The sequence below is a fragment of the Callorhinus ursinus genome, unplaced genomic scaffold, assembly GCF_003265705.2.
Source record: "Callorhinus ursinus isolate GAN/ISIS: 27379988/994484 unplaced genomic scaffold, GSC_fseal_2.0 scaffold7, whole genome shotgun sequence".
In the NCBI taxonomy this organism is placed as follows: Eukaryota; Metazoa; Chordata; class Mammalia; order Carnivora; family Otariidae; genus Callorhinus; species Callorhinus ursinus.
In genome coordinates, this window is record NW_027397069.1 from 66,331,366 (window position 1) to 66,385,509 (window position 54,144).

The window sequence follows — 54,144 nt, forward strand, 5'->3', positions numbered from 1 at the left end:
TATATATATAAGAGAAATGTAAGACAAAGGCTTTTGTCTCATGGAATTTACAATACAGTCGAGGAGACTGGGGTAAACACAAATGAAATATTTAGAGAAGAAATAAAGGTAAACCACTATAGTGTAAAGTGGGAATGCCTTAGGTGTTTGAAGAAGGAGGAAACCATTCATATTTAAAGGCTCTCTTCATGAACGTCAGCCTGAAATGCTTCCCTTTTGCTGTGGTTCACGTATGTGTGGGGGATGGGAGTCACATGGAAGTTGGGGATCAAGCAAGAGGATGTGAATATATCAGCATCTGACCATGACAACCTCTGAGAAAGTGGCCCCAAAGCATGCTGGCCACCCGCTGCTGGTCGGAGGAGACTTCTAGATGTTCAGCCTCATGATTAAGCATCTATTAGGACTGACAATGGAAGTGGAATTCAGGCCAACATGGAGCTGAGATATCTCGGTGTCTCTTCACATTCATTAGCTCCCAGCTGTTATTTCCCCCAGAAGTAACCAGATAAAAGAGTTTTTGCATTTGAAATGTCGAGGCATTGGAAAAATCAATTTCCACACCATTTTCTCCCTCAGTCTGATATAGTAACCCAAAATACTTCTCAGTTTTGCATACCCAAACATTACAGTGGGAAGTTCATGCATTTCTGCATAATGTAACCAAATCCTCATATTATACTGAACCAAGCTTTGGTGCTCACAGGAACTCTTTGTGTAAGGGGCAAATGAGCCTCAAAGGACAATCAGGCACTTGCCTGTTTTAGCCTAATTTCTGGAGTACAGCCTGGGCAGTAAAGCAGTGGCCTGTTGGGCATGGGTAAGTAGAATATGGTGCAAGTTATTATAAAATTTATATGCCTTTTTCTGTACAAATTTCAAACAATTCTTAAGGTAAATGTGTAGTAGAGAAGGGATCAGAGAAACCATATATTCTCTTTTTGTGCTAATTCCTGAAATACTGTTTCATTACAACTCAAGATAGCTCAGAAGGAAGATGGAAGGACAAATCATTTCAAGAAAATATCTACCTCCTCTATCTCCCCTCCTCTTCTTTCTCGAGTCAGTTTGCCTTATCAACAGTAAGATATTTCAATTATCTGTTCTGTCAACATCCCACCAAAGCCAAAGGAAACATGATCATTTGCTCTGGTCCAAATAAATATGGGAGTAGATTATTTTTTTCAAACAGCAAAGGACCATAGAGTCAGAAATTGCCTATGAAGTCTGGAAGGCTTATACGGCCATTATCAGGAAAATTCCTTAAAGTCGCTTTTCTTTAACAAAGAAACATTTAAAAAAAAAGACTCATATTTTTATTTTTCACAGTGTGGAGCCATCCTGTTCTCTTTGAGCCCAGTTTTAAATTGGAAAATTCAGAAAAATGAATTATAAATACCCAAGATCAATTGATTTCTTATGAATGTGATTTTTCTTATCTGACATGTTTTCCATAAATTAGGATAATGTTGCTGTGTTTTTAGATTAAAAGACCCCGTTCAATACGTCTGTCTGAAGAAGAGGAAATGAAACATCTGCTTCAAGCTTCCATTAGGAAGATGACTTATGACAGGCAAACTGTCAGGCAAGGCGTCTGGATTCTGATGGTGCTGGTTTAGATCGTGGTGCTGAAAGTCTTCAAGAATCCAGTGAGAGTCATAGAACCTTACCACAGCCCTTCCCCACCCTCCACCCCCAGGAACAACATGAATGATAGGGATGTACACATGTACAGTCCTGAGGATAATTTTAGGGTTTTTGAGCTTCCTCACCCTCAAGCTCCAGACTTGTATCCCACATCCATTGGCTTCAAGCCGTCTGATCTGGGTCAAATGACTTGTTCTCTTTTAGGTTCGCTTTCCCCCTTTGTAAAGTGGGCATGTAATAATGACATCTACTTCATCGATTTGTTCTGAAGGTTAAATGAGTAGATATATCTGAAGCCCTTGGCACAATGCCTTGCCCATGATGACAGGTAGCTATTGTTAGCTGTTATTTTCATGCCTGGGCCATGAGGTTAAGATTCCCTGGTTAAAAAGAATAATATAGGTACTTCATAGTTTATTGATACCATTTTTCAAAAAAAACCCATACTACGGGTTTTATGGGTTAAGAGTTAAAAATATGGGTTTACTTTACAATGTTCATAATTTAATTTAAAATAGTTTGACATTGAGCATGAGAGCATGATTTTGTATTAGGGGAAACCTCAACTCTAGGGGCATTTAGTTGCCCTTAGAAATCCAAGAGCGGGACCCTTGGGTGGCTCAGTTGGTTAAGCGTCTGCCTTTGGCTCAGGTTATGATCCCAGGGTCCTGGGATCGAGTCCCGCCTTGCGCTCCTTGCTCAGTGGGGAGCCTGCTTCTCCCTCTGCCTGCTGCTTACGCTGCTTGTGTGCTCTCTCTCTGGCAAATAAATAAATAAAATCTTTAAAAATAAATTTAAAAAAAACAACCAAAAAACAAGGGCAATAGAGAAATTCAACCTCCGAGGGTGGTCAGCTGGCATTATATCAGAAAAGCATCAGCTCTCCCGATCTCAATTGCCACCTGAGGCTTTGAAAATTAAGATAGTGAGTATCAGAAGTGAGCTTCTATTGGTGAAATGAGAGGCTTGCTTGTCCACATTGTGAATATCAGAAATAGGCTCTCGATATTAAAATTGAAAGTATTCAAGTTTTGAGGACTGGGTAGATATTGGGAAGGTGCTCCCCAGCCCATGCGTGCACGGGCTGTAGGAATCCAGCGAGGCCTGAGGCCATGTCCATAAGGATGGCATTGAGTGTTGTAGCTTCTGACCCAAGGAAAGCTTTTAGACAAGAGGTGGAATCCTCAAGCTCACAGTAGTATGAACTGTCCTGGGCCTGCTTTCTAAAGGAATGTTTGTTTAATAAAAGATCTGCATCTGTGGCCAAATTTGGTCTGAGAATTGCTTTCTTAATAACAAGATAATGAGGTTGAGGACATAGCTAATTCTCACCCACCTTAAATGTCCCAGTGCCATCATATACCCCAAATTACCCATGAGTTGTGGTTGGACCTTCTGGATAAAGTCAGTTCACAATGACTTTAAGAAAAGATGTACTTGAATTTGGATCTGGGATATGCTCCTTCCTAGCTCTTTGACCTTGGCCAAATGTCCTCACCTGGGGGTTATTAGAGGCTTAAATAAGATAAGCCCTACAAAGCACAGTGAAAGGGTAATAAAAGCATTGTCATGGTTATTATTAAGTGTTTAGGGATTCTCATTTCTCCTAATTATACGTGGCTTTTCAATATCCCTTGATTTTCATTTTCCTTGGTGATTTACACAAAGCTATAAGTCAAAACTGTCCACCCTTATGCTTTTGTAATCTATGTTGCTCTGGTGATTCCTCTACCTCTCTGACTGCTTACTGTCCAATTAGAATAAATGTTCCGCAAGGGCAATCTTGTCCCTCTTTGTCACTGTTGATGCCCAGCACTTAGCCCTAGGCCTGGGATATGGTAGACGCACTCTAGGAACTCAATTACATAGTGATTCTCTTCTCACCCAGGCTCAAAACCAGTTCTCTTTTATTCTCCTTTCCTTCCCCTGTTCCCATGCAGCCAATCATGCTCCCTCTTTGTTATTTATTCATAATGTTACATCTTCCACTCTCTTCTCCATCTGCTCTGCCGCCATCTTAGTCTGGGCTCCATCTTGCATTTAAACCATTGAAATTGTCACCTACCAATTATCTCCAGCTTGTTCCTCCTCCCCCATCTAGTTATTTCCTTTCATCAACTATCTTCAACAAAGCTGCCAGATTATTCTATTAAAATCTTGCTTCACACAAGTCATCATTCTCTCAAAAACAAAAACAAACACTTTCAACAACTCTCTACTGAAAGCATCCAGATCCCGTAGACTGGCTGGCAACTGAAGTGTCCACAACCTAACCCATGGCCCTTCCTTTTAGGCAATCTTTCTTTCACTCCAGTCAAAATGGTCTACTCATTATCTCCTATTGATCCCTATGTTCACAGTCCAGCATTTCTCAAATCTTCTCACCAGTCTCCCTAAATTACAGAGGAGGTTGACTCAAGTACGTAGTGAGATGTTACTTTCTTGTGTTTTATATTTACAGCCATATCAATTTTGCATATGAATTTTCTATACATCTCTTAGTGGTAAGAGCTTTTCTGATGCTATGCTTTAAAATATTCTCAACAGGGGCGCCTGGGTGGTTCAGTCAGTTAAGCAGCTGCCTTCGGCTCATGATCTCAGGGTCCTGGGATCAAGCCCCGCATCAGGCTCCCTGCTGAGTGGGGAGCCTGCTTCTCCCTCTCCTTCATATTGCTCCCCCTGCTCGTGCTCTCTCGCTCTTTCCGTCAAATAAATTAATAAAATCTTAAAAAAATAAAATAAAAATGCTTCCAATAATAAATTAATAAAAGTAATAAGTAATGGCTACTTTTTAATGTAATTTTTAGCATTTTATCAAGGTCAGAAACTTAACTTGTTTCATGGTAACACACTAGTTGAGAATCCCTCACTGAACCAATGTGGAACATCCCAGAAAAGTACCCAAGCAATTCTTGACTTCCTGCAGACCCACTTCCTTTCTCTGTCTGGCCTCTCCCATTTAATTCCTCAATAACTGCCTCAGCACAGGGGAAGAATGAAGGCAGGGAACTCAAGAAAGGAAGGGCTTTGAAACAATGGGTTACAATGAGATGAGGTTCAGGCATTAACTATGTTTCCCATGGTCCTCATTAACCCAGGTGATTGAAAGAGAGAGAGAAAGGATTTGTCAGCTGAATCTCAAAATGTTATCGTGGGTTTTGTCCCCTCAGTAGGTACGAACTATGCGCATGCGTGCACACCCACAGACTTTCCCCAGCAACCCCCTCTTCCATCAGGCATTTTGTTGAGGGAAGTTACAAGAACCATCCAGCCTCGTGGTGTCAATCGCATCAGCCAGCACTCTTTTCATACCAGCTGATGCCCTGATAAGTTTAAATATAATTGGGAGGAGCGGGAGAGCCTGTGCGCCCAGTGGGCGTGGCTCTTGGGCTCTAGGTGAGAATAGACATTTCCGGACAATGGCTGTGACCTCGTTCTGGTTGCCACAGAACTGATGTCAAGGATGCAAATGTATATGCAGGGAAGGAAGTCATCTTGCACCACTTGTTCAGCCTCTCGCCATCTTGTTTATTGGCTGAACAGTTATTTATTAGTTTGAATTCTGAGGCTTTTATTTCGGTATGTTTATGCAGTGGCTTCCAGTCTATTAATAGCAAGTCCATTTTTGCAACAGTCTTCAACTATTAAGGCCAACTTCTGTTAAAAATTGTTTCTAAAAATTATCACAAGAGAGCCAGAGTGGTTGCCTTCCAGTAGATAAACCTTCTAATATTCTTGAAGCCTGTGCCGACTTCTTTTAGGCAAGTAGGAGTTGTGCCTGCTCGCAGGGCCGCAGGAAATTCTAATGCATATGCCCCATACAGACATTCTGCGCTACCTATCAGCATGGCATCCAAATGCTTAGGCAAGGAAAACAAGAAGGAAGGAGGATAAACTTCTCCTGGGACTCTGGTCTATTGGTGTGCCAAACCAAATTTTTAATTTGGAGAGCAATTCTGCAGAAAATGAATGGAAACTGCTATCTAAACATTTTAATAAGAATAAGACCCCAAGCCAATATGCAGTCGAGTACACTGCTTTCTAGTAATTTCGTTTATACAACGGCTCCACAAGCTGTCTCTCTCCATATTCAGATAACCCTCGCCTCTAGGGTGACCGTAAAAATGATACTTTAATAATGTGCCACAGCTGTGATCAGAAATACTTAATGAAACACTCTTGTGATCCTATGGCAACAAGCTTCAAAGAACTGTTTCCAGATTTAGACAGGACCAGTTTGCTTTTTGTGGTAGCTTTCATCGGCACATTTTTCCAAGGTTGTCTGCAAGAAATCATACCTAAAGATAAGTGCTCAGGGTGAGGTCCAGCATTTATTTCAGCTGTGAGGCCTTTCTGGCTCCCACAGAACTTCTAGATCAATAGAAATATAATACAACCTATATATGTAACTTAAAATTTCTCGTAGTCAGACCAAGAAAAGTACAAAGAAACAGGCAAAATTAATTCCAATAATACATTTTATTTAACACCTATATCCATGAGAGTACCATTTCAATGTGTAATCAATATAAAAACAGTATAAATGAGATATTTTACTTTTTTTGTATTAAATCTTCGAATCTGGTGTGCATTTTACATTTACAGCACATCTCAATTTAGAGTAGCCACCTTTTGAGGACTGGTAGCCACCATATTGGGTGATGCAGCTATAAACCAAAAGCTACTGAAGGAGTGGTCTTCAACCATCTGCATCAGGTAAATCCAGAGAATCTTAATCAGAATGTGAATTCCTAGGCCCTATCCCTAACCTACCACATCAGATCTCTGGGAGTGGCACTCACGGGTTCCATAGCTGGAGTTTTGCTTACTCAAGTGTAAGATCATTGATGGGGCTCCCTGTCCCAAATTTGCTCATAGCCCATGAGCCAGCACCGCTATGACCTACCACACAGTCACATAAGCCAGTAGACACAAGCACATGACCCACTCTATTCTTCCATTGAATCATTCAGTTATGTGTAGAGCGCTGATTATCTGCCCAGCACTGTTCTAGCCCCTGGGGCTAGAATGATGAGAAACACAGGCCAAATCCCTGTCCTTTGGAAGCTTCTAGTCCTAGGGCAGGAGACAGTAAACAAGTAGAGGACTAAATAAGCGATCTAATTTCAGGTGTTGGAGAAGACAAAGTAAAGTAAGGCTAGAAGATGGTGGGTGGGACAGAGGAAGGATTGCACTTCTACACAGACGTGGTATGCTGACCTTGGAGGGCTCTGTGAGGAGGTGACCACTGGCAGACTCTGACTACGAGGAGGGAGGGAGCCACAGAGCACCTGGGGGAAGAGCCCTGCATTACAGCCAGCAGCAGGAAGGCCAGCAGGGCTAGAGCTGAGCGAGCCAAGGGGGACAACGCCAAGAGGAACACAGCCGCCAACTGCGCAGGCCCTGGAAGGCCACATCAAGGCATTTAGGGTTTATCCTCAGAGCAATGAAAATGCCCTGGCAGGTTTCGAGCAAGGACATGTGATATAACCCCCTATGGAGCTGGCTATGGAAACTGTCCAGGAGAGACATGTCAGCTCAGACAACAGGGACAGCGATGGGGATGTGTGTTGAGTAGAGCTGGTGGAATCTGGTAATGGCTTGGCTGGGGGGCGAGGGGGGAGACAGGGAGGAGTGGAGGGACAGCAAGTTCTTTTGGGGCCTGAGCAACTGAGTGATGGGTGGGACATTTACTGAGAGGGATCAACATCGGTGGAGGGTGAATAGAACAAACCATTTGCAGATCATCTCTTTCCGATCAGGGAGATTCTCATTATGAAAATAGCCTATTTTGGTCAAAATGGAAAGGGAGGGGTAAGTTCATTTACTGCTTGTCTCAGCTTCAACTGCCCTTTCACTGTCCTGTTTCCCATAGGGGATATAAAAGGTTCTGAAGCTTCCCTGCTCCCTAGGAGTTGGAGGAGACCCCAGCCTCCTTCCACATAGAATTCTCACCCAAGTGTTCACACGTGCACATTCTCTCTCTCTCTCTCGCACACACACACACATGCACGCACGCACACACACACACACACACACACACACACACACATTCCACCCTGCTTCTGCCCAGAACACCCACAATCTCATCATCCATCCAGCTTCCCTTGGCTCCTCTGAGACTGGAAGACAAGCCAGGCAGTCAGAATCCTAAAATGCTATATAATACAGGCATTAATATATAAATCTCTATATAATCCCCTCCCCTTGAGTGTGAGTAGGGCCTGGATTGTAATTTCACTTAATTACACTATAAGGTAAAAGTGAAGGAATTTTGCAATGTCACTATGGTCCCAAAGCAGTTGACTTTAAGTTCATCAAAAGGGAGCTTGACCTGGGTGGGCCTGACCTAATCAGGAGAACCCCCATAAAAGTGGGTCTAGAGGTCAGAGGTGATAAAGACACCAATGTTGCTCTCCTGCTGGCCTTAAAGAGGTAAACTGCCATGTTGTGGAGAAGCCCAAGTGTCAGGAAGGGGCTTCCAGGAGCTGAGGGCCTTTGTCCTAGAACTATAAAGAATCGAATTCTGCAAACAACCAGTGAGCCTGGAAGAGAACCCTGAGCCTCAGCTGAGATTGCATCACAGGCCTACATGTTAATTATGGCCCAATGAGACCTCAAGCAGAGGACCAAGCTCAAGCATGGGGACCTCTGACCCAATGAAATTGTGCGGTGGCAAGTGTATGGGGTTTTGAGCCACTAAGTTCGTGGGAATTTCTTACACAGCCATAGAAAATTAATTGAAAAAGGTAATAATAATAAATATAGCAATAGGAGATAATAATATTCAACATTTATTATATGCTAAACAATTTCAACTGCTTTATCTTATTATTCTTTACAACAACCCCATCAATTTGGTGCTATTATTATCCCAGTTTAATAAATGTGAAACTTGAGGCTTGGGGAGCAGTCACAGAACTGAGGAGGTGATGGAGCGGGGATTGAGCCCAGGCCGAGAACTCTGAAGACAGAAAGTTTGACCACTTTGCAGTGCTGCCTCCAACCAGATGAGGAGCCCCTCGAGCTGGAGTTCTGCACCTGAGACCCTCTTCTTCAGAAGAATGGAGCCTGCTCTACCTGCATCTCAACTCCTTAATGCCCTCGGTCGCACCCTCTCCCTCCCAGGCCAGAGTCAGCAGAGCCTCTGCTGGGCCATCACGTCATTTCCTGTCTTTGCACTCTGGGCCTCCCACAGTCAGTTTGAACAGTGTGGCCTCTGGGAGCTAGAGGGTCCCCAGTCTCCCCTGAGCATTTTCTGGCCTAGCTCTCCCTTACAGCCACCAGCTCAGCCTTGTTTGCCCAGGACTGTCCCAGTTTTAAAACTGGGAGCCCCTCCTCCCAGGAAATCCTTCGGGCAAACTTGCTCCAAAGCAAGCCCAGGCTGAGGTAGGCCTTGGGGCCACTTCCACACTGCTGTTTGCTGTGAACTTTTCTTTCCAGTGCCTGCTAGGACATTTGAGTCTGCTCTCTACAGAGAGCTAAGAGCAACTCTACTAAAACAGTTGGCACCAAGAAGCTTCTGCTGGGAGGGGTTTGGCATAAAAGCCCAGATGGGGCTTTAGTCTGGACCACCAGATAGGCCTAGGAAACCATGTCCACATGGGGGTTTTTCCTTGAACTGAGCAATCTGCTTGCCTTAAGCATCACACATGAAGCACATCAATCCAGACATCACACAGCCCAGATTCCATGTTTCTCTTCGCTCCACTCCCCAAGCAGGCAACACAGAGAAAGCTGGCGACGTTTGGCCCCCAGATTTGCCTCATCCTTCCTAAGATCGTGAGCATCATGAGACTCAGATGGGAGTAAACAGGACTCATCTATTATCACTGGTCACCTCAACTGAAAGCTAAGGCCTCGTGAATTGACTCCCCTTGTAGGAGCTGGCTTCTTTTTGTCATTTGTCCTGGACTCTTGATAATACATACCCAGCTATCTTCTAAATTGTACTCAGTGCCAAGGGACACCATGTGCGACAGTGGTTGGACCACCATGAATCTATCCCCAATATGGGAAATGGCTCAACACACATACCTTACTCAATACTGCCAGCCAGTGACTTATTAACTCATTCATTCATTTATTCGTTTGTTTAATAATTGGGGCCCCCCACAATGGGCCTGGCGTTATCTTAGCCTCTGACACTGAGTTACAGCACATTTGAAACTAAAATGATATGATGGGTTCCAGGCACGATGCTGGCACATAGAGATACCAACCTAATCCTCATGGGGTATGTGGAGGATTCTTAAGGAAGTCGACAAAAGCTTCTTAAGGAAGTCTGTTTGTCTATAGGAGGGAAAGCGTGGGGTGTTTTGTTTTTTCGTTTTTTGGGTTTTTTGTTTTGTTTTGTTTTGTTTTTTTGCATTCTTCCACAATTTATCACATTAAAACATTGAAAGAAAACACATCTTAAACTCATAAAACTCATCCCCACTGTCCTCTACAATACAGCACTTTTACAGGACGTCTGTTTGAGTTCTAAAATAGCTTGAGGCAGGACGCCTGCTATGTGACAGTCTCCGAGCTTGGCACAGGAAAAGCAAAAGAAATAGGATTTCAGGGATATTCAAGGGCTAATGATTTAGTGGGGAAGGGTGACACACGCTAATAAACATCTTTACATTGTAATATGGGTTTGCTGCAGTTGAGATGTTCAGAGGGTGCTGTGGAAGGTCAAGAGGCAACCCCAGGCCAGCCTGGGGGTAGGAAAGGCTTCCCAGAAAAGGCCAGGCTTCAGTTGTGTTTCTTCTGGTTCCTTTTTGAGTGATGTTTAGTTGCTCATTAAGAAACTTCAAGTAATACATGAAAATATAAACTGCAGAGTAAAACTTACCCCAAATCGCTTCACCTCGAGATAATCAGAGTGGACGTTTTGGTGAATGTCTTTTCAGGCACAGGTGTGTATAAGGACAGTGTCCTTCCTATTATCATTATATGAAGGTCGAGGAAAACAGATTAGTTGTTCAAATGTAGCAATAAACCCACAAAAGACTCACCCAGCAGCCTAAACCATGTCTCTGCATTTTATTTTAGGAACACATGAATGTGGTCACAAAACATCTTCAGAAAGCGGGATAAGTCAAGAAACATACAGAATGGTGGGTCTGAAAAGAGATCCGGGGCCACCCCCAATCTCAAGGAGTGGGGCGGACACCAAGTTATTTTCTTCCAGGGAAAGCACGGTTAACTCGAGCCGTGAAGCCCAGATGGTCATTAGATTTACAGCTGTCTGAAGAGGAGCTACATCTTTGCAAGGGTTGAATTATGACGACTTTCAGTATTGATCACAGAGCGCCGACCCTGCATTCAGCGGAGAGTCAAGGGATGAGAAGCAGAGGGGAGATGGTGGTGGTTACTGCCTTTATGTAGTTTTCGAAGTCACTTCCGAAAAAGAGGATGAGGTAATAGTTGAATATACCAGCAAGGGACATGAGGAACAGGAACAGTATGATTCGTTTCCCAAATATGTAGCCTGGCGTGCTGGAAGAGAAAGAAAACTGTAGAAGCAGCAAAGTGATACGAACTTAATGGAAAATGGTATCAACTTTGAGATACATGGGGTTTAAATTAGGGTTCCTTTTACTCCAGAATGCTGTACAAACTTCATGTGAAGAATGGGAGCATCTCCGCTGTTACTGGTCACCGAGTATATTTTAAACCAAGCTAAAAGAGCCTAGACCACCAACCCCATCATCGTTAGGGCTCTGCTGGGCAGCTTCTCAGGGCTCTCCTGATTTCCCCGACGGCGTGAAGGCGGTGGGTTCTCTTGGTTGGTCATCGGGCGTTCTGACCGGGGATCTGGAACCCCATTGACTTGTCAGGCCCCCTCCTGAGGCCGTTCTGCTCCGGGAGTGCCTAGAAAGCCGTGCTAGCAGCTGGGTCTAACGCAGGACCTAAGTACTCTATGAGACGGGTGCTGGTTTCAATGAGCCAATAAGGCTGGTGGAATCTAAAAGGTGCTTCAGTATCTGAGAGTTCAGTCTCACTCCTGAGGCTACTGGGGAATACCTCCTATTCCCGCTAACAAGAGCTGGGCCCCTCACAACGGAAGACAGGCTCTTACATTGTAAGTGAATGGAGGGGGAAGAGATGTTTTAGTGCGTTCATATTCTTCTCTCGAAGGCTCTAAATCCTAAGCTGCTTAGGCAAATCAGCAGCTGGGGTCAGGAGGCATTTCCCCAGTGATATGTGACCACCTAATTGTACACAGCAGCTGCCCCGGCTTCCCTCCCCACCATCCTCTGTGACCGCTGGGGCTGGATCCATCTGTGCAAGCACTAGCATGTTCGGGAAGTCCAGCCAAATGGCTCGTTAAGGCTGTTAGTAACGACCCCGGTGAGGGGACCCTTTGGCAATCAAGACTGCTCAAGAAGAACAGCCGGCTCAGCTGAACAGGTGAGTCAGTGCTGCTGAGCCCGGTTTTTGACATAATCAAGAGAGAGCAGAATTTGGCAGCCACGGGTTCAACATGAGAAATCGTATCTTTCGGAAATGGACCCCAAAGATTCATACTGTAACTCGTAACTTTCCTATGCCAAGAGTCTGAAAACCATTCTGCAGTTGACTATTTCCTTGCTCCTCAAAGTGTGCTCCACAGACCAGCAGCATCCACTGGGAGCTTGTTAGACATGCAGAATCTCAGGGCCCTCCCCGGATTTACCGGATCAGAATCTGCATTTTGACAAGTCCCTCCATGACTCACAGGCCGTTAAAGCTTGAGCAGCCCTGCTAGCTAGCTGCCCCCACCCCGCTCTTTGACCAGCTGTGGTCTCTCCTGGGTTTCCTGTTTACAGTCATGCTCATGAAGGGAAACGTTCTATCTCTTTATTGGGGAAAAATATTTGGCTCCTCAAGGGAGCCTTATAGGCTGAATTGTGTCCCCACCCCCCCCATTCATATGTTGAAGTCCTAACCTCAACACCTCAGGACATGACTGTACTTAGAGACAGAGTCTTTAAAAAGGTAATTGAGGTAAACTGTGATCACCAAGGGGGACCCTGACTCAATATGACTGGTGTCCTTACAAGAAGAGAAGGTGGACACAGACACACACAGACGGAAGACCAGGTGGGGACACAGGGCACAGACAGCCATCTATGAGCCGAGAAGAGGGGCGTCAGGAGAAAACAAGGCAGCCAACATCCTGATCTCAGATTTCTCACCTCCAGAACAGGGAGACAATCAATTTCTGTTGTCTGAGCTGGTACTCAATTATGGTGTCCCTGGCAGACAAATACAGACAGTTACCTGCTAATGCCGATAAGGAAGTCACAGAGTCTAAGTAAGGGATATTTTTTAGCCAGAGAACAGAGGGTTCAGAGAAATTAAATTGTGAAAAGTCAAATATCGTGGTGGCTCAGATTTATCACATGAATGAGGCCACCATATGCTCATTACAGAAACAAGAAAAAGTGATTTGCAAAGCTGTTTCAGAACGTGCTCGAGATAAATCTGTGGTGAAGGATGAAATGGCAGTGCCTGCTGCTGAAATTGGGGTGTTCTTGACTTTGGGCAGCATTTTTCAAAGGCCTCGAGGTGGATCGCCCCCCAGGAGACGGCTGTGTGGTGCCTTAACTCTTCCCAGACCATGTGAAGGGTGTGGGAGGCAGGAGCTCAACGCATGCCCATCACCTGCAGGGCTAAGGGTGAATGCAGGTCCCCAGCTCGGGCACTTCATTAGCTTCCTCTTTCAGTCCGTCAGGCTTGGAGATGGGCTGTGGCCCTGGGAGGTGGGCATGGTGCGCCCAGAGGAAGGACCTGCCCCAGGTTCTGGGGAAGCCAAGGAGAGTGTAGAAGGAAAAGCCGGCCACAAGCTACATAATTGGACCCTGAAACTCAAGGCGTGTCTTTTATTGTTTCTAAAAGTTGATACATAGTTCTCTCTAAATGGGGTGGGGAAAGTCAGAATTAAATTCAGCATCTGAGAGACCTGGTGTTTTATACATGCGACTTCACGGAATCCTCAAACCTACTCTGTGCAATATTGTTAACCTATTTTCCAGGTGGGAAAACTGAGAACAGACAGGTTGAACGATGTGCCTAAGGTCCCACAGGCAAGAAGAGGCAGAGTGGGCTGCTCCTTCTCCCTTCCTGAGGGCTCCTGGGTTTTGGAGACTAGGATTTTGTGGTTAGTTTTGAAACAAATGTATCCCCCCTTCCTACACACACACACACACACACACACACACACACCATGAAACCTACATGAAAACATATAAGAGGCCTTATGACAAACAATTCCCTCTCAAATGTGCCTAAAACTTCGAGGAGGAGGAGCTGTGATGTGAGACAGGCAAGCCCCAGCATCAAGGCCCCTGAGCCCCAGCCCCAGCTCTCCGCCATGTGGCCTTGGGCAAGTTGCTGACCCTCCCGGCCTCACACAGAAAATATATACAAAATGTGGGTAAGAGAAGAAAACTTTATGGTCCCTCTGGCTTTATAATTCTGTTCTTTTCAATAAAGAAATACCACTTTAAACCTGGTAACTTCTAAACGGAATAAAAACTGTAAGGCCCATGAGAGCAAGATACTGCTCCTTTGTTCACCCACATATCTCCAATAAATCAGGTCCTCCATACATTTTTGTCAAATGAATCATCTTAGAAAAGAGGCATGAACAGCCTTCAGTGATCCCCAGACTGTGTGTACAAGTTGTTAAAATGCGTATTCCCCCGGTTCCCACCCCAGAGATTCAGAGTCCGTAAAGTTCAGGGTGGGGCCCAGGAATCTATATTTTTAACAGGCACCCCAGGCAATTCTGGTGTCGTTGGTTGGGGGGTTTCACTTTAGAAACACCAACCTTGATACCCTTAGACTCACCCCTGGAGTCTAACTCTGGTGACGTAACCCCATGGTCCACATTGGGAACAAAGATTCTAAAATATTGACCCTAAAGCGGAAAATGACTGCGAGGGACCAGGACTTCTGAAAACTGTGCCCATAATTATTTCTACAGGTTTCGTGTTTTGGGTACTGCCCCTGACTCCTGCAGCCCCCAGGGCCTCCTTGAGCGCGAGGGCTCTGTCATGTTTATTATCATCTCAACAACTGACTCAGTACCTCGCTGGGGGCAGGTGGTCAGTAAGTATTTACTACGTGGGTGGGGAGTGAATGAGGAGTGAGCGAGTGAGCGAGCAAGCCGGGCAAGGTGGAGTGGGTTGGCCTGAGTTCACTGCCAGTCTCTGCCCCGTCCACCACTGGGTTGAGAACTCACATTGCAGAGAGGAACTTAGTAGGAGCTCCGACAGGGAACAGGGCTCTGAGGGACAGGAAGAGAGGGCAGCCTAGTGCCAGCCAGGGAAGGTAGCTAATAAAAGGCAAGTAGTCTATAATGCCAAACAGCCACTGGTTTGGGCCAGATAGTAGCTTAGAATGAACGGGGAAGAAACTAAAATTCATTCTTAACTGCCTGTAGAGATGCTACCAACTACCTAATCAAGACAGGGAATAGGATGTAGGACTAAGAATAAGAGCCATAAACTTCTAGGGGGGACAAAGAAGGGGGGTACAAAATCCCAAAAGGAAGAAGTTTTGGTGGGGGAGATACATCAAGGAATGTCATGCCTACCCACTGGACCAAAAAGCGCACTAGCACTTCTGATGCGGTTAGGGCCAAAGCCCTACGGAGGAGCAAAAAATGATTGAGAGCCCAAGGGAGAAATTCCTGGAAGGGTCTCACTGAGCAGTATCTTCCTCTGTTGGTGAGCCCAAGAAATAAGCAGATCCCGAAGACACTGAGCCATGAAATCATTGGCAGAGTCCAAGTGTGGCACAGCCCAGGAACGGAGGTGGGCGTCCACAGTGGAATCCACCATGGAAGGGCATTAGCACATAGTTTCCAGAAGGCAGAATTGAAAATCCTCTTGGACCTAGCCACAGAGGCCCTCGGGCTTATATCCACCTCAAGCTATATTTTGGTCTAGATTAGGATTAGACATTTCATCTAGTACCCATCATTCTGTTGATATATAGCTCAGAACCCTATATTCGGAAGTCCTCTGCGGCCACGTTTGGTCTCAGCAGGAAAGAGCACTCTGATGGGTCAGTCAGGCAGGCTGTGGATGCAGGAGAGGTGAGAAACCTCTAACACAGCACACATGGGGGGGGTACAGGGGCTGGGGCCATCTCACCGGCCTCTCCTGGGGGGCACCAGGCCAGGATTTAAGAGTTTAGACCAATTACATGTCTATGAGGCCCAGGGAAATCCGATAGTTTTAAGATTTTAAGTCTCTATCTTATTATTTTTGCCACCTTGGTTCACTCCCTAGCAGTGATTACCTTGAAAATGAAAAGAGCCCGTGGGTAAATGACACATTTTGTCATGCTCCACAGACTGTCTTAGAATTAAAGCAACTTTAAGATCTCAGGCAAGTGGTGACAGATGAGGAGAAGAGTGCCTGGGCCAAACCCCTGAGGCTTTGGTGAGGAAGACAGGGAGGCCCAGGGACGCAGCCTAAGAGAGCAGACACCCCCCTCCCCAATTTCACTGATAGACACCCCTCCTCCCTCCACCTCCTGACAACAGGTGATCTCCCGGGGAAAGGCAGAACGGAGGTTTCCCAGGGTGGGAGAGAAAAACAGAACCTCATTTATGACAGTGTTGATTAGGATAAGAGACATGATGGAATTGTGGTTTTTGAGGACACATACGGACACCACTAGAGAGGCTTAAAGAAAAGAAGAGCAACAAAAAGAATGGCAGGAAGGAGAGTCGTCCTCCAGGCTGCAGCTCACCATCAAGCCCCCTACCCCATCCGCCGCCCCCCAGTCATTTAGCTTCACAGGCTCCCAAGGTCCCCAGATGTTAGTGCTTTCACCTGCCGACCTCGAGGGATGTCAGAGCCTTTGTCACCACTGAAGGATGCTGTCTGAGCGGAGAGCCCATTAACCACGAGAGAAGGGTGCTATTGTGAGAGACAGAGGGGGATGTGAAATGAGACAAAGGAGAGAAACGGAGGGGAAGGCGGGACCCGCGTAGGGGCGGCAGCATCCCGGAACTGGAGAGAACCAGCCTGGCTCTTGGAGCCCTCCTGGTACGTTAGGAATTCTAAGGAACCGACGGCAGACTAGACCGCGAATATTTCTTCTGTAAGTGTCCTCATTTATTTTATGAAAATCCCGACTTCCCAAGCCGGGTGTCGTCAAAGTATGTAACTGCTACTCTGGAGCTTTCCGTCTGTCAGCATCTATAAGCAATGCAACGGGGACACTATTCACAGACTCCATCCTTTGCGTGTGAGTGCAGCCTATTTTTGCCACGTTCTTCCTGCTGGTCCCCGGAAGATTTGTTACTCAAGAGAACTTATCACAAGGTGCAAGCTTTCGCTCTCGTTTTCTTTAGGCAAACAATAAAACATTTCACTCACCGGAGGCCTTGGGAAGCCAGACACAGAAAGTCATTCAAGGCCCAGACTCTGAAGGGTGGGTGTAGAGGGTGTGGGGTTGCAAGAATGTGTAGCAAGTGCATGGCGTTAAATCATCCTTTGTGAGCCCAGCGCCATGTGGAGGAGTTGGTTATGGGGCACACGAGTCAAGTCCCCCAGCTGCATTTGCAGAGCCCGCAAAGTTCAGGGGGTAAAGGATGAGGGATACTAGTGAGCCTTCCCCCTCCGGCCCCAGGTGATCCCTCAGAGCCTTAAAGCTTAGGCAGAATATGGTTGTGAGTGATGGCTCTTTTCGCTCTAAAAGCATGACTCACACCCTGGCTCTTAAACAGTCCCGGTGGCCTACCTCTGAGTTCTCTCCCCCAGGTAGCCGACGAAGTACTTTTGCCTCACAAACAGGTACATCAGTCCAGCAAAGGCCGCGGGAACTAAGGGGAGAAAGGGAGACCCCGTGTGAGTTTCACAGATGCCAGAACATGCTAAAGTAACATAATATCGACACAGTCATTGTGCAACTAATGATGGTGGCAAAATCTAGCAGAGGCCTCAGTTTCTCGCAGTCGCAGTCCCGGCTGATGGGAACTTCAGCAAAAAGCCTAGGGCTGGTAGAAACCTAGAAGTTTTATGATAGTACTGTTACTTTCTATTGGCATCACCCGGAACCCCAAGTCCCGCTCTAGGCTGGCTCTCTTAAAAGCATACCCTTCAACCTCTGGGCCTCCAAGCAGTGCAATGCTCGACCTTTTCTGAACAATTGTGGCCAATTCAGAAAAGATCTCTAGGGGGGGGGCTTCGTGGGGGGGGGGGGGGCAGTCAGTTGAGCATCCGACTCTCCCTCTTTTTTTTTTTTAGATTTTATTTATTTATTTGACAGAGAGAGAGAGAGAGAGAGAGAGAGACAGCGAGAGAGGGAACACAAGCAGGGGGAGTGGGAAAGGAAGAAGCAGGCCTCCCGCGGAGCAGGGAGCCCGACGCTGGGCTCGATCCCAGAACCCTGGGATCATGACCTGAGCCGAAGGCAGACAGTTAACCGACTGAGCCACCCAGGCGCCCCGAGCATCTGACCCTTGATTTCAGCTCAGGTTGTGACCTCGGGATTGTGAGATCGAGCCCCGTGCCAGTCTCCAAGTTCAGCAGGAGTTTATTTGAGATTCTCTCTCCCTCTGCCCCTCCCCCCGCTTGTGTGTGCTCATGCTCTCTCTCTCTCTCTCTCTCAAATAAATAAATCAATCTTTGGGGAGGAAAAAAGATGTCTAGGGAGGAAGACTCCCTTTGCCTTCTAGCCCTGTGAGTAAAAACCATGAGCAGCAGGAGTCCTGAACCTTAGAGCTGAGAGTTAGAAAACCCAACCCCACGAGGACTATTATGATCAGGAGCTAATACTTAACTCCTCCTACATCTGGACAGAGGGCTGACTGCGGCTTTCCTACCTATCAGGAAGGATCCTGAGGGTGAGATAGGCGCCTGGGTATAGAAGCCCTCTGAAGACCTTCCAACATTGTTCAAATGCCAAATTAATTGTGTTGACAGAGCACGTTTTATGTCAGGCACTGCCCCAGCCACTTTGGGTCCTTGGGTCTCCAATCCTCCTGGCCACCTGGTGAAGAGTGCATTACCGTCCCCTTTGGCAGATGAGGAAATTGGGGCTCAAAGAAGTCAGTTTGCCTAGAGTCCCTTACCAGACCAAAAGACCCATGAGAACAGCCATCTTTTGCTAGACATAATCTCTGGGCTCGGCATAGTACCTGGCACATACTGGCTTTCAAAAATTATTTGTTAAATGAACTCATAAAAGTCAGGCGAACCAAGGAAAAGGTTGTTAAAAAGAAAACCACAGGCCCAAAATGGCATCACTTAGGCCAAGTCCCCAGACCAGGGCTTCATCCCTAACCTAACTGCCATTTCACAGAAATGCGGTCTTAACCTGTAGTTGGGAATGTTCTGATAGGAGCCAATGAAGTAATCGGCCACGTGGGCCCTCTCCTTCCTTCAAAGGAAGATGAGCTAATCTGCAGGATAAGACCCCCACCCCTCCTTCCCCCAAGGGAAAGAAACCTTGCCTGGAACAATCCTTTTTTTTTTTTTTGCTAACAACTTTCTTGCCCCACCCCCTTCCTATAAAAACCTTCCATTTTTGTACACCCGCTGGGAGCTCCCCTCTGCTTACCAGACGGGATCCTGCTGGATTCATGAATCCTTTGATAAAGCCAATTCGATCTTCAAATTCACTTGGTTGAATTTTATTTTATTTTTTTTTAAAGATTTTATTTATTTGACTGAGAGAGAGAGAGCGAGAGAGCGAGAGAAGGAGCACAAGCAAGGAGAGAGGGAGAGGGAGAAGCAGACTCCCCGCCGAGCAGGGAGCCCGATGCAGGGCATCTTGATCCCAGGACCCTGGGATCATGATTGAGCTGAAGGCGTGAGCCACCCAGGCGCCCCGAATTTTATTTTTTAACAAGGTAGAATTTGAAACCAGGTTTGTATCATTTCAAAGCTGTATTACCACCACCAGCACTATGAATAACCTCTACTGGGCATCTATTGTTAGGCTGGACTATATGAAATTGCCATTTTTGTGTGTCCTAAACAGTCAGACATTGGCAGGTGTATATGGTTTGATCTGATCTATTCCATGCAGCATGTCAGGGGCTTTATGCACACTCTCTCACTTAATCATCCTGGGAACTCGATTATTGCTGCTTTACAAATGGGGAAACTGAGGCTGAGGAAAGCTGAGTAACAGCCCAGGGTCCCAGCACCAGCAACGAGTGTCCTCAGAACGGTCTCCAGTCTGTCCGCCCCCAGACCTGTGTTCTTGCCACAACTCCACCTTGCCTCCCAAAATACTAGTGTCGTGTGCTTTGATAAGAAAACCAGGGGCACCTGGGTGGCTCAGTAGGTTAAGCGCCTGCCTTCGGCTCAGGTCATGATCTCAGGGTCCTGGGATCGAGCCCTGCATCGGGCTCCCTGCTCAGCTGGGGGCCTGCTTCTCCCTTTCCTGCTTCCCCTGCTTGTGTTCCCTCTCTCTGTGTGTGTGTGTGTGTCAAATAAATAAAATCTTAAAAAAAAAAAAAAAAGAAAGAAAGAAAGAAAAGAAAACCAAAGCACAAAAGAAACTGCTTATGAGGTTCATGCTCTTTATTATCTGAAGGTCACAGAACTGTCAGAATTCACAATCTGCCCTGGACGAAGTCTTTTCTTGGTTTGTCCTATCTGGATGGCTCCGCTCTAACTTACCAGACTGTCTCCCTTTCGATGGGCAGCTAAACTGAACAAGAGCTGACAGGAGTCAGGGGTGGAAAATGGCTGTGCTCACTGCCCTCCTGCAGAGGACGGTGCATGCCTCGTGGACCCAGGCTGCTTGGAACAGTAGAAGGGGCACAGCGGGTTCGAATCTGGACTCGAAAATTCTGAGGTTTGAGCAAACCACTTGTCCTTCTGGGACTTGGACTCCTGCTCCTAAAAAGTGATGGCTCTGGGCTAGAATGATCGCTGTGGTTCCTTTTGACTAAAAAATCCAGTAATTTACTACAGTCATAAGGAATGACGATGATCGAAGAGGGTTTACTGACACTTTCGTCCCCTAGCGGTGCCAACATTTGTTTTGGCTGAAATGCGTGGTTCCAGGACTCCAAAACACCTTCCCACTCCCTGTGTATTTATCCAGCTAGAACAACTGGAGATTCATCTCTATCAAGTATCATCTAAGACATAAAAGGAATCATAACTCCTCGTATAAGCATAGTTTGACTTGATTTTTCAAGTTATGCCAGACATGTTTCTTATTTCACTCAGGATAGATAGTGGTAAATAAATAGTGAGTAATGACAGCCTTATGGAGCACAGAAGGAGGCCACATGGCGTCCCTGAAGGAGTTTCTGCTGCCATCCCTCACCTCTGTTCCCTGTTACTGCACCTGATCCTTTTCCTTCCTGGCACTTCTCACTCTTGGCAAGAATTTATCCATTTGCGTCTTCCCTGTGGTTCAGCTCACCAAGTGCTGCGTGCCCCACCACCATCTCTTTATTTATCACTCTGTATCCAAGCACAGGGCTTGCCACGAAGTAGGTGTTCAATGTATATGCAGTAGATACATAAATAATGCGGAAAGATACTTATGAAAAATCCAGGATTTAGCCCCAAAGACCTGGGCTCTCATCCTGCCTCTGCGTCCACCCGCTGAGTGAGCTTGAACAAGTTACCTTATCTCCCTGAACCAGTGTCCTCGCAGATCCTAGAGGGAGATAATATCCCCGCTACCTCCTCCATAAAGTGGGAGAGGATTACTTAGCCCCTCAGAGGCCACCAGTGGCCTTTCCTTAGGCACGTGCCCTGCGGGGCCACGGTGTGGAAGCTGGCCAGGTCACGCCAAGCCTCCACCAGGCACAATGCCAAGCTCCAAAGGGGACCAAAACACAGGACTCTGGTTTCCATTTCATTTTAAATCAACTCTGGGAGTCAACCTGCTAGAGTCGAGGCTGTGGGCTGCCGATAACCCGGGAGAGGGTTGGAGACCGGGGCTCTGCAGACACACGCCCGCCCCGCTGGAAGCTTATTAGCGGACGCACCGAGTGACAGGGTCCCAGAATAGATCCCTCAGGCGCTCTTATTTATAATGCCCTTGCATCAGGGCGAAGACTGCTTAAGGATTCTGAGTCACATTTAGCCTGAAACCACCCTTGTCCGCGAAGCAGCTCTCAACCAACCACCAGGGAACAAGCATTAGCAATGCATTACCGCACCCGCCCCACCCGGGCACAGAGCAGGCCTGCGAGACGACCTCCCCGGGGGTTCTCACCTCTCCGGGGCCTTCGCGGAGCAGAGCTGGAGGTCAAGGAAAGTCTTTTCAATAAAAAGCCTGCACTCGAACCCCCTCAAGATGCACATTTCAGGAAGAGAACACACACAGAGAAGCCCGAGTTACCTTGGCTACAGAGGAGCCCCGCACTCCAGAGCACAACAAGGAAAGTGGGGTACGCATCTACACAGTTTTGGCTGTAGAATAAAAAAAAAAAATAACAATAAGAAGAAAAATCAGAAAACATGTTACTGCAGCGTAGTCTGAAAATCACCTGAAACCCAAATTGATAATCACCATCACACGTGAGGCGCAAAACCCGTTCATAACTGCACTTACATCTACCAATAAGACACGGGTGCCCCATCAGAAATAGGCAGTGGTATGAAGCAAACACACGTTCGAGATCCGTTCACTCCCTTCCTCGGCGAAGCCAATAGGAGACTTGGTTTCTTGATGGATTCGTTTTGGCAGGGATCCTGCTCCTGGCTGTGCCAAAGTGCTTCTTGGAATTGAAAAGTGAGCAACACAGACAGCAGGGCTGTGGCAGCTGTCAGGATTAGGGGGAGGTGCAGGGGAGAGGAGCCCAACTCAGGAAACCTTTGTCAGCCGCACAAGTCAGCTCAGACTCACAGGCTGGGCTGGGGAACAAAGGGTGAGCTTCAAGCACCAGAGAAACCAGGGTCGACTCAGAAAAGCAGGTGCTCAGAAAGGTCCCTTGCTGGTAGTGGGATCGCAGCGGGCAGGGCTCAGTCCTGGCTCCTGTGGAGGGGCTCTCACCTCACTCCAGCCACCATGCTGGTGTCTTACACCCTTCGTCTCTTGTAAACTCACCAAGGTCCTGAGGGGGCGCAGGGGTGGCTGCATGCATTTTCTATGGCTGCTGGAAAAGGTAGCCACAAACTCGGTGGCCTCAAACAAGACAAATCACATGAAGATCAGAAGTCCAAAATGGGTCTCACTGGGCTACAATCAAGTCTGTCAGCATCGCTGCAGTCCTGCTGGAGATCCAGCCAAGAATCCATTTCCTCGCCTTTCTCAGCTTCTAGAGATCACCTGCATTCCTTGGCTTGTGGCCCCCTGCCAACCTCGAAGGCAGCGATGGCCATTCAAGTCTTCCTGACACCGACTTCTTTGCCTCCTTCTTCCATATTTAAAGAACCCTTGTGATGACATTGGAGTCTACCCAGATAATCCAGAATACTCCCTTGATTTCAAGGTCAACTGGTTAGCAGCCTTAATTCCTTCTTGCCATGTAACAGAACCTATTCATGGGCTCCTGGGATCAGGATATGAATGTGTTTGGGGGCCTTTTATTCAGCCTACTGTAGCTACTCTCATTTTCACATGAGAAACTGAGGTTTGGAGAAGCTGAGTAACCTGCTCAGCATCACCAAGCGACAGTCAGTCCAACTCTAAAACCAGGTCTGTTACCTCTTCGACTAGGCGAAATAAATAGCGAGTGTCCTCTTGAGAAGTTTAGAGTCTAGATCAGGACAACCAATATACATGTCCATGGGAAAACAACCTTACAAGACGTGGAAGCCTGAAAGGATGGGAGGGCAAAGCAATAGAGTGGAAGCGGCACGTGACTAGGATTTGGTCCCTGCCCTGACGTTCACCAGCTGTTTGTTAATGGCAAAACAATCCCTTTGGACTTAGTTTCCCTACCTGAAAAACCTAAGACTGATAGCAACTCTGAGAGCCATGTAAACTCTAAGAGTTGATGCTCTAAATGAGGTGGTGCTCAAGGCGTGGTCCCTGGATCAGCAGCATCAGAAGCACCTGGGAAACTTGCTAGAACTGCAAATGTCAATGCCCATCTCAGACCCACAGAATTAAAACCTCCCAGGGTGGGGGAAACAGCAATCTGTGTTTTAACAAGCCCCTCCAGGTGACTCTGAAGCATGCTCAAGTTAAAAGACCGCTGGTCTAATGTAATTCAAACTGCACGGGTAAAAGCAGAGATGCAATTTGCATAACGTGTTCAGCCTTTTATCCAAATTCCTTCCTTGGAGTCCTTCCTAGGGATACTTCTTGATCTGGTTCTCATGCTTTCCCTCCTAAATCAGCTATAAACTCTTGTTCAAACCAATAGCGTCTCATGCCTCACTGGTACCACTGAGAACTCTGGAATGAGCAGCCCTTGGTCCATCCCCTGCAGAGAACCCAGAGACGATGGACTGTGTCCTTGGCCACAGGAAACTTCATGTCCCTCTGATGATCAAAAGATCCTCTACTGGAGAAGCCAATGAAATTAAAGGTAAGAAAGCAGTGTATCCTATCCTGGGCTATAGGCACAGGGGACAGAAGAGAGCCCTGCTCACCTTGCCAGGTGCCCAGGGGGTTCACTGTGTCTAGTGGACACAGTAGGAACTCTGAAGGGCAGGAGGTAGAACAAATTTATTATTCGGGGTGAAGTACTTAGCGAACAAACAGGTCCTATATGCAGCTACAGAGCATGAGCATCATATCTATTCTTACATATCAGAGGCACCAAACCACAGCCTTGGGACTCAGAATGTGATCTATTTCCCAGTTCGAGAAAAGCGGGAGCACATCCCTTATTTAATTGAATAATGTTCTACATCTGATGGGACCTAATACCTGATGCTCCAACAGTTTGAAAATTTATTAATACCAAGATCTCCCCTGCCTCCTCCTCATTCTCATGCTTCTGTTTTTGTTTGTTTTTAAGTACTGGATTCATCTGGGTGGTGCAAAATTTTAAAAAATTCTTAATTAACTAAGGAATTTGCTCATTAGAGAGAATGGTATAGTAATGTGACACTGAATTAGTCATTCAGTCATTCTTCCTATTGTCTCAAGTCACCTTGGTCCCCAATAAAAATGGTCTGTCTGGAGTTAAATGAAACTCTCCCAACTTTAAGAGAATGGGCTCCTCCTCTGGATTTCCAGAATATACCTAGAGTCCCGTCCCTCGCTCTGGCTCAAGCCAGTCCTTCTCCGCTCCAGGATCTCTGATATGTCTTCTACCCACAGCTCCACGCAAGATGCCCCTCCTTGACAGAGGGCCACTGCTGGGCTGAATTCAAGTAGCTTTGGTCAGTGATGTGGCTATCTCTTGAGATGGAGCCTAGCAGATGCTCACATGGTCTCTAAAGTCACAAAGCCTCGGTCCAACGTCTAGTCAGCCGCTGTGTGAATGTGGGTGCATTTCCTAGCCTCGCTGAGCCTCTCGGTCTTCCTCATCTATAGGAGGTGAGTGGAGACATTAGTAATTACCACCCTGGCTTGTGAAAATAAAATGCGATAAAGCAGTGTCTGACTCATAACAAGCTTTCAATAAATAGTGACTATTACTGTTCCAACGTCTTCCTTCTTACAATCCCCAGTGGAAATGTCTTTCCTGCTGACAAATTATCATTCTTCCAAATTTTCTTTTGTGGAGAGTTGTGCGCCATTTTTTCTGCAAGACAAAACTGGCAAAACCATCTTGGCTCTCATTTCTTGAGGTCCAATTCCGAGGTGCTTGCCAGATTTGTCGACAATTCATTGTGCTGCATTCGATTTGATGCACTACACTATCAATGTTTTCACGGAGAAAAGGACTCGTATTTTCCCTTCTGTTTTTCTCCACCTTTGGGAATCAGATAGAGAAGTACTTACATAGTGCTTTGTTAGTGAGTTTGGATTAACTTAAGTAAATATCACTAATAATAGTAATAGTATCACTACTAATCAATAGAATCAATGCAGATCTATTACCTTCAAATTATTTACAAGTCCACCCCACTCAGAAGTGAGTCTGAGGTGGATTTTGAGAGGTGCAAGAGAGAAAGGACTTTAGGGTGGCATTTCGCAAAATGTATTTTGCAAAACACTAAACCCTTGATACACTTTGCAAAAAAAAAAAATGGGGGGTGTATCTGTAGTTAAAAAATGACTTCCCTTTCTTGGAGAACCAAGAATCACAATGTTCCTCAGCTCATCAAAAGTTCTCAAAAAGTCTTGCTGTCCAGAACTTTTTCTCCTCTGTAACACGTGTTACCAGCTCATGAACTTGTAATCTATGGAACACATGTCAGAAATTTACACTTGTCCAGAGACCCCCTCTCCTCTCAGCAACCTGTGCTTACCTGCACTCCTGGGGAAGAATCTTAGGTCAGTTAATTGAGCTTTTCCTCCAGAAATCAAACTTTGTTCTAGCTGTGCTCATCGGGGAACAGAGCTTTGAATTATGTTTTATACACATGAACAGAGAGTCAAGGTCAAGATTCTTTTTGTCTCTCAAACCCTGACTCAGTTCTGACCTGGTGGGTGATGGGTGATGGGACAGACCATTAACCGAGGCCAAGCTGGAGCTGATGGGCCACACCTCGCTGCAATATCTGTTTATCAACTGCCCCCCAAAATCTGGAACCATCTGTATCTGTCAGCAGTCATATTTTATGCTGAAAAATATGCATCAGGCTTTTCAATCCACCAGCATCATTTATCCTGTTTTACTACTTTTTCTTGATAGCTGTGGTCTGGAAACATTTATGATCTCACACCCCATCAACCAGAAGATCTGATCACGCAACCCTGTGACAGGTATAATACACACTCGGCTTTCAACCTGAGTATTAAACATGAGTACAGCTTAATTTCTTAGTTTTTAGACAACAAGATTAAATAAATGTTCTTGTCTTTTTGCAAATCCATGGCTCAACCTGCACCTTCTTTGGTGCTTTTGGAGGCCCCTTGACAAGCCACCGCTGGAGAAGATATTCTGCTGGACCAACACACAACCCTTTGCCTATAACTTCCTGGCAGATGCAAGCCGACTGGGCGCCTCTGGCTTTTGCCAGCACACAGTAGCCTGTGGCCCCAAACTTTCCGCCCTTCTATAAACCACCGTAGGCACACCCAGTGCTTGCTGTTAGCTGGGTCAGGGAGGAAGTGGTCTCTGTAACAGAACCACAACAGTATCTGGGCAACCTTCATCTTACAGAAAATTCTCCTCTCCTCCCCCTGAGCTCCTACCTCTCCACAGCTCCCTCTCCTCTTCATTCTTCTCGTTCTCCTTTGGCGGAGGTGAAGCAGTAAAGACACAGGGGCTTGGGGAGCTGGGCTGCAGCATCCACACCATGGGGACCCCCGGGCAGCAAGAATGCCCCACCCCTCTCCCCTGGCCCCTTCTTCCATCAGGAACCCCACACCATTGCAGAACTTCCAAACCGCCCTTCCAAATGACGTAGCGCAGCCACCACCAAAGGGCATTTCTGCAATCTGGGTGCTGGAGCCAGGGGCCAGGTGTGAGCACAGAGCTAGCCCGCCTCTCGGGAAAATGGCAGAAACTGAACGGCCCGGCCTGCTCCATTTTGTCTTCGTTGCTGGCAAAATGGAAACTTAACTTCATACATTGAAGGCCCAAACGTTAAAAAAGAAATCTCCCTGTAGGTAGCTCAGCAAAGGATTTCCTTGAGATCCGACTGCCGGAATGACGCTGCCCAGGACTGCTTAGTCTGAGGAAGGGGGAACAGAGCAGGTGGTGAGGGCCCGGGAGGGGGGGGGGTCTTGGAGGGACTGCGAGCGCTCATGAGTAGCCTGAAGCCCCGAGCCCAAAAAGCAAAGGGCCCAGACGGGGTGAGGGGACCGAGACATCAGCCTGTGATGATTTCCTTGCGTGTCCATGACTGCCCCTTTGGAAAGATCTGTGGGGGCCATCAGAGTCATCTCTGAGTTAAGACTCAAGGCCAGCTCCTGCGCCAGCTCATAGCTGAAGCCTTTCCTTCTGACAGGCCCCTCATCACAGGCACAGAGAAACAGGCCACTGCCTGAAACTGCTGTTCAAATACATTCTGCATAAAGGAAAAAATGAGTGTTTGAACAACATCGATTCAGATTTGCATCCTAAATAGCTCCCATTTCCTTCACTGAACCATTCAGGTGTTTTCAAGCAGCCTTTTTACTCAAAAGAATGGCGGGGGGAGCAATTGCACAGTTCCCCCATTCTTACTGTTCTTGTTCTGGTTGCTCAAGGAGACCGGGTATTATGAAAGGTCCTGCCACACCTCCAGATGTCCACGGAGCGGGACACAAGGGGCAGTGAGCTGAAGGCTGCCGCCATCACGGCCCACCTGTTGCTTCCAAAGTCAGCCAGTGAGTCATGACTGGTTTTCATGGTAGTACCTCTGGACTAATTCCCCAGGAAACTGGTAACACTGTGACCACAGGATAGGCTCAGAGTTTCTGGAGCAAGGTGGAGGTGTGGTGATCACACATCTCCCCCCGCCAGCCTCCAATATCCCCAATTCCTTTCTTGAAACACTAGCACTTATTAAGATCATGAGGGGTGTCCACAAAGCCACCCCCACTCCCACCCCCAGGAGAGGTTCACCCTTCCCTGGGAGCTCTGCCTCCCCCCGCACTCTGAAGGTTGGCCCAGACAGACATGTAGCCTCGAAAGTGGTCTTCACTCTGGTAGGGAGGCCCCTGTGCCCGGGCCCGCACTCTTAGTTTGCAGTATCAGGGTTTGGACTCACTTGGCAGTGTAGACCCGCTCAAAGGCAAGTGTTCCCGTCCTCTGGAAGCTCCGCCCATTCTGTGTCTTGCTTTCATGCTCCACCTTGTGGGCAAAGAAACCTGGCAGAGAGAAAGATTTGGATCTGGTTTATAACAGGCACGTTCTTGAGCCTGGTGTCCCATTATTTTACTAGAACGTTCAATGTTCCCTCTATGTGCCCTCCAAACAGCCCTAAATGTCTTCCATCAAATGTCATTTACCAAAAATTCATTCAGCAGCTATCTCTACAAATCACTGCATTTGGTGATGGTGAAGCCATCATGACGGTGAGCAAGACACAGCCCCCACTTTTGAGGTTCTTACAAGTCAAAGGAAATAAACACACAATTAGAGCAAAAATTGCCCTCTAGTGATTCATGCTAAGATGAAACTGACAGAGAACATTGAGGGTCCAAGAGGCAACTTAATTCAGTGTTGGGATCACGGAGTGATCCTTAGAGGAAGTGACATCTAGAATAAGATTTGCCGAACAAGTGGGAATTAGCCAAAGAGATGGAGGGGGCAACAGAGGAGATCACCCCACTCGAGTGGAATGGAATACGCAAAGGTGCAGAGGCAAGAACAGCCTTTGGTTTGCTATGTCCAGCTTATGATGGGGGAAATCAGGAGCAGGGAGTGGAAGCTGGCAGAATTACGAATGAGGCCAAAGAGATAGATGGTGAATTGTTCTTTCAGACATTTTTCTTTGTGACTTGCCATATACCAGACACTTAGCTTGCATCTGAGAGCAAAACACACAGAGAACCCTGGCCTGAAGAGCTTACATTCCAGTAAGGGTGGAAGAGGAGACAGATCATACACAGTGTTTCACAGTGAACAAAACACTCAAATTAAAATTATATTGTGTGCCGAGCCATGGACAGAAGAGAAGGCAGAGCAGGGTAAGGAGCCGTGTGGCATGCTCATAGGGTGGACGGAGTGAGGAAGCAGTAAGTGAGCCCAGGCCTGAAGAAGAGGATACTTGAGAGGTGCCTACAGGATTTAGCAGCGTGACTATGACCTTGATGAGAACCATGTTAAGAAAATCAGAACTTACTCCCATCTCACGAGCAACAAGGAGTTCCTGACAGGTGTAAGCTGAAGAATGGTGTTAAGCAAAGAGCCATTCTGTTTTCTGCATGGTGAGTGTCTAGAGGGGTCAGGCCCACGACAGGGGGAAGATAGGAGGGAGCCAGCTAGGGTGATGGCTGTGGGGTGTGAGGGGTGCCGAGGAGTCAGAATCCAGAAGGTTTGTCTATAGATTGGGGGGGAGGGGTAGGAATGAAGGTCTCTCTCCCCTCCCCCCCATTATATTCCTTTACTCTTATTTCGAGCATATCAGGGGTCTTATGGGATTCCTTTTCATCAGCTTCATATTAGCTTCCTCAAAAAAATGTCAAACGGATGCTTTCTCAACCATGTATATGAAGAAAACCCTGCCCTGGTTTTCTTTTGGGCAAAAGTACAGCCCTATCCTAGCAATGTGCCTGTCTGGAGCATAGCTAAGGGCCACTGGTCTGAAGGGGGCATCGGCCAGCTCCAGGCGCTCCAGCAGACACCTAACATTTATTCCCTTACTGGGTCTTCCGCTGATGCTGGGAAGTGGACAGTGCTGTTCCCACTTTGTAGACAAGGACGCAGTGCCTCAGGGAGGTCGGACAGCTCACTCCACTGGGGAGCAGCACAGCTGGGGATTCAAATCCAGGGGGGCAGATGAGGATGGTTTTTTTCCCATTACTGTCACATTGAAGCTCACCGCAGGGATTCCATCAGCCACACAGGATGCAAGTACACATCGGTCTGTTCTGAATGTCTCTTCTTACCACAAAATACAGTAGAAAATTCTGACCATTGCCTTTCCAGAACCCACAGGGACGGCCCTTGCCTCTGAACATGTCAGAGACGGGTATTAAGAAAGTCAGAGGTTATTTCTGCAACCAGCCGCACCACTTGGCCGTACTTCTCTGCATCTGCCTTTCTTCTTCCTCTCCTTGCTCAGAGAAACCAACCCCTTCCTCTTTTCCAAGGACTGCCCTCTACCTGTGACCTTGAGTCCATTCCTGCTACCCCTTCAGCCCTTTGTTTCATTGGTGTTCTCCCCATTTCCTGAACCTTCCCTCTCTTTCTTCCTCCATCTCTTGACCCTAGAAACAGCCTCGGATCTTTCCCACCCATCAAACAAAACAAAAGCAAGCCTGCCTCAGTCTACTAGGCTCTACCTCTCCCTCCTGCTTAGCTAAACTTGAAAGAATTTGGCTTCCTTTGCCCACTCCTCACCGCCCACTCACACCCTGCCCCCACGTTATCCTCCACAGTATCACAGAAACTTCTCGTGCAGAGACCATGAACACACTTATCTTGGCCAACTGCTGACAGTAGGCCAAACCAGAGAGAGAGAGAGAGCCAGAGGCAGAGACACGAAGAGAAAAGGCTGCAGGCCATCCCTGAGCACCTACCACATGCTGGGCCCTGCTGGCTACTTGCCCCCGGGTATGCCACGCAGCGCCTCCAACAAGTACATGTGGAAGTTACCATAGCTCCATTTCTCAGTTAAGGAAACTGAGAGTCAGAGAAGCCAACTAACTTTCTCAGGATCACATGAAAAGATCTGGAGATTTTAGTTAAGCAGAAAGTTAATAGACACCAGCAGTGAGATACAAGTGTTCAAAGAATCACACGCCCATGATTATTTTCATAGAATTGATGTCTGGATCCTAGGTGCATCTATCATCTGCATCTTAGCACAGGGCAAGATGGGTGGGGGTGGGAGGGGGTGACCCAACGACAAGGGACCCTAGAAACCAAGTCACCTGAGAAGTGATACATTGAAGGTAGGGTGCTACAGCTGATTCTGTAAACCTAGAAGCAGCAAGCATAGTCCAGGCTTTTCCAGAGAATAGAAACAGGACCAGTGGATGGAGGTTATAGGGCAGTAGAACCTCTTGAGGAGTGTGCGTTTGAATAAATGTATCTGGGGCAATATACATAGCGTAAGCGTCTACTCTTTAGAATGGGTTTGGATCCCAGTGTCACCACAACTGGCTCGAGGACTTTCAACCCATGGCCTAGCCTCTCCAAGCCCCACATGGCTTCTCTGTAAAATGGGAATAATAATAGTGTATATTCCACAGGCTGCAAGGATTCAGTGAGGCATTATTCCCAACACAAAGCACTGTGCTTGACACAAAGCCAACTCTCAAGACACCTAATGATGGGAAGGGCAAGCTCGGTAGGTCGTGAGCTCTTTAGCACAGGAAGGTTCAGGTAGGAGCTACTGAGAATGGTGTAGGTAAGATTTCCGCTATGGGGCACTTCATGAGTCCTGTTTCCAAAGCCCATCCAACCCTAGGTTGGGTTGTTAGGTCTTCCAATATGGTGCCCATGAGGTTCGTTAGGAGTGTGTGTGTGTTGGGGTGGGAGTACCAGGGATGACATGGGAAGATAAGGGCTCACTACCAGCTCTATATCCCTCCTCACCACTATTCTCACAAACCCTTGTGTCCGTAGGGTCATCATGTCTCCCCCTTCTTGGCTTCACAGTAACAAGAGAGTGGAGGAGAGAGGATGATGCCAATTCCCACAACCCTTCCCTACAACCAGAGGGCTGTGGGAACAGCTGTCCTGCTGCAGGACATCTTTTCTCTGCTGTTGCCATTCAGGCTTTCATGCACGAGGCTCAGTGCCCTACCCCTCGGCTCACCTTCTCCTCTCAATCTCATTAGTTTGGCTTCCTATGGAAATCACTCTCCCCAACTCTGTGTTTTTTCAGTTTGCTGCATGTCAACGCTGCTGGGACCTTGGCAGGAGAAGCTGGAGGCTCTCTGGATGCTATTCATAGGAAATGCATCTATCTATACTCCCTGGGAAACCAGGCTTTGGTGGTTCTGGCCCAGCTTTCTTGGAATGATGTATTTTAAACTCGTTCTGTGCTTCCAAATCTGTGTTTTGCTGGATCAAGCTGGAAGAGGGCCACAGGTTCAAAGATCTTGATGACTAAAAATGTTTAAGAGTCAGAGGAGGAAGTGCCCCCAGGCGGGCTGGGCTCTGGCCTCTCCCCAAGAAATGAGGTCCACACAGTGTACAGAGAGCACAGACCCCAGATACCATCATGGACACAGGTGGACAGGACCTCTGTCTTGGGACAAAGACAAAGTGTGCGGTCCTGACAACAACATGTAAATACTCCTTAACACTAACAGGAAGGGCTGGAAATGGCATTTTGCGGGGCAGGAGGAGAGAGGCACACTTTTTGCATATTTTCTGAACTTTGTAAGGAAGATCTATGGTTGCAACATCGCGGTTAATTAGAATTGCAAAGAGAGGCTCTGGACATGCACTTGCACCTTTGTGTTTACCTGAAAACTCGTGGTGCAAGCAAGTACAGATGTTCTCTGCCAAGTTATTGGACTTTTTCTTGTTCCCCGACATGGGCATAGTTCACAGTTACAAATAAAAGGCCTCACACAGTGGTCTCAGCATCACATGGCAGTCCGAGGTCTCTGCCTCAGAGAGGAATGTGGCTGGGCTGCTTCTGTGGCTTCAAAAGAGCAGCCGGTTGTCCCTTCCCCCAGCAAAGGTGCACCAGAGCTGTACAAAGTCACTCTTCCCCCTACGTTGCCCTAGCGGGTGGGGGAGGGCAGAGGAAAGGATGTGGCCGCCACGTAGGGTCTGCCCAGTCTGAAAAAGTCTCCAGCCCAAAACAGGAACTCCACTCAGGTCCATACTCACATCTCCCCACAGGAAACCTCCATCCCACTCATCAGTTGGTGGACTTCTATTAGTGAGGCCACTGTGTTCTTTCCCTATCTGAAATGGCCTGTCCAAAGTCAAGGCCCTTAGATTGTGGTTGTTAAGACTCAGACATTTGGCTAGTTATAATCTCTCCTTCCATACTGTACCAAGGAAGAAGACTTACTCTCACTGCCAAAAATAATTAGGAACTTCACGGTTCCTCCTCCAATCTGATCAGGGTTTGTTCTGCTGCTAGAGAAAAAGCCCAGGACCCACTCAACAGACCAAGGGCGGGTTCTGCATCTTGGGAGAGATGAAGAGACTCTGTACTCACAACAGGAGACCCTGCAGCCTCCCCCAAGTCAGCTTTGAACTGAGAGGGAACAGCTCAAGGTGAGCGCCAACCTTCCAGCTAGCTTAGCCCCATCCCCACAGGCGGGTGACGGGGAGCTGGCTCCCCAGTCCACTGAGATCATCAGCTACATTGATGCTCATAAGAGGAAGGGCCGGAGGGGAGACCCTACACCGAGCTGAAAGAGCCCTGTCCACCCACCCACCCATGGAACACTGCCCCAAAGACACCAGAAGGGTCTTTGAAGGCTTCCTGTTGACCATGCCTGGCCATCTTTTCTCACTATCTTTCCTTTCCTGGGGGCCCACACCATAGCGGTATCCCCATAAAGCCAGCACAGCGGGTCCCGGCAGCTGTATGTAGGCTGAATAAATGAATCCCTGGCTGATGTGCAAGATCAAGGGAGCTCACGGTCCCCGCACGAAATAGCAATGGCTTGAGGAATGGCAGCCTAAACAATCCCTTTGTTCCCTCTCTGAGCTGCAACTTGATGGTGTGGATTTAGTATGAAAATGTTTGGGTCAAAAATCGATCAACTGCTGTTCCATATAGGAAACGTACTCGGAGGATGCAAAGTTGGGCCTCTCTTGGGTGGGAAGGTCTCCGGGAAGCCCCACTCTGGGCTCAGAAGGCGAAACCTCAGCTTCTGTCCACATTCAAGCTGGGGGGAAATAACAGGATATCCTAAACCGGTTAAATATTCAAACTTCCCAAGTGTGACAGTGTGGGGACACGCAGTAATGACCATTAGGTTACAGCAGCTGCCCTTAGTAATTACTCTCCTTTTTCCTCTATCTTAATAAACTACAAAACACAAAGCCACTGGAAATATGTATAAAAAGAGTCGGTGGCAATCCTGACTCAGAACTCTAAAAAGAAAATTCAACACGGTCTTATCTTTGTCAGGTCTGGGTCCCTTACTTGGTTTTTTTAAGTGCTAGCAAGGTTAATGGAAATGCAAACCCCACACAAGAAAAATGCTTCCTCTCTCTCTTTATGTAAATATATAATGCATAGGAAAAATGCTTCAAAATTATACATTGCTAGGGGGGAAAAGAAAGTATTACAAAGAACCTGTTTCTCCACGAGGGAAAAAAAAAGAAAGAGCAGCACAGGGATAAAATAATGATAAGGGGATTTCTCCCTCCCACCTCCCAAACTGACATGTTTTTTAGTCGACAGGTGACAGATAATCTCAATTGCACTGAGGTCAGCCCAGCCGCACTTACTAAAGCCTAGTGCCTGAGTAAACATGTACTTCACTTTCCCTTTCTAGGCTTCTGGCCTCCCACCCGGTCTCTGGCCACAGTAATTAATAGTTAAAATGCTGATTGCAGACACTTCAGTCAGGGTTTGGATAAAGCCTCTAGGTTGCTGCCCTGGCTCTGGTTAGTCATCCCCATTAAAGTGAAAGGAATACCAGAAGGAAAACCCCGACTGCAGGCACAAATACACACACCCCATACATTCAAAGAAAAAGAAACAAATAACAAAATAAGTCAAAAGTGGGCCAAAGTGCGCACAGACACAGAGACTGGTATAAGACTGACTTGCCAACAACTGGCAAACAAAATCCACCCTTGCCCCCCGTCCGAGTGAGGACCTTCCCTTACCGTTCTGGACCACACTGATGAGGCTGACAATGGCCAGCAAGACAATGTTGCCCACAGCTTCTTGATCCATGTTTGCTTCGGGCTCCCCAGGGAGGACTGCTCTAGTCTGGTGGCAGGCACCCAGGCCTGTGCCTTGCAGAAAGGGGAAGTGAGGGCCTGCACTCTGTCTTTCATCATTAGAATTTCCGAAGGTCCCAGCACAGTTACACACTGACTTCTTCTTTCTCTCTCTCTCTCTCTCTCTCTCTCTCTCTCTCGCTCTCTCTTTTTTTTTTCACTAGCCACCAAAGCGCCCTGGCTCGTGTGACCTGCCAAGAGAAGCAGAGCTTGGAAGAGGAGCAGGAAGGGAAGAAAAAAAGGAAACTTGGGTTTTATTTATAGAGCACCCAAAAGATCTGGGTTTTGAGTGCTGCCTTTCCTTTCTTGAATTCCCAGGGGGGAAAATAAATGGAATACTTCACACACGGCAGTCCTGAGTGGCAGCCACATAATGAGGGCTGGATGAGGGATTGAATGAATGAATGAATGAATGAGGAGGGGGGACAAGCTGACATCTCCATTTCTACAGGGGAGAAAAGGGCAACAAGGGAAGTAAAACTCAACCAAAGAATTTAGATAAGGAGCAGAAATGAGGATATGGGTGACCCATAAGGAAAACTTCCAAACGGGCAGCACTATTAAACTCCGCTGGCTCCTCAGAGGTCATTGTTGAGACACCTTCCTGGAACCTTCTCAATGTAATAATGAGTAGAGAGAAGGGGTAAGAGTGAGCCTGCTGGGTGAGGTAGGTGGTCACCTGTCATTTTACAGGACAGCTTTCTCCTTGTAAATGGCAGTCTCTCAGAAGCCATACAGAAAATGCAGGATTCCTGCAATCTTCAGCCCAGACTCAACAACAATTGGGCAGTGATCAAGAGGAGCTTTTATCAAAACCTCACTTTGAAAGAGAACGTGAGCCACTATACTTGGTGGCAGCAGGGAACTGCATCTTCGTGTGGGAGAGGCCAGCTTGAATGTCCTCCATTCAACAGAGAGAGACAGAGGTCTGTGGAGGCAATGTCCAGAGCTTGGACATGTGGAGGCCTCTGGCAAGGGCAGGCCAGACAAGGTCTTGACCCTCCGGAGTACTGTCTGAGCGCCTGGGGCACTCTGCCAAGTCTGATGTCACAAGATCGGTTAGGGGCTCAGCACCAGCAAGATTTGCATATTCACCTTAATGAGGCCCTATTTCTATGGGAGGTCTGGTAAGTTTCAGACCTGAAACTTACTGCTTAGGGCCCAGGAGATAAGGAGTCTGACCCTGGTGAAGAAGTAGCCTTTCTAAAACTTATCATAACTAAGGACAATGCATCAGCAGTGAAGGCCAGTCCCTTTGAAAAGTACGCCAGTTGCAAACAATAGACGCTTAGCTCAAACTAGCTTGGGCAAAAAGGGAAATTGATTGGCTCAGAAAATCCAAGGAAATGAACAACCGAAAGTGGAAAAGAGCAGAGATGTCTGTGGTTGGGCCTTGGAGGCCGGGCGTTCTCTCTCTCAAATAGAGTTCTCTGTCTCTCACTCTCTCTCTCTTTCTCTCTCAACTTTCTCTTGGTTTGTCAGCTTTATTCTCTCTGCGGACCACTTTTCTCCACAGTGTAAAGGACCAACTTCTCTCATCTAAATTCTTAGAACGATCTCATGGGCCCTGGCTAGTCACATATCATTCCTAGGACAACCAGATGGCAGGAAAATGAAAGAACCTGGTAGTTTCCATAATTGTCATATGGTTGAGGGAGATCGTTCCCTAAAGAAAGATTGGGTGTTGGGGGGTGTGGGGTGAAGGGATGCTGGGTATATCTACCATCACGCTGTGACTCTCCACCACTTAAAATTCCAGATTGAAACACCCAGTTATTAAAGAAGTTTCTCTGTCACACAGCCTGATGGCTCTAAGGCTCAGCCTAACCTCCTTCTTGCTTGGGTGTTTGTGTTTAAGGCATGTAAGTGGGTACCACCATTTGCCGGCACATAAAAAACAGCATGACAAAATCCAAGGATGCTTGGGGAAATCATCCCAGCCTGGGTTCCTGGAACATAGGAACTCAGGAAGGGGCAGCCTCTCTTCTTGCTTCCCAAGCCTCCAGGGACCCCACAAAATGGGGGTAGGGTGGGGGTGGGGTGTGGTGGGCCTGGAGTGGAGGTGGGGGTGGGTAAGGCCCAGCCATTTCCACTTTAGGAGGCGGGAGGGCCCTGGTAAGAGGTTCGGTCGCTGCGCCCCCCTCCGTGGGTGCCCTCCACATCTGAGTTCCCTGGAGTCATCCCGCCAGGCTGGAGAGCACGTGCCGATGGAGCGAGTCCACTTCACCCGGGAAGAGCGTTTTAATAGTCAGCCGCGATGGCCATTAAATTACAGCGCGCACATTAAGATTCTGGCTGCCGCCGCAGAGGAACACTTATCAGAGGTGAAGCCTCTGGAAATGCCATTCATCTCAATAGAGAGCTGCTGAGACAGAACAAAAAGACGAGGGGCACCAGGGGAGCGGGGGAGGGGAGCGCGGCGGCCCTGCTCTCTGTCCCCCTTCCTAACAAGACGGTCTCCTGCCCTGCAGACGGTCCGACAAGGCCCAGGCCAGGCCGGACCAGGCACAGGACCCGCGGCCCTGAGCAGCTTGCACCTTTGCTCCTCAACACAGCCCTCTGGGGACAGGTTACTCCTCCCCTGGCCCAAAGGATAAAACTGGGGTGCAGAGGGTTAAACCACACGTCCAAGGACACACATGTAGTAAGGAGCAGAACCAGGATTCAAAGCCAGGCTTCTCCTAGCTTCAAAGTCTGGGTCCTTAACCTCTCTGAATGCTGCTCCTGGAGCTTCTAGAATCATTTTCAGAGCTCGGGACTCCCTGGTCCTTCCGCATCGGCGCTAGTTCGATGAGCAATGGCCCCCGGCCCCTAAAGAGAGATTTTTTTTTTTTAAAAGGAAGGAAAGGAAAACCGATACATGTCACAGGAAATAACAAATTCTCCAGACCCCCCACTGGTAGTAAAGGTGGTTTAACAAGAACTATCCCCCGCTTCTAGCTGTGAGCCCACCCCTCAGCTCCCAGACCCCTGCTCTCGCACCTCCCTGACCGTGCCTATGCTGCACTCCCAGCGTGTGACAGGTTGGTTAGACAAATGTGCTGGGAGTCGGGAAGGATAATTAGCACATTCATTAATTAGATGACTGCTAGTGGTTTGACTGTGAAGGACAACCATTTGTCAACAGAGATCAGGACAGCTGGGGCCAAGCGGCCACTGGCGGGGCAGGAGGGGGAGCAGCAATCCAGAGAAGGCAGTGGCACTGACCGGCTGCTATAAAAAACATGGGAGCTGCTCATACACTTAGTGGCAGCAGGCTCCGTCACCATGGCAACATTGGGCCACTCTGGCTGGCTGTCAAGCCGCAACATGCACATATCCTTCATCTCACCTCGGGTGCATGTTGCCATTTCGTGACATCTCTTCCCTTCGCTTCCTCACAGGCTTGCCCTCCGTGTCTATTAGCACGAGGCTTTCCCCGGACTGTACATAAACGGTGGGAGTGAGGGAGAAGGCGCAGAATTCTCTGGGCTGGGGCGTCAGCACTAGCTGGGACATAGAGATAGAGCCCGGGTCCACAGGCACAAACTGTCCATGGGTGCAAAGCAGTTCCTTTAATTTCCGTTGACCTAAAAACTATTTAGACCAACGTCAATCTGAAAGACGAGCAATATGAGCAAAGACCAGGCCATGGTCTGTTCTAGATATCACACATCCATAGTCTCCAAGAGAACCAAATCAGCCTGGTGAAAAGGTCAAGTCTCCCTCTCCAGCCGTGGTCCGATGGTCTTTCTTTACACGAATCGCCCATTTGGTCCTGAACTGAACTGAATGAACTAGAGATGAGCCTTCATGCCATGACACAGACGAGGAAACTGAGGGATAGTGAATTTGCTGTAACCTCAATGCTACTGATTAAATTCCACACATGCTCTGGGCACAGAGCTCGGTGCTTCACAAAACAAAATGACATTTACAGATACGACCTCCATCCCCTAGACTCTTGAGCTCTAAGCTGCTAATATCAATGCAAGGACACAAAGGGAAGCAGAAGTCCACAGATGCTCACACTGACTGCACGAACCCAAGGTGGCATCCAGAAAGCATCTTCCCTCCCATATCACAAACACACAAAACACAGGGCATTGTTAGGAGTTTGTGGAGAAATTAAGCAAGTAAACTGGAAGTGCAGCAAACATCATGCCATGTATCGTGTACAAAAACAAAGCTTACGTGTGGGTTCCTTTCCCCAACTCTCAGCTTAATCTGTCTTATAGCCTCTCTAACGAAAGGAGGTGAGTAGTGGGCATGACCAGATGTGGGAACATTCCATTCTAATAGAATTAAACATTGTGAGGTTCCTATATGCTCAGTTAATTTTTGACAGAGTAATTCAATGAGGAAAGGAAAGTCTTCCAAATGAAGGATGCTAGAAAAACTGGGTATTCATATGGGGAAGAAATGAACCTTGACCCTCCCCTCAAATCACACAAATATAACTAGAAATGGGTCTTCAACCTAAACATAAGAAAGAAAACTATAAAACTTTTGAAGAAAAAAATAAAAGAAAGTCTTTGTGACCATATGGAGGGCAAAGTGGGTTTTTGAATTTTTTTATTTGGGTATAGTTGACACACAACATTACATTAGCTTCAGGTGTACAATGTGGTGATTCAACGTCCCTATATGTTATGCTGAGCTCACCACAAGTGTAGCTGCCATGTGTCACCAGACAATGCTATTACAATGTCATTGACTACATTCCCTAGGCTGTAAAAGTTGTGTTTTTGTTTTAAGACACAAGAAGTGTGAGCTGTGTAAAGAAAAAAATCAGTAAATTAGACTTAATTAAAATTTAAAACAGTGCTTCAAAAGACACCATTAAGAAAATAAAAGGGCAAGCCACAGACAGGGAGAAGATATTTGTAATATATCCACTTGATGAAGGACTTACATCGAGAATATATAAAGAACTTATTCCCAGTCAATGATAAGAAGATGAACAATCCCCATTTTAAAAATGAGTAAATGACTTGAACAGACATTTCACAGAAAAAGGTCTACAAATGGCGAATAAGTGCATGAAAAGATGCTCAGTGTCATTAGTCATTGGGGACATGCAAAGTAAAAGATCCCATCATAAAGCTCAGAGGATGGTTAGCAAGGACGTGGAGCAAATGGGACTCTAATCCATTGCAAATCAGAGTGTAAAGTGGTAAATGTAAAAGTGGCAAAATTTAAATAAAAACACTTTGGAAAAAGTTGGGTAGTTTCTTAAAAAGCTAAATACACATTTGCTCTAGGACCTAGCAATACCACTCTTGGGTATTGTTCCAAAAGAAATGAAAACACATGTCTCATAGCAGTCAGGGTTTTACCAGAGAAGCAGAACAGCTAGGAGATTATATATACAATCCATATACGTATATGAATGTGTTATAGGGATCTGAGCTTACACAATTGTGGGAGCCGGCGAAATCGTCTATGTGAATGTATTTGTTTTCTAGGCTTGCTGTAAAGAAACTTAAAACAATAGCAGTTTATTGTGACACAGTTCTGGAGAGTAGAAGTCCAAAATCAAGGTGTCGGCAGGGCCATGCTGCTTCTGAAACCCATTAGGGGAAGATCCCTCCTTGCTCGTCCCAGCTTCTGACGGTCACCAAAGTCCTTGACTTCCCTTAGCCCGCAGCTGTAGCAGCGCACCCCATGATGCTCATGCTTTATGTCTCTGTCTTCACATGGTCATCTTCTTGGAAGGACAACAGTCATATTGAATCAGGAGCCCACCCTACTCCAGTATGATCTTTCTTAATTAATTATGTTTGCAATGACCCTATTCCCAGGTCTTACTCTGAGGTACGGGAGGTTAGGACTTGGACAGGTCTTGTGGAAGACGGGTCACCCCTTGAGGGTATGGCCGCTGTTCTCCGTTGCTGGTGCTGAAGCCTAAAATCCAAAAGGGCAAGCCGTCCGGCAAAGAGGGTCAGGTAAAGAGTGACATGAAGCAGGGGAAGCAAGAACTGAACCGACATTAAAATCTGTGAGGAAACCATGAAGACAGGCTGGAACCCATGTCTGTCACACGCAGACTTTAAGCCCAAACCTCAATGACCAGGGCTTTCTTCAGGAGAATCTGGTCCCCTCGTCACAGTCCAGAGAAGCTGAAGGAGTTCCCCGCAGAAGCTGAAGAACTGAGGGCCCCAGCCAACTGCCCTAAGTCAACCAGTTGAGCCAGCAGATAAACAAGAATGTGTGCCAGAGAGTCATGTGGCCTGCCTCATCTGCTGAAGCATAAAAGATGGCTACCACTTCACTCCCACCTTCTGACCCCATGTAAAATGTCTCCTGGAGTCCACACTAACCCAAACTACGCAGGGAAATGACCTGAGGAAAACATGGCTCCAGCTTAGGTAAACTGACACAGTACAAACCTATCTACCACATTACAAACATGTCTACCCCTTGTCACCTTGACATCCATGTACACCCCTTTAACCAAACTGAAGTTAACTTCTAAGAAAGACAATGGTAAAATCAGGCTTTCATATAACACAATGAAACTTGCTCTCATAAAATAAAAAAATGCACTCACTCTTTCCCCTAAAAGAGGATATAAATCTCTCTTCATCTTTGGGTGATATTGTGGGTTTGATTCCAGATCACCACAATAAAGCCAATATCTCAACAAAGTGACTCAAATGCATTTTTTGGTTCCCTAGTACAAATAAAAGTTATGTTTACACTATACTGTAGTCTATTAAATAGCATTATGTCTTTTAAAAATGTATATACCTTAATTAAAAAATACTTTATTGCTAAAAAAATGCTAACCATCATCTGAGCTTTCAATGAATCGTAATCTTTTTGCTAGTGGAGAGTGTTGCCTCAGTGTTGATGGCTGCTGACTGATCAGGGTGGCGGTTGATGAACGTTGGAGTGGCTGTGGCAATTTCTTAAAATAAAACAAGACTCAAGTTTACCTCATTGATTGACTCTTCCTTTCATGAATTATTTCTCCAAAGTGTGTGATGCTGTTTGATAGCATTCCACCCATAGTAGAACTTCTTTCCAAACTGGGGTCAATCCTCTCAAACCCTGCTGCTGCTTTATCAGCTAAGTTGATGTCATATTCTAAATTCTTTGCAGTCATTGCAACAATCTTCACAGCATCTTCACCAGGAGCAGATTCCATCTCAAGAAACCACTTTCTTGGCTCATCCATGAGAAACAGCTCCTCAACTGTTCAAGTTGGATCACGAGATTGCAGCAATGCGGTCCCACCTTCAGGCCCCAACTTCTAATTCGAGTTCTCTTGCTGTTTCCACCACCTCTGCAGTGTCTGCCCCCACTGATGTCCTGAACCCCTCCAAGTCCTCCGTGAGGGTGGGAACCAACTTCTTCCAAACTCCTGTGAATGTGGAGATTTTGACCTCCTCCCATGAGTCACAATTGTTCTTAATAGCATCTAGAATGGAGAATCCTTTCCAGGTGTTCAATTGACTTTGCCCAGAACCATCAGAGGAATCATTTCCTCTGGCTGCCATAGGCTTACAAAATGTATTTCTTGAGATTTGTAAGTCAGAATTACTACTTGATCCATGAGCTGCAGAATGGATGTTATGTTGGCACACATGAAAACAACATTATTCTCAAAAAAATTTAATCTCCTTGTAATCTCTATCAGAGCTCTTGGGTGACCAGCTGAATTGTCATTGAACAGAATTTTTGGAAGGAATCTTTTTTTCTGACCAGAAGATCTTAACAGTGGGCTTCTAATATTCAGTAAGCCATGTTGTAAACAGATGTGCTGTCATCCAGGCTTTGTTGTTCCACTTATAGAGCACAGAGAGAGTAGTTTTAGCATAATTCTTAAAAGCCCTAGAATTTTTGGAATGGTCAGTGTGCATTGACTTCAACTTCAAGTCACCAGCTATGTTATCCCCCTAACAAGAGAGTCAGCCTGTCCTTTGAAGCTTTGAAGCCGTACTGACTGCTCCTCTCTAGCTTTGAAAATCCTCGATGGCATCTTCTTCCAGGAGAAGGCTGTCCCGTCTACACTGAAAGCCTGTCGTGGAGTGTAGCCACCTCCATGCTATCGTAGATGGACCTTCTGGAGAACTTGCTGCAGCTTCTCCACCAGCCCTCGCTGCTTCACCTTGTGCTTTCTGTTGTGGAGCTGGCTTCTTTCCTTCAACCTCGTGAACCAACCTCTGCCGGCCTCAGACTTTCCTTCTGCGGCCTCCTCACCTCGCTCAGCCCTCACAGAATTACAGAGAGCTAGCTAGGGCCTTGCTCTGGATCGGGCTTCGGCTTACGGGAATGCTGGGGCTGGTTTGCTCTCCTCTCCAGACCACTCGAACTTTCTCCACCTCAGCAGTAAGGCTGTGTCACTTTCTTACGTGTTTATTGGAGCAGCACTTTCAATTTCCTTCAATAACTTTTTCTTCCGTTCACAACTTGGCTACCTGTTTTGTGCAGGAGACCTAGCTTTGGGCCTATCTAGGCTTTCAACATGCCTTCCACGCTAAGCTTAATCACTTCCAGCCTATGATTTAAAGTGAGAGATGTGCAACTCTCCCTTTCACTTGAACACTTAGAAGCCATTGTAGGGTTATTCATTGGCCTAATCTCAATATTGTTGTGTCTCAGGCAAAAGGGAGGCCTGAGGAGAGGGAGAGAGATGGGGGAATGGCTGGTTGGTGGTACAGGCAGAACACACACACCATTTATTGATGAAATTTCACCATCTTATATTGCCGTGGTTTCTGGCACCCCAGGGGCACCTGGGTGGCTCAGTCAGTTACATGTCTGCCTTCGGCTCAGGTCATGATCTCAGGGTCCTAGGATGGAGTCCTACGTCAGGGTCCCTGCTCAGTGGGGAGTCTGCTTGTCCCTCTCCCTTTGCCCCTCTCCCTGCTCCCTCTCTCTGTCTCTGTCTCTGTTTCTGTCTCTCTCTCTCTCTCAAATAAATAAATAAAATCTTTAAAAAATAAAAAGGAAAAATGGCATCGATAGACTTGCTCAATGCAGGGTTGTCACAAAGATTCAACTTGTGAAAAATGCAATATCTGCAAAGTGCAATTAAATAAGACATGCCTACAGTCTTTCCGCTGGGTGCATTACTGCCCTGAATAGCGATTTGGATGAATGGGGAACGGATGTGGGGTAGGAAACTGTTTCAGCCCTCTTTACAGAGGATCTTGGGAACATCTTCCCAGAGGAGGTGGTATCTAAGATAAAACCTGAAGGATGAATAGAAATTAGCTTATCAGAGACTTGAGGAAAGAGCAAATGATGTGTTCAAAGATCCCAAGCAAGGGAAAGATCACAATGCAGTTGAAGAACTGAAACAATTTGCATTCACTGGAAGATAGATTGAGGAGATGGTATGAGAGGAGTCTGGGAAACACATCATCACAAAGGGCCTTGCCAGTGCTGTCAAGAGTTTTGAAATGATCCCAGGAACAAAGGGAAGCCACTCCGGGACTTTAAGAGGACTTGTCTCAAAACAAGACTTGCATTTGAGATCACCTGACTAGGGTGGAGAACAGATTAGAGGGGCCAGCACTTGGGAGACCATTCCAGAACTCTATGGAGTAAAGATGGTGAATTAGACTGGCCTGATGGCAATGGCCTTGGGCAGGAGTTGGTGGATTCGAGGGCTGTTTATTGAATAGTGACTACAAGGTTTAGCGAGGGATAAGGGTTAAGGAAGAGGAGTCAAGAATGATTTGGGGCACCTGGGCAGCTCAGTCAGTTAAGCGTCCTACTATTGATTTTGGTTCAGGTCATGATCTCAGGGTCTTGGAATTGAGCCCCCGTCCCCCACCATGAGATTCTCTCTCTCCCTCTCCTTCTGCCCCTTCCCCCACCCACTCGTGTTCTCTCTCTCTCAAAAAATAAAAAATAAATAAAAAAGAATGATTCTCAGATTTCTGACAACCTTCCAAATGAACATTGATGTAATTCCCTGAGAAGTTCCTCTCGAGACTCTCACTATCATTATTCTTACAGCACTTTACAGGGATGGTGTGGTCCATAGCTGAAGTTCCCAGCGCCTGGTTGACTTTGGCGACTGTTGAGTGAATGTTTGCTAAGCACCGTAGCTTCCAAACAATCGCTTGGTGAAACTCCTGGGATGTGGCAAATTTAGCCTTGCTGCAGATGTGTGTGTATTAAAAATGAATGCCCATCTTCTGTGGTCTCGGATAGGAAAGGAGTAGAGGAAGGTGTGCGCAGCTAGGAGAAGGGAGGCATGAGGAATAGATTCAACGAAGGGTCCATGAACCCTGTGCATTGATGGAGAATGGAATTACAAGCTTCATTTCCCCCCAAGTACATGGCCCCAGGGGGTTCCCAGCTCCAGATTAGGGGTGCAGCATCCACACGGAATCACAATCCCTGTAATCACAGAGCCCACAGAGAAGTGGTGGGAGAAATTAGGAAGGTGGCCAGGCTCCCAGGAGGATGCCCTCAGGCTGCAGACAGCCCAGTCCCCTAGCAAGGAGCAGGGAGAGGAGGGGAAACCTCCTGTGGTGGTTGTTCTGTCTGATTTTATTGACAGAAATTATGCAACAAGCAAGGAAATAGAATACTCAGATTAAATGACTGAGCATTTAAAGATTCAGAAGTTAAACTTCTCCCCCCAGCAAAATTAGCCTGACCACAGTAACAGAATATATATAGCATTAGAGTGGTTTTGTTCCTGTTTTCCTTTTGAATAAACCAGCTGAAAACATTGTTGTTTGTGGTGTTAAATGGATTTCATAACCAATACAGGATATGGCTAAATTCGTATTACTGTGATAATTTTAATTGAATTTCCTGACTCTTATATGCTTAATTGTCAACTTTTAACACTGCATTAAACATTAGTTTCCAATGTTATTAATATGAAATGTTCACATTCCCTTAAGACTGTGATTATATTTTGCTTATCATTCCTAAATGTTGTATTAAGTCTATTTAAAATATATCCCAAGAGACCCTTATATGTTTACTGCATTAGAAGAAAAACAGATGTTCTCACATACTCTGAGAGAGGTTACAATTTACATTGTATATGCAGGTTGCTGAGAACCACTTAGAGATTTTTTTTTAGTTAGCCAGAGGGTTTAAGGTTTAAGTAATCCATAGCCTCTGATAGTGTGTAATACTATAAAATTCAAAACAAATGACAATCACATTTTCCAAATGCAAGCACACATTTGAAGAGGATCCTTGGAAAGGAGGGAAACAAAGCATTTGAAGCAGAACCTTCTCAGGCTCTCTTTGGATCACATGCACAGCCACAAGCTTATCCACAGCACAGCTCCAACGGTCCCTCCTCATTCATCTGGAATTTGTCCATGAACCCCACTTATATAGGACACAAAGTGACGTGTGACATAGCAAAGACAACCCTGAGCAACCCACATAGATTTCACAAAGAATGTTCACTAAGCAGTATTGGACTCTCTGAAATGCCCTAAGGAGCCTGGTCATATTATATTGGATTATAACGAGCTTAGTGGTCTGAAGTCTATACCCATAGCAAGAGAACGAGGGGAAATTTGAGCAAGGATATGGGAACATTTACCAAATGCAGCTAAATGCAAGCACCTTATGCCTGTTACTTTACTGAATCCTTATACCGACCCTACAAAGGGATGTTATTGTCCCATTTTCCAGATGAGAACACTGAGACTGAGCGGTGACACAGTGAGCACATGGTAAAAATGAAGTCTGGCCAAGGTGGGTTTGGTTGTAGAGAATCATAGTAACAGTAACTATAATGACTAACAGGCCTTGGAGGTTACTGTGGCCTTTTCCTCCCGGCACGGTACTCACAGAGAGGCATCCAGGCTCAGGAGCAAGCCAGGAGGGGCAGGGGCATGTTCTCTGTACCCACTGCCAGAGAGGGAAGGTGTCCATCCCCTTGCCCTTGGCCAGTGTGGTGTGGCACAGCTATCCTCACAGAATCGTAGAATCTTCCTAAGAACAAAAAGTAACATATACCAATTACAGTAAATGTACCAGGTACTGTACCAAGTGCTTCGTACCCAATGTCTCATTGAATATGGACAAAACCCTATTATTATTGCCCTTTTTACAGATGAGGAAAATGAAGCTCAGAGAGCCCCACTCACTTGTCCATGGTCACACAGCAAGGTGGAACACCATATGCAAAGCCAGACTTGTCGTCAGTCTCCAGAGCCCATCAGCTGTCTCATGGAGGCCCAGGAGAAGGAGCGAGGTGCCAAACCTAAGGAGGAGGAGAGCCCTCCTACATCTTGTGATGCGTTGTGACCAAGCTGAGAAATGATCTGACCTCGGAGCTGCCCCAGCCCCGCCAAGAGGTAGTCTCTCACAAGCTTGATGCGCGCTCCAAAGTGGGAGCACAGCACAACACTGCAGTGAGTAACCAGATAGATGCCAACAGCGGCGTTGTTCACCTAGGAAAATGAACACTCTGGCAAGCCCTGAGTTTCCTAACAGGAACCAGAGACCGTAAGCTAAGTGGAGACATTCTGCCAGATGCCCAAGGCCCGCTGGCAAGCAGTCTTCTAAGAGGCCACAGAAAGTCCCCACCAGCACCACCTGCCAATGTTTCCCACGTCTAGGGTCCTCCCTGCGGGAGCGTCCACAAGACCCTGTCGGCAGCCCACAAACCATGTGCTGGCTCCCCAGAGCGCTCCTGGGGCTCACGGGCAGTTGGCAGCCCCGCAGGAGTCTTCCTGCCAAGGCCCCTGGCAGCCGCTGCTTCTCAGGCAGGAGCAGGAGAGGCAGGCAGAGTGGGGCAGAACATGGGCAGCCTCGGGAAACGGATCACTCCCGCACCACCATGACCGTGAGCTCGCACCAGGATGATAGCGTGCTCGCATCACCATGACTGTGTGCTTTCACCACCATGACAGTGCTTTCACACCACGATGACAGTGCGCTCATGCCACCATGACAGTGCACTCGCGCCAGGATGACAGTGCGCTGGCACCACCATGACAGTGTGTTCGCACCAGGATGACAGTGCGCTCATACCACCATGACACTGTGCTCGCGCCACAATGACTGTGCACTCACACCACGATGACAGTGCGCTGGCGCCAGGATGACAGTGTGCTGGCGCCACCATGACAGTGTGTTTGCACCAGGATGACAGTGCGCTGGCGCCACCATGACAGTGCGCTCGCACCAGGATGACAGTGTGCTCACACCATGATGACAGTGTGCTTTCACCAACATGACAGTGCGCTCGCACCAGGATGACAGTGCACTTTCACCAACATGACAGTGCACTTGCACCAGGATGAGTGTGCTCGCGCCACCATGACAGTGTGTTCACACCAGGATGACAGTGAGCTTGCACCACCATGACACTGTGCTCGTGCCACAATGACTGTGTGCTCGCACCACGATGACAGCACGCTTGCTCCAGGATGCCAGTGTGCTCACGCCACCATGACAGTGTGTTTGCACCAGGATGACAGTGCGCTTGCACCACCATGACACGGCGCTCGCGCCACCATGACAGTGCGCTCACACCAGGATGACAGTGAGCTCACACCACGATGACAGTGCACTCGCACCAGGATGACAGTGCGCTCGTGTCAGGATGACAGTGTGCTCATACCACCATGACAGTGCCCTCGCACCACCATGACAGTGCGCTCATGCCACGATGACAGTGCACTCCCCGCACATGTTTCCGCACCTGTGGATGTGGCCTTCTCTTCGCCCCATCCCCCTCACCCCTGCACAGCCAAGGCCTCTCTGTGAGGAGGGAAGGAGAGCTCATCCCTGCAGAGGTGTACTTCTCAGGAGAGAGGAAAAGGGAGCCCCTGGCATCTCCCTCCAGAGGAAGAGAGAGATGTTCTAAGCTCTTGATGAATCTCTGAACACTCAGCTTAGGTCTTTTCTTTCAAGGTTAGTTCATCCATTATTTACCCTAGTGTTTATTCAGCACCCATTTATAAAGAGCCAGGGCTGGGAGTTGCCTCCACAAGGCACCGTTCAGGGACCCACAATTATTTAGTGCAAGGCAGGTAAGAATCCCTTAGCTGTTGACTAGGAGTGTGACCCCATGATTCAGATTTATGGAACAAGACCTGAGAAGAAACTTGGTTCGGAAGTAGGTGGGGTTGGACATAGAGCCCAGGCCCACTCCGGCTGTCCTTCACGCTTCTGGGAATGTCAGCTCTTATAACCACTGCATGGGGCCCCAGGGCCCAGGTGGTTTTATAGGGGGCCTGTAGAAGGTGCCTCCAACACACACACACACACACACACACACACACACACACACACACACACAAACTAGCACCTCAGAGACAGCCGACAGCTTATATGTTTCCAAGGCTCCCCAAGGTGCCAAAAGATTTCCCAAATTCAGAGGTTATCAGATTTTCCTGTGCATGCCATGGGAGCTGCTGTTAAATGCTAACATTTTGGCTCCTGTTGACTTCCCAGAGTTGTACAATGCCCTGTTTGCAGGGAAACTGACTCTACAGAGTTCTTGCAGGATCACCGGGTATGTCCGGACTCCCCCTTGGCACAGGGGTCTGGGATGGGAGGGGAGAGAGGGGCAGAGGTGGGGGTGGAGAAATCAGGAACTGCAGAGTTACCTCCTAGCTAAAGCGGGTGCCTTTTCACCCCATCTCCGCCAGAGCTGTGACACCTTCGCCAGAGTCCTGTGTGATGGGAAGCGATTTCTTTTCCTTTTCTGGGGGCCTCTTGCCTGACTAGCCTTCCGCAGACCAAACACACTCCAGATCAGGATGGGGGTGGGCACCATTTTCTCACTGCGGGGGTAGGAACAGTGCAAGGAGAGGAATCGAAGTTGCAATGTTATCTCACTTACTCATTTCCTTGTACCACGCAGGGAGGAAGGCTCATCGATTCAGGTCTGCAGAAAGACAGGTGCTCTGTGTGGGCACTTCCTCTTTCCTAATCTCTGTATCACTCCACTTAATCTGCCTCCTATTGCACCCCTGCAGCCTGGCGTCCACACCCCTGCCCCTCTTTAGGAAGTTAATCTTCCCCTCTACCACTTCTAGCCCCTCTACCCTCAATCCCCCACCCCTGTCTTGTGGCTTGGGAAATCCAGCTCCTCGGGCTTTGCTCAAATGTACAAAGAGCCTCTCCTCTGCTCAATTTTTGCTAGTTGAGGATTAGAGAAAATGAAAGGCAGAAAGGAAGATTTGTGGGCTCATATACCCAGGCATGGCTGGGAGGGGAGTCGGGCTTAGGCACGTCCAGGGCCACGGCCCAGAAATCCTCAGACTACTCCCTACCTACAGCTCTGTGTCTTTGCAGCCCGGCTCTCATGCAAGAGCGGAGAAGGTGGTGGATGTGTCCTTCCAGTTCAGGCTCCCCAGCAGTGAGAGCTGCAGGAGACCACCTCTGTTGTCAGCTAGAGTAGCAACCCAGTCTGGCCTGACTTGTGGAAAACCTGTTTTTCCTGTTAACACGGCTTCCTTCCTGGACCTTGCAGAATAATAATCCTGATACCTTGGTCCTGGCCCACCTTACAAGCTCCACGGTATGTCTTAGCAGCTGTTACTGGTTGAATTGCGTCCTCCAAAAAGATATGCTCAAGTCCTCATGCCTGGAACCTCAGAATGTGATCTTATTGGCAAACAAGGTCATTGCAGATGTAATTAATGAACTCACACTGGAGTAGGGTGGGCCTTTATCGTGTCTAAGAGGACAAGAGACACAGAGACAGACACTGTGGGGGGGGGACACCATGTGACAACAGAGGCAGAGACTGGAGTGATGGATCTACAAGGCAAGGATTGCTGGCAACACCAGAAGCTAAGAGAAAAGCATGGAACAGATTCTCTCCTAGAGCCTTTAGAGAGAGCATGGCCCTGCCAACACCTTGATTTTGGACTTCTAGCCTCCAGAACTGTGAGAGAATACATTTCTGTTGTGTAAGGCCTCCCAGTTTATGGTGCTTTGTTGCAGCTGCTCTAGAGAATGAATACAACAGGAGACATGGGTTGTACCAGCTCAAACTGATTCTTAAAGATCGCTAACCATCACTGCAATAGAAGAGGCTTGTGTCTCAAGTCACCCTACCAAATGGAAGACTGGGTTGAGACCTGCTAGGCTCTTGCCTGGTTCCTGTCACTCAACTCAGTTTCTTCCAGGAACAAGCATGGGGTAATATTAAAGGCGAAACAAATGACTCAGCAGACAGGCAGTATAAATGGACTTATAGGAGCCGTAGACAAGAAATGCTACACTAGCCATACTGGGGACTTGAGCAGTGCCTGCTTGCGACATGGTAATACAGTCAACCTGCAAGGGCCCTTTTTACTTCTGTCACTAAGTGAACAAAGAGTAGGCTCTGAACAGAAGTGGCTGTGCCCATGAACACCGCTGGGACCCAAACGTTTGCCATAACACTTTGTCTGGCTTTGGGTTTCTAAGACATTGATTCATTTAAGATATTAACCAGGCAGTTATCTTTTAAAGATTCAAAATTTGCAAATTTAATTAATGATCTGGAGACATTGCTGCTCATATTGCCAGTAGGGGTAGCCCTGTGGAAGGAAAGTTGAGTCTTTTGAGAAACTCCACCCATGAATCTTATGCCCTCTTGTGTACCTCTTGCCAGATTGAGAAGCACTGATATAGAATTAACTGAAGAAGTAAAACTCAATTTAAAAAAAAAATATATATATGTATGCATATATACATAAATATATATATATTCTGGATGTTTCTCTTTGTCCTCACTCTTCACTGTCATCCCAAGACATTCTGTAGCATCCTCACGGTTTGTGAGACTGACCCGCCTCCAGCTCCAACGGTGGGTTCTGATTTGCCCGGACTGATAGGTGCCATCCCTCCCCTTTCGCCTCAGTGGCCGATTCACTAATGCAGCCAGTGCAGAGCATGCAAATATTCCTCTCCCCAGTCTCCATTGCCGCTAGGGGGTGGCCACATGACCAACTCTGAGCTGTAAACAGAATTCTAGTTGGGGCCTCAGGAAGCTTTTTATGATGGTTTGGCTTTTTGGGTTTGGGGACTTTTTTTTCTTCTGATAAAAAGGGGCAGACTTAGCAGGGTTGTTCACCTGTTCGTTCTCTTCTTCTTCCCAGAAGCTAGAATGTGATGCCAGTGAGGAAGTGGCCATCTTGCTATCTGGAAAACAAAAACCGCTTGCTGAAAATGGTGGAGCAGAGAGCTACAGGGAACCTGGCTCTGAGCAGACAACTCAGTGTGGAGCAGCTTCCCCAGCCCCAGCCTACCTACCACTGGAAACGAAATAATAACCCTATCTGAATCACGGAAATCGGCATAAGGAAGAGTAGACGAGTAGATCAATAGAACAAAACAGAGAGCCCAGAAATAGATCCATGCTGGCCATAAAATTAGAACCTGATCTATTGAACTTCATCAAAATTTAAAGTTTCCACTCATCAAAGACATTAAGAATATGAACAGGCAAACCACAAACTGAGAGGAAATATTCACAATATATTTATCTGACAAAAAGCTTGTATCCAGAATATATATACTGCTATATGTTAAAAAGAAAACAAAGAAAAATACAACCCAATGTTTTTAAAGAATTAACTAAATAGTTCAAAGAGCATGTCACAGAGGAAGCTATAGAAATGGCCAATAAACACATGAAAAGATGTTCAATGTCATCAGTTATCAGAGGAATATAATCACAACCTCATGACATTTCACACCTACCAAAACGGCTAAAATATTTAAAACTGGCAACACCAACTGTCAGTGAGCATGTGGAACAATTGAACTCTCATACGCTGCCATTTTGGAAGTGTAAATTAGCATAGGCACTTTGAAAAACTGATGGGCGGTTTCTTAAAATATTAAATATGCACCTATTCATCACCCAACTCTTTTACTTCTGGTTATTTGCCCCCGGAAAATGAAAACTTATAAGCTAAAGGCTTATACAATCATGTTTTTAACTGCTTTATTCACAACAGGCAAAAACTGAAAACAGTCTGAATATTTATCAACCAATGAAAGGCTACACAAATTGTGGTATATTTATTCAATAGAATACTACTCAGCAATAAAAAGGAAAGGACCACTGAAACTTTCAGCAATGCGGATGAGTCCCATGAATGTTATGTTGAGCAAAAGAAGCCAGACACAAAAGAATACACTCTGTATTGTTCTATTTATATGAAGTTCTAGAAACAGGCAAAAAGTAGCTAGAGTAAGAGAAATCGGAACAGTGGTTGCCTGGGGGACAGGGTCAGGATTCACAAGAAAGGAATATGAGCTCATGTTCTAGGGTGATAAAAACGTCTTGTATATTGATGTGGTGGTTTTAGGAGCTACAGTACCTTTGTCAAAACTCATTGAACTGTAAACTTAAAATGTGTGCATTTACATTTACAAACCATATCTCAAAAAACAAAAAGTACCTTATTTGGTTAAGCCCCTGCAGTCAGGTTTCTGTTAATGTGGCCAAATATAATCCATCCTGATTCAGGAAGGAAAAACTAGAGTAAAAATATAAAGACAATAACGGGAAAATGAAGAACCAAAAGCAGTGTGGTAAGCAGCATCACCTCCGTCCACAAGTCCTTCAATCCTCAGAAGGGCATACCATTAATTGCATTAACCACATGGCTTAAAGGATCTTCTTGTGTAGGTGGGGGAGCTCTGTGCACGAGTCGAGTTGCATGGAAATAGGACACAGCTGGTTATTCCTGAGGGGAGACGGAGGCCCAAGGGAAGGTGAGGTACCAGACGTTCCCGGCATCCCAGGACCAGCTTTAGACACTCACAGCCAGGAAACTGGATGTGTGAATCAAAGGTACCCAAAGCTTTGAAGTTCCAAGAGGCCCCAACTAAAAAAAGAATTGGATTTGCTAAGGGAGAAGATGGGGGTTATCCCTGGTGCTTTGACTCTTTCTGAGGTCCCCCTGGCACTTCTGTCCCCGTCCCGCTTTCAACATGTCCACATACATGTGATTTGGTTTTAGCTCAGGGCGGTTTTCACAGGAGTATAGGACCCTGCTGTGCAGATCTCTTGCCTTGCCCACTTATTACTACCCAACACGTATAGT

The 54,144-nt window shown here is 47.0% G+C and overlaps 1 protein-coding gene across 2 annotated transcripts; it reads right to left on the reverse strand.

Annotated features, from left to right (window-relative positions):
* Positions 1-10,662: 10,662 nt before the first annotated feature.
* ALOX5AP (arachidonate 5-lipoxygenase activating protein) lies at positions 10,663-35,222 on the reverse strand. 2 transcript variants are annotated; one of them, XM_025875095.2, is made up of 5 exons: positions 35,042-35,214; positions 28,326-28,425; positions 21,961-22,031; positions 17,383-17,464; positions 10,663-11,133 (listed from the first exon to the last, which is right to left on the reverse strand). In XM_025875095.2, exons 1-5 carry the CDS (start codon positions 35,109-35,111, stop codon positions 10,971-10,973), a joined length of 486 nt encoding a protein of 161 aa, XP_025730880.1. In that variant the 5' UTR covers positions 35,112-35,214; the 3' UTR covers positions 10,663-10,970. The 2 variants fall into 2 exon arrangements, with proteins under 2 accessions (XP_025730880.1, XP_025730879.1); XM_025875094.2 differs by lacking the exon at positions 21,961-22,031 and having other exon boundaries at positions 10,663-11,150; positions 35,042-35,222.
* Positions 35,223-54,144: the final 18,922 nt, after the last annotated feature.

What these genes read in the sequence shown, in the direction of transcription:
- ALOX5AP (XM_025875095.2), bottom strand. Translation starts at nt 35,111, where the DNA reads ATGGATCAAGAAGCTGTGGGCAACATTGTCTTGCTGGCCATTGTCAGC. An exon ending in CATCAGTGTGGTCCAGAACG is followed by an intron (nt 28,426 to 35,041) that starts GTAAGGGAAGGT and finishes TCTCTCTGCCAG; the next exon opens with GTTTCTTTGCCCACAAGGTG. An exon ending in GAGCGGGTCTACACTGCCAA is followed by an intron (nt 22,032 to 28,325) that starts GTGAGTCCAAAC and finishes TTTATTCTACAG; the next exon opens with CCAAAACTGTGTAGATGCGT.